At 47.0% G+C, this 71,155-nt stretch overlaps 1 protein-coding gene across 1 annotated transcript; it reads left to right on the top strand.

The window, feature by feature from the left end:
- Positions 1-14,160: 14,160 nt before the first annotated feature.
- Positions 14,161-68,776, top strand: MMP17 (matrix metallopeptidase 17). The gene is made up of 10 exons (XM_062504558.1): positions 14,161-14,289; positions 48,818-48,950; positions 50,648-50,774; positions 56,789-57,072; positions 59,934-60,110; positions 60,237-60,336; positions 61,926-62,008; positions 64,605-64,757; positions 67,004-67,261; positions 68,451-68,776. The coding sequence occupies exons 1-10, from the start codon at positions 14,161-14,163 to the stop codon at positions 68,774-68,776; spliced, it is 1,770 nt and encodes a 589-aa protein (XP_062360542.1).
- Positions 68,777-71,155: the final 2,379 nt, after the last annotated feature.

The raw sequence follows: 71,155 nt of genomic DNA, 5'->3' as shown, positions 1-71,155 counted from the left end.
GCTGTAAAGAATAAACCAGGACCCTTTTCGTGTTGTTGAGTGATGAGAGTCTGTCTTGCCTCATTTCTGCCCTTAACAAGAGGTCTGCTGCAACGCTTCAGAGCAGGGGCTTCAGGTGAATTTGTCTCAAGCACCTTGGCATTAGTACCAGGCTGAGAACTTCTGCATGCAGGGCTGGTCCTCCCTTCATCTTCACTTGACACAGTCCTGCCATAGCCTGACCCTCAAATGCTGCTTATGCAAATCCTCCTTTGCGTAGCTAATGGCTGTTTATTGATACTAACCTGACCAAAATAAGTAATTTCTTATTAAAATTGCATTGCCTTCCCCTGGCCTTGAATTTATCATTGAAGTCTAATTGAAAAAGATGCTAAAAGTCCCTGAATGACTGTTGTTTTGTCTCATGGCTTTCAAACTGGCTACAAAGTGTTTTCCCAGTGACCTGACAGTACTGTGCAAGCTGGTTTTGCTGGGGTTTTTTTTGTTTTGTTTTTGTTTTTTTTTTTTTTTTGTTTTTTTTTTTTTTTACACTGACCCTCCCAGTTTTACCTGTGTTAACATGTCACCATGTTTCTCAGGCTGCTGTTAACTCTACCAGACCAGTGGCTGTCTGCATGCTCAGTCTAGAGTCTTTGTGCTGCAGTTGTATTCTGGGAGATGGAGGTAGGTGCTGCAGTTGTATTCTGGGAGATGGAGGTAGGTACTACATATCTAAGACAGATACTCGCTTCACTTCCATTTTAAGCATCTAATTCTACCTTCAGCAAGGCTGGGCTTCACCCCTTCCCCTCTTCTCCCATCAGGTTAGTGTTAAATACCTTCCACATCTTGTCTCTTTTGGTTTTAACATGCCCAGATTAACAATGACCATGTTCAGCGGGTAGGAAAAAATATCTATATATATATTCCACTTGACTTTGCTAGTGCTGTTTAGGTCAATAGGAAGAAACTTTTCTGGTGATAAGGGAAAGCCCATTTAAAAATAAAGCTGTGACAACCTGCGCTGCTAGCACATGAACTGAAAGGATGAGTTCATTTTGGGAATGTTACCTCTCCTCCTAAAATACTTCACTATCTGTTTCTAGTCACAGCAGGTACACTTGGCTCTAACAAGCCTCAGAGAGCAGGGTGAGGTTGATAAGCAAGATGAAGAACAATGCAGAGGCTCTAAAGTTCAGCAGAACTCAGTTTCCAGCTCTGCCACAAAACCCTGGGCTGATAACTCAGTTTAGAGGAGTCTTGTGCTCTGCAGGCAATGGCCCCAGGCAGGGAACATCTGGCTCAGGGGAACACAGAGACTCCCAGAGCTGATCCTGTTGTGTGGGCAGCCAAGATAAGTCTGGGGCTGCAAAGGCTACAGGACACCTGTGGGGGGCAAAGAGCTGAACTGCTTTACCTTGGTCAAGATGTAGCTTGTTCTTCTACTGCCATAAAGACAAGTGACAGATGATCTCCTCAGAGAGTTTGGGATCCCTTCCTTGTTGCTCCTTGTAGACAATTCTCTTTCCTCTTCCCCTCCCCACACTTACATTTTTCTGGAGTAGGATGCTAAATTGTGGAGAAGAAAATCTATGTGGCAGGATGCTGCAATCTGCTGTCATGCTGGGATAGGGACTTATTCCACATCCTACTGCACTAGAGAGTTGAGTTGTTGGCTTAGGCTCTGCAAGGGAGTGATTGCTGGAGCTCTGGGATATTGGTGTAGCTTGTTAAGGTTAAGATGAAATCTCTCAGCCCTGTGTTTGGTTTGCTTGTCACTACCTGGGCTGTCAGGGCTGCCCTGCAGCAGGGGGCCTCTCTGTAACTCCCAGGGTGACATCCTGGCTGTGGCTGTGCATTGCTGTTTGATGAGGCTTTTTTTTTTTTTTTTTTTTTTGGGGGGGGGGGGGGGGGGGTGTGCAAAACCCAGCTCTTAATACCTCACCCAGTTGCCCCAAATCCCTACTAAGCCCACAAAGAAACACTAGAAGAACTCTCAACTCAACTGACCCTATACAGTTAAGCTCCACTTTGGCCTCACTGCCAGTGCTCAAGTTTAGCACAGTGGTTTCCCACAGCTCCACACCTGTTGCTCACATTGGGAGCAGAGATGTTGCAGTACCTGGAGGATGCTCAGGATAACTGAAGAGAGAACATACTTCAGTATGGGGGCAGCTGAGAGTCCTGGAGTCATCACACAATTAAATGAGACTTTTACCTTAAGCACCTGAAAGTCTCATCAAACACAAAGGAGTTGCAAGTTATGTTGAAGTCTCTGAATGTAGCCCTTAAACTTTTGGGGATCAGCCTGATGTGCCCACTCTAAGGGTGTCTCAAAGACATGTCACATATCAGCTTTACTCACTGCATTACAATAGCATTCAACAGGATTTAAATTAGCTTCAGCAGTCTAATCGTGTTGCTTCTATAACAGCAGCAAGATAAATCCCAGGCGTTGGTTATGTAGCCTCTGAGGGAAAGAGATTTCAGATGTGTTCAGCAGAAATGCACTGTGTGAGCCATGGTTATAATTTCATTAACGGGATGCTACTTGCCTTCTACTGGGAGTTGGAGGAGATTAGCATTATAATGGGGATCAGGTGCTTTTCATTGTACTCACGCTGCTCTCCAGCCTGCAGAAGGATGAGCTATTGGAACCCACCATCCTCAGACCTCCAGCCCGGTATTTGACACAAACTTGAGGCTTCTTAGAACACAGAACATGCTGAGCTCTGCACAGCCACTGATTGGGAATAAAGTGCTGCCATCGGCTGGGGGTTGGGACATTCGCTATGATACTCTCCAGGCTTTGGCATCCCGTGCTCCATGAAGGGTTGTTCCCATCCTGGTGAACCTCCAGCAGCGAGGCCAGACTTACAGTGATGGTCAGGGCAGCTGGGGACTGCTTGCAGTGGGACATAGTGGGATGCCGTGTGGGAGGGAGGTGAGGAGCCAAATATCAGTGTAATGTGCCTGCTATCCCTCGCTTCCTTGGAGCTGCCTGTCCCATGGCAGGAGTTTGCTCCTCAAAGCACATCTCTTGCAGGACAAACCTGTACTAAACACTTGGGCAAATCCAGATAGATTTGAGCTGCTGACAGAGCTAAGAAGCCTAGAGTGACTGTCCAGGTATCTCCAGCATCCTGGAAACCTTCAAGTCGCCTCCTTCTTCCTAAGCATGGGGGCTGCAGTATCCAGATTTGGGGAAGAACAGGTGGGTATCCATGCACAGAAAGTTCTGGATGCTTGCTAGAGGAGACTTACAAGTACTGACATTTAACTCCCTACCTGCTCTGCAGACAGGAAACTGCAGCCCCAGCATGCCTGAGCTGTACAAGGCTGACATTTCCAAGAGCCCTGAATATCTCTTGCTCAGATTATTGTGCCATCCCTGCCTGTGAACACCAGTACTCAGTGTGAATCCTGTGGGAAACCCAAAGAGCAGCTGGGTGCATTGGCATCACTGACTGTGCACATGGGAAAGACATGCATAGCCCATGCTCAGCAGGCAGGAGAAGTGGGCCAGCCCAGTCAGAGGCTGGCCCACTGGTGGCCCCTTCCCACAGCCACCAGACTGGCAGCTTCCTACAGCCCAGGTCCCAGCCTTGCCACCAGCCTGGGGATACTGCAGACAGCAGTGGGAAGCACAGGCCTAGATGTCTCCTCTAACAGAACTGCACCGAAGCTGGCACACAGCTGGCATGGGTTTCCACAGGTGCATTTAAGCTTTGTAACACAGTAGTGACAGGCACCCACCACACAAGGCAGGCAGAAAGGCAGCTTTCAAGCAGTTCCTGAGCATTTTTAGAGCACACAGCAGCTCAGTCCTAGCACAGGCCACGCGCATGTTTGCATACACACAACTCCCAGGGGAGCAGCAGGAATCTGGGAGGGGATAGGGACATGCAAGAATGGCAGCAGGCCCAGGGCACAAAGGTCTCTGCATCACTTTTCCTATTGCTCTTATAAGTAGTCCAAGTTTAAACAAGGTTTCTCTGGGATTTCTCCTGGAACTCCACTGTTTCTCCATCGCTATGGCACTGTCTCAAGTCCTTTCATATGCAGGAGGCCCTGAGGCAGTTGGTTTTGCTGAGCAGATTTCTTGCCTTATCACTTACTCCCATGGTTCATTTTCCTCACCTTTTATGCATGCCGGCTCGAAACACAAGATTTAATTCAACCTGTCATTGTCGGCTCCGACCCAGCAGGTTCACCCTGGCTTGGGACTCTCACTGGGAGCCATTATGCTAGGAAAGAGCTGGCACAGCCCTGCATCAGCTGGAACACCAGGGCTGAGATGCCCTCGGAAACATTTCCAATCTTTCAGCAGCGCCAGGAGTGATGTGCTTCTTGAATTAGTCTTTGCGTTTGAGATCTAGAACTTTTTTTCCAGCTGCCTCTGCTGCTGGCTGCTCTTCAGCTGATGGATGGGATCCCACCACAGCTGATGCCCTGGGTGTTGATCTCTCCAGCCCCCCCCTGCTTGGGAGGTGCTTCTTTCCTCTCCCAAATGAAGTCATTTAGAAAGCCAAACTTCAAAAGGAAAGGGATAAAGCTCGATTCTGCTCTCTTATTTCTTTAGGAAAAAAAATTGAAATATAAATGTGCCCAGCATCTCAGTTTTTGTGCTCTTGCACTACCTGTGCACCTAGGGCTGGAAGTTCAAGGATCATAATGGAGCTCAGCTGCTCTGGGGCAGAGGAAAAACACCCTGAGAATTCCCAGTAAACTGCTGAGAGCACATTATGTGCCTGATGCTCTCTCCCTTCTCTACTTTGACTGTTTGGCCTCTGCACAACAGGAGAGGGGAGGCATGAAGCAGGTGTGAAAATGTGGGAGAGTGTGTCTCAGGGAAATGGTATAGGTAAGACTGAACATGTGTGTTGTGTAATTTCTGCAGGTGTGAGGGTCAGGGTGAAAGTGAGATGGGTAAGAGGAAAGTGATCTTGAAGTGCAGTTAGGAAGGACCAAAAAATGAAGTAGCCCTAAATAACTCTGTTTTTTCAGGGTGGAATATTCTTTTTCTAGATGTATGGAGCTGTCCTTTAAAGAAATCTTTTAAGAAAATAACTATAGATTTTAATTTTTTATTGTTTTTTTCTTCCCCAAAGGAGGTTTTCTCAAACATCTAACACTCTCAGATAAAAGAAAACCTTTAAAGTAGGGTTTTTAGCATGTCAGGTACCTTTTTTCTTTCCTGTAAACTCTGTACAGGGTTTCACTATTGTGTTTCCTGTTGTTTTGTCACTTGGTTCTTTCTGGAGCTGGCCACAAGGTAATGACACACCTGGCAGCTCCTTCCCTGGAGCACTCCAGAGCAGTAGAGACTCTTCCCTCTCCTGGGGATTTGTGGTGCTTGAAGCAAGATGTATCTTGTTTGGGAACTGGGCAGAACTGTGTCTGGGCTGGAGTGACAGGGCCACAGCTCTGCCCAAGCAAAGGGACACCTGGCTGCTGAGGAGTTGCAGAAACTTCATTATTTCACCACCGCCTTCTCATTCAGTTCTGGTAAATTAGAAAAATCCTGTGAGGGCAGATTTTCCCATGCCATCAGGTGCTGTGGGGTGTTCCTCTGTGTGTGACACAGGGTGTCCCTGAGTGTGTAAGATGTTGCCTCCCTGACAACCACTCTGGAGCAGCCAGTGCTGCGCCCCATTACCAGTCTGGGTAATTGCAATTTCTTTGACTTCCTTATGATGTCAGATCTCTTGCAGACTGTTGGGAGATGCTGAGAGGGAAAGCCTGGTGCTGGCTGCATGCTGAGGGCTCCAGGAAAGTGCTGCTGGGAGATATAGAACAGCAGGAAGGATCTCCAGGCTATTCCCTGTGCAGAGCTGAACAAGGGCTGCGTGAGAGTTCTGCTGTGTTTCTGTGCAATTTATGTACATAAATGTTCTCTAAAACAGTGGGACTGTTTCCCTTCTTTTGGTTACTGGTGCCAATAAAAGGATAGCTCTCTCTGCTACGTTTGAAAGAATTCACAGCTCTTATACAATGACAACATTTTTCTGTCCCCTTGATTGTGGTTGTAGAGGTCCTGAGGGCTGTGAGGAAAAGGAGAAATCTTATGGTGGGGTGGAGAGAAAAAAGGGAAAACACCCAATGAGAGCAGCAATGAAGCAGCACTTTGGTTATGGGTGCAAAGCAGGATCTTGGCAGGGCCAAGCTGCCCTAGGATGAAAGATGTTCCTGTGCCACTATCTGGGTGGCTCTGGACATGGAGATGTGGAGGTTGGTGGGGTACAGTGGCCTGACACATTCTGAAGTGGCTTTCTGGGTGAGTCATGGGAGGTGCTGTAAATCCGTGGTGTTGCTAATCTGCAAGCAAGGAGCTGTTGTTTGGTTCCTGACCTTCATGCAGCTGCCTTGGGACCCCATTTGTGCAGTTTAATCACAACAGGCACTGCAATGAGCTAGTTCAGAAAGTCTATCCTCTTTAGGGAGGGACTCTTCCACAAATGTTGGAGCTGCGTTTCCTTCTCCATCTGGTCACTGCCTGGGGAAAGGCTCTGGTCTTCCTCTGGCTCCATCTGCCCACCACGAACAGCCCCCACCTTGGGCACGTCTGCAGCTATGAGCCAAAGATTTTGTGTGCTCAACCTCCCTGCTGCTCCCCCTGCTTCTCTGACAGCAACTGACCCTGCTGCCACTTGCTCCTCTGGGACGCTGCCACCTCCAAATCCTGCCTCCATCCTTTCATCCCACCCACACCGGATTTCTTAGAGTTCAAGTATGGTAATAACCTGGATTTGAGAGAGTTCTGGAGGCAGACTTGAGCATCCAGCACAGACTGGCACAACCAAAATGTACTTTTCACCTGGGCTAATCTTGAGGAGAATGGATGCAATAACTATGTCAAATGTGGGGTCACCTGCCTGACTCCAAAATGTTTTATTAATGCTGCAAATGTGTTTGGCTTGTCTTCCTGTAGAGATTTGCTCCTTGGGGCAGAAATCTGTTACCTGAAGCCGCAGAGCTGCTCTCACTACCTTGTGCTTGGGGCCAACACGTGTCTTTCTACCTGGCACTGAGTGAGAAGAGCAACAGCCCCTTTCCAGCAGGGTGGGGGGCACCCATGGGGCCGTGTTTTTTGGCTTGTGCTGCCTAAGGACCCCCTCAGTGTCTGTTGTGTGCACCTGTCTTCCCTTGGTGCAGTGTTTGAGAACATAAAATTTCCTGTGCTCAGTGAGGGTTTAGCACCAAATAACCACACTGCCCCTGAGTAGACAGGAAATGCCCCCATCCCCAAGCCACAGGAGCTCTGGGGTGGTTTTGGGGACATCACCTGCTAAATGCCAGCCCTGTGGCATTTGGGAAGGTACAAAACTTCTGCCTAAAATGCCTGACTGCAACCCAGCCCCACTCCCATTGCTGGGACATGCTGTCCCTTGTCTTTCCTCAGTGGCACTGTTCATCCTGTCTTCTGGTCCTGTGCTGGCTAAGGCCACAATATTGATGTTTTGGGGTTTGATAATGCCTCTGCTCCTAGTTGGTTAGTCGAAGTTTTTCCAAGTGTTTCACTTGCTGTCCAGCTGGAACAGGCTGATGAAACTCAGCCAGGCCCCTGGGAGCTCCTGGGCTCAGGTGGGCAAAAAAAAAAAAAAAAACAACCCCTGCAAATCAGGTGGTCTGGTGTGTCCAGATACTGCATGATTGTTAGGAGTGATTTAAGATGTAGGAGGAGAAAATTACCATCAAAGGCTAATATTTGGAAAAACTGTGGATTTTGGTGCTGGAGATCTAAATTTACCCACCCAGCACTGCGTAAGGAGGCCAAAGCTTGTGCTGGTCAGCTTCCAGTATGGGGCTAATCAGTGTGACTGTGGTGTGTGGCAACTGTGCTGCTTCTCTATAAAACAGCACTGCAGGCTATCTGTTCCTCTGAAGCATCTTTAAGGCTCCAGCGAGCCTCCTGCTTCTTATTTTGCTACACAAGGGAAATATTCTTGCTTTTTAGTTGGCTGCAGTCAGCCACTTCAGTTTATGGCCCATTTGGGAAGGTGAATGCTTCCTTCTAGCTCTCCCCTTTAACCTCTCCTCAGTCTCTCAGCTGATGGCACATTCAGCAGCTCTTCCCACTGCCCACACTGATGAAATTACAGATATAACAATATAACAACAATATAGGTTATTACTACCACCTTTCTAAAGAAATTGATCTATTGTAACAGTTAAATCTTCATGGCTGTCCTTTAAGGATCAGAATGAAAGAAGTGTTTTGTTTTGGTAAGATAAATGAAGAGAAAATATAATTTATTTTTTTAATTTCTCTAATTATTGTAGATGGTGAGTTGTTTGTGCTTATTTTTGCTAGTTTCTATAAATAAAACACTGTCTTATTCTCTGTAGCTGCTGTGCCTTTCTCCCTTCAAGGGACCACTTGCATCTAGGCACCAAAGGGATCTTTTTTACCTTTAATGTCTCTGTAGATTCCCCTGTGATCCTTTGCTCTTGAAGCAAATATCAGAGTAAAACAGGCAGGACATTACTAAGTTTGAGAATATTTTATATGTTCTGAATTATCTGTCTTTAGGCATGTCTCTGGATCAGGAGGTGTGATGGTGTGTTGAATTTAAAATCAGCCCTCCACAGGTCTCCTGTTTTGCAAATAGTTTGGGGTGTGTTTTTTTGAAGCCTATGGAAATAGTGTAATTTTTTTCCATATGAAAAGCTTGTGAGAGTGATATAATAGTGTCTTTGTGCAGAACAAAGGAAGTGAAAGATAGATGTCAGGAGATCTTATTTAGTCAAGAACTGGTACCTAAGATGTTCCTCATCCCACAAGACATATAAAGAGTCTTGTGGGCCAGCAATCTTCCTGGGAAGGGACCCATGGGCTGGTTGTCGTGGTGTTGTCCATGTAAGGCTTCCTTTGGCAACTTTTCCTGGTTTTTTATATTCCTTTGACTTTTCTCCAGTCTCTCTTGCCATCCATCTCTACCTGGCCCTTACCTCTGCCCTTGATGCAAGAGCAACCAGAGAGCTCCTGGCTGTGACCTCTGACTCCATGCAGGGTCATGGCAGAGCTGGCTTATCCCAAATATCCTGCCTTGCTCCAATATCCTGAGCAGATCATCCCCAAGGAGAGGGCAGGGCATGTCCAAGTTCCTGGTGCCCTTGGAGCATTGTTGCAGTAGGGATGAGACAGAGCCCTGTCACTACCATCATCTGAGTGACTAAAAAGTGCCACTCATGGAAGGAGCCACAAATGCAAGTGAATTCCTGTGCTGAGCCAGCATTCCCACCTAAATTGCATTACAAGTAGGAATAAGCCTAATCGTACCAGACAATTAGTATGGCTTACTGTCAGGAGACAGTCTGTTTGTCCTGGGCAAGGAAAGTTGCTCCTGTCCCCTGGGTGAGCACTTGTGTTCACTGAGAGCTCCTGATGCATGGCTCCGGCAGGATGAGGGGTTGATATTTGGGACAGTGTGCATGCGATGGGGCAGAGGGTGAGTATTGAGGTGCTGGGAAACAGCACAACCCTCACTGAACCCAGCACCCCATCAATGTACGCTCTGGCTGCTCTCACACTCAGGCCAGCTGAGCAGAGCATGATCATCCACTGGGGTGGTCAGTTCTAGGGTGTTTCCTGAAAGAAAAGACAGTGGATCTGGGACCCCAGACCTTTCACGTAGATGCCTCCTTCCTTCCCACAGCCACAGGACCATGTTAACCAAACATCTTGAGCTCTGTCCTGTATCTTCCTCAGGGAGCCCCTTAGAGACACTGTGCTGCTGTCAGACTGGGTGACTGGGCACTGCTGCTTGTGCTCGATCTCAGGCTGACATCTCCAGGCTAAAGTGACTCCTGCTCACCCACCTTCTCCATGCTGCTCCCAAATCATGTAGCTGTTCATTCCCAGAACAAAATAAGGCAAATAATGAGCTGAGCAGGGCAGATTTGAGCCTCCTGCCCACTGGCAGATCTCTTCTTACTCTTCAGATGCGATGAGTCCAGGTCTGGATCACTCAGCACTGAGGCTTTAAAAACTCAAAACTCAATTGACTGAGGATTTGCAGGAGCTAGACCCTAGTCACCTTGTTCAAGTTTTAATAATACAGGGAATTAGTGGTCAAGTATTGCATTACTTAAAAATAATAAAACATTTCTCTAGTTTTAATTTTAAAAAAGGCATTTGATTGTGCTTTAAGAGATTGTATATAAATCATCCCTTTGGACACCTCGTGTCCACCACCATAATAAAAGTTTGGTTTTTGTAACAGCTTTTAATGTATATGATGCACTTTAGTCTGTGGTGTAGACACAGACCTGAGCTGTGCTGTTAGTGACAGGAGCTGTGGTGATCTGTTACTCCTAAGACACAAGGGGCAAATAAGAGCTTTTCCAAAAAAACAGGGCAACTTTTCAGAAAGACCTTTAATAGAGCAGTGAGATTTTGTGCTGTATATAACTGGCTGTCATTGAAACAGGAATATTTACTGGTAGCTTCAAGACAGAAGGTTCATGAGCAATTTACTTCCAAAGCACTGTGCTACTGCATGTTTGTTCTTGGGAAAACTATTCAAAGGTTTATTTTTTTCTCTTGTCGTGCTGCCATTCTTCCTCCTGCAACTTCAGCTTCTAATGCAACAGGACACCAGTAGCTGCTTAAGATCCATGAGTAGAGAGGACTCATTAAAGTTGTATCCTGAGAAATAACTGAGTTCCCATGGTTGCTTCACAAATTATGCTGTTTATTTCACATGACTATGATGTACAGAAGCATAATCCTTCCAGTCCAAATGGAGCTTTTGTTCCTTCCATTCATTAGTGCAGGGAAGAGGAAAGTAAGAGAATGATGTTCCTCCCAGTACTCGGTCTCGAATTTCCAGTAGTGAATCCTTCCTCTTCCCAGAGAATCCACTTAACTTTCAGGCTTAGTGGAAACTGTCATGGGTGAGAATAGATGCAAAGGCAAAATGAGTTTTCCCACCAAGAACAGTTTTCATAGTAAGGATTTGCATTATTTAACTGATGTTGTTCCTTCAGGCTTCAAGCAGGGAGGACTGACCAAGGGTGTCAAACTTTCCTTTGGTTGTATCTTTGCTGAGAAGTTCTAGAAAAAATTGTGGAGCAAGAAGCTTTGCAGGTAATGATTTGTCTGGATGTGATGCATTGAAATATCTTTGCTTGAGAAATGCAGGTTTTTCCCTTTAGGGCATTAGCAGGGAAGCTGAGCAGCACTGGCAGCTGTCCTTAGGCTGTGCTTAGCTCTGCTAAGGGCCACATTAACTTTGTGGGCACTGTATTTCCGATACATGAATTGTTTATAGCAAGAAAAAGCCCTGAATTTGCAACACTAGCTCTGGGTTTTGCTGATGCTTCAAAACAGGTTCCATAGTTGCCAACTGGGCTTTGTAAGTAACTGGTCTGGGAAAAACACCTGGATATGTAATTTTGACCTGTGGCTCAAACATATCTTAAAAGTTGTTTGCTTACTGAAGAAAAAGTTGAATTTGTAAACTCAGACTCCAAAACCCTATTATATGGGAGAAACAGCTTGGACATATGAGTGCAGCAATGGATTTAGGCTAATTGCTGGTTTTCCTTATATTTTGAACTTCTTCATGAATTCTGACACACTGCTGTGCACTCCTCCCAGCCCTGCCCTGCTATGCTCCCTCTGCCATCCTCCCGAGGATGGCTCTGATCTGGACACAGTGATGTCAACTGTTGAAATAAATGATTCCTGATAAGAAGAGATTCCAGAGCTGCTTAGCAGGAAATTACTACATGTGATGTTGCTAGGCAATCTCAGACTGGCTTGACTGCCTGGAAAACCACTTTTCCTTTGGGAAACCCGGAAAGAGTTCAGGGGTGGTCGAGGGTGCTACTTTCTGCTCAGAGCAGAAGAGTCGGGAATAGAGCAAATAACAGTCCTTGTCCTGTCGGGGCTAGTGTGACGATTATTGAAAGTGAAAAAGAGTTCTCCCTCGAGAGCAGCGGCAGCTGCGGGATGAGGGGAGGAAGCAGCAAATGATGCACAGGTTGTCCTACAGACTGGAGAGGGATGTACAGAAACAGAGAACCACTCCCCAGAGACACGGGCTTTGTGGCAAAGTGGCCATGAACATCCTCCCACGGCGAATTTAAATGGATGTTGGAAATGATACCGAGTTTAACATTTTTTACATAACTTTAGTCAGTAGTGCTGTTCTCCTTTGCCCAGGGGGAAAGGAAATGAAGCTTCTTTTCAAAGGACTGAGGATCTTAACATTAACATCTCAACAAGACTGGGAGTAACACAAAAGATAACGACCATTAACGAACCCCAACTCCAAACATCACCCCTGGCGTGGAGACACCGGCTCTGGGAAAAGAGAGGTAAGAGAAGGAAGAAGGACAACCTAATTAACGTCGAAGGTAAAGTGATCAATAGTCAGTAGGAAACCAAATACTAAGAACTGTGTAACTTGGTACCAATGAACATAGAACCAATTAATTTCTCTGGGTTTTGACTGTATAAGTATGTGAAAAAACTAGTAAAGATCACGTGTGATGGAATGGGTTTCTCTTCACAACCCGGGCAATGTATGAATGAAATTATTTCTGCTGCACGTCCCGGCCAGACTAAAGTAACACCTTAATTTTCTAACACTAAAAAAAAATGTTGTTGGAGAGTTTTTGTTCTGCCCGGAGTTTTGGTGACATGGTGAGTGGGAGCCGTCAGTCCTGCCATTTGGAAACCCTCTCTCTGCACTTGTGGAACCAGAGACTGGGCTTTGTTTAAGAAGCTGTACTTTGTTTTACTGTGGAGCAAAGCTCTCGAGATAACGGCTCTTGGTTACAACGGCTACAACAGGCAGCTCTCGGTGAGGCTCTGAGCCCTGTAATTCAGGTGTTTCCCCTCTGATTTCTCTGGTGCTGGAGTGGTAACTTCAGTCCAACTCACAGGGACACAGGGTAGTGCAAACTCACCCACAGGAAGGGAGACTTCCCTGCAAATTCTCTTTAACCAATTTCTTTCGGACAAAGATTTCTTCTTCCCTTATCCACTGTTTTTCTCCAGTCCTGATATAAGCTATCTTCAGGAGCAGCTACAGCTCATTGGTGTTTTAATTTATTTGTGCAGAAGATGTCATATAAGTGACCACTACAATTTTGCCTGAGCATCACCTAGAAGCAATTTTTCATCTCTGTCCATTCTTCATTATCTCCACTTATTATTTAAAATAGAAACTCCAATTTTATTTTCAAAAATTAAAAATAATTTGCAAAACGGTTGAGTGTATTAACACGCCAGTAGGAACTGGGGAAGGCAGATGCTGAGTAGGAAGTACATATGCATCCTGAACTAGCAGGAGCTAGAGCTGTCGGGGTGTCCCCTGCCATCTGGCCTGTCGGAGCATGTGGCAGATTCACAGCTCTCGAGGGAGGACACGCCGTAGAGGCCATAGGATCCCATTATGCTGTTTATGGGGACAAGCCAGATATTTGCCTCGCTGAGACGGGGTGTCACTCGAGGATGGTACAACCACGCGGTCTTTTCCATAGCCCCTTAAAATCTCGGAGATGAAGCTGGTACTTACACAAATGTTGATGCTTAGGAAGAAAATCGTGTCGGAACTCTGAGGGATTTCAGCCAGACACAGATACCAAAACGGGAGGGGACCGAGCCTGCTCCTGCCCGCGCGGCGCAGGGGGAGCTGGCCGGGATCGCTATCGGCGCAGCGCCGTGGCCAGACCGCGCTTGCGGGGCCCCCACGCCAGCGGAGCCCTGGCACCTCCTCCCTCATTAGCATCCCTTCCTCCTCCTCCGCCTCCTCCGCCGGCCGGCCGCAGCAGGGTGCGCGGCAGCGGTGCCGGTGCCGCGGTGGCTCCCGGCAGCAGCTGCCGCTGCCGAGCCGCGCTCTGCTCCGTGCCAGCGCCCACAGCAGCTCTGCCGCTCCGCAGGCTGCGGAAGCGGGGCGATGTGACGGCGCACCCGCGGCGGAGCCTCGCCGGCAGCGCGGAGTCCCACCCCCCCTCCCTCCCTGGTGGGGCGGAGCGGAGCCCCCCTCTCCTACATCCTCGGCGTAGCAGCGCGGAACGGAGTGGAAACCCCCGCCTCTCTTTCTCCTTCCCTGCCTCCGTCCGTCCCCGGTGGCGGCCGCAGCCCGGGGCGGGAGCGCGGATGCGGCGCGGAGCCCGGCGGAGCCCACCGCGGGGTCGGGGCCGGGCGCCGCGAAGAGCGGGGGGATGCTGAGCCCCGCCGCCCGGCACCGCGCCCGGCACCGGGAGATGCTCCTCGTGCTCGCTCTGTGGCTGGCGTGGCGAGAAGCACCTGCGGCGCCTACCCCCGCGGCGGAGGACATCACCCGGGGAGTTGTGAGTTACCCGCGGTCGGTCCCCCGCACCTCTCCGCTCCTCCCTCCCCAGCCACCCCTCTCGCCGGGTACTCCCCCACCTTCGGGCATCGCCGGCCCAGGTGGCGCTGAGCGAGCTTCGGCGGCTGGAAACGCTCCCTGGCGCGCCCCGCTGCCCGCTACCCCCTTATCCACCAGTGCCCTCCATCCTGCTCCCGCTGACCGGGCCCTTTTACACCCGGTGTCCCCTCCAGCATTATCTACGTGGTGCTGCTCGTTCCAACTGATGTTCCCCCTCGCAGACGGAAGGGTCTGTTTATCCCCCCCCGTACCCAATGTTCCCCAACCCATACCCACCGCACCGAGCCCTTTGGAAGGCAGAGTCCTCTTCCCTAGCACCCAGTGCTTCCCACCGCACCTAGTGCATGGTGCCTCTCCTGCTCCCGAGCCTGGTGACCCAACCTCTCCCCCCAGCCCAGCATCGTGGGGCGATGGAAGCTCACTAGCTTTCACACATGGATGGTTATTTCTCTGGCGCGGGGAAAGGGCTGGCCTGTCTCGAGGGCTCTCTGCCTGTGGTGGGGGCACACAGACTCCAGCAGCGAGCAGGGTAAAACGGCACGTTTGGAGTCAGAGCGATCCCCTAGGACTGAGACATGCCTCGGGGATGTGTTAAGGGCTGCTCTGTGCCGGCAGCAGGTGGAGGGGCTGGCTTCATTGCGTGGGTCTGCAGAGCGCAGGGATCCTTGTGATCCTGCTTCTCCCCTCACAGGTACCTGCTTAGTCTGCAGGGATATAACATGTTTTAGCAGGCATGGAGAGCTTAGGTCACGTCTCTGCTAGGTTACAGTGCCAGCACGTCTATACAGCTTCACTCCTCTGAGAGGGAAGAAATTAAGGGTTTTCTCCCGGAGGAAGAAAAGTTTCTTGTAGCTTAATACCAGTTGTAGCTCAGAGATGCCCCGCGACTGTATCAAACCTGGGTGTCAGAAAATCAAGTTCGGCTGGGTGTGGGCGGGCAGTCCTGGGGCTGGACCCGCCAGTTTGGAGAAATTCTCTGAGATTCAGTGAATTTCAAAATGCTACCAGTGCCCTGCTTTGAAGGCGGGAGGAAGGGTTTGCAGCACGGCAGGGTTATCTAATGAGCAGGGCTCGTTCAGAGCAGTGCGCCAGGACGCTGCCTCTGCCGCCCAGGCTCCGGCTTCAGGCGTGTGCTTCGGCTCACAGGCTCCGGCTCAGACACCTGCCAGGGAGGACAAAGCCTATCGTTCCCCATCTGTTCCTAGGAGAATAGAAAATGTCTTGAATATAAAGTATACCTGCATCATTATGGTGCATTCACTTTCCTCTGTAACCAGATGTTAAAGCTGGAATTAATATTTCATGCAAACAGTACATGAATTGATGTATTCTGCCCCAACCAATTTAACTCAAACTTTGTCTTTGACCTGCTTTTACCCTTGCTACCGAATATGGTGCACTCAGCTTTTACAGGGTAAATGTTAATATTTGAGGGGCTTATTAGTTACTGATGACAACTTTCAGGCATTAAGGTACCTTTTTTTGTCCTGGAGTAGATTTGAGCACTGTCTCCAAACCCTGCTGAAGAGCTGGGGCTGTCTGGCAAAGCAGAAAGTGCTGGGGATGATGGTAATAGAGCAGAAGTGAACTGCAGGAGAAGGGGCTTACATTAAACCAAGACTTATTTAGTCTGGGAATCCAACATTTAGGATGTATGATTGGTGTCAGGGTGTTGTCTCCCTCCTGTGGATGTGCTTGCTGGGGCAAAGAATCCAGTTTGAGACAGCACTGGCGTGTTTCCAAAGAGGTTGAATGTAAATCAGGTTCATGCTTATGCCCCCTACTGAGCAGCAGGGGGTGCAGAAGCCAGATATTTTCAGAGGTTTTGTTAGAAAGCTATCACTCTCTGGGAAGTGAGAGCCTCAAGAATTATTTGACACCCACTTTACAAAGCAACTATGAAATTAACGATCTGTGAGGCTTTTCAATCAAATATTTGAAATCTAGGAAGCATGACACCATGGCAATAGAAAGCTCTGATTACCTTGGAAAATTATACCCAGCAATTCTCTGCAGTAAACAGAGCACAGAGCTTTATATCCCAAATGCTCACCCCTTTCAACCTGGAGGTTTTCATTCCTGAGCTGGACTGTGCCTCTGAGCTCTGTCCTCTGTTCCACTCCTGCTTAAAGTTTATTTTAAATGAAACAGCAGTGCTGGGCCAAATTAAAATTCAGCAAAATGAAAGAGGGCTATAATTCAAAAGCAGTTCTTGTTAGCATGCTGCCCAAAGCAATATAACATGGAATGATTGTTCATATTTTTCATTACTAGTGGAATACCCTGCCCAGTTTATAAATCTAACTTGATTATTAATGTTTTTATTGTTCTCCATTAGCTGCCCTGACAAAGAGAACATATAGAGAATAACAGGTGAAACAGAGCTTGAGTGATTCAATTGAATTTTAGTATGCCACTTTTGAGATTTATGACTTTGCATTTTGCCCTGCTGCCTTTACAGTAAACCCCCAACTCCTCCTCACCACAGGATTCACAAACTGCATCTTTTTATGCCTGTTGAGCTCAGACATCTCAGGGGTGCAGGCAGCAAAAACTTCCTATATGCTAGTAGTAACTTGGTAAAGAGAGCTCTCGCTTCACTGGGCTTTGTACCAGGTCTGAGGGGAGGTCTACCTTCAAGCTGTGCTTTTCAGAATAGCTGGTCTGTTGAGTCTGAACACCAAAGGTGTTGACCTGGAGACTGGCTGGTTTGTAAGGGAGCCAGCTGTTCCTGCAGGCAGCTCCTGCCCACTGGGCTATATTGCTGTTGTTGTGGGAACATGGCTAGGCAGGGCAAAATCTGTGGTTTGGGAATGGACTGATGTGGGACGATAGTTTGTAAGGATAGTGCTGAGGGCAATCTCCCCCAGTGTACAGCTATACAAAGAGTGGAAATAGCCTGGCTGTGCTGTGAGGAGGAAGGGTCGTACAAGGGACAGACAAGGTAAGACATTGTGTGAGGGACCACAGGGTTAGGCAGTTGTGTGAGGGACAGAATGGAGTTAGCTGGTCTTGCAGAAGGAAGAATTAGACAGGAGGTGGAGAGAAAGAGTCAATGCTGTGTGGAGCTGCCCGTGGGAAGGGTACAGAGAAAAAGTATGAGAGTGATAAGACAATGGACTGCTAAGCCTACCATTATTAGGGGAGCTTTTATAGAGAGTCTCTGAAATGGTGAGCGACTGAGGAAGGGGCTGCTTCAGCCAAGCTGCCATCGTTGAATGATACCCTGTGTGGGCACCCAAACAGTTCCCCATAGACTGATGCCTGAGGCTGGGCAAACTCGGCCCAAAGGGAGATGCTTTGCCTTAGGGAGTTGCTTTGCCTGGCACAGAGGTTGCCAGACAGGAGTTGACAGTGGGGTGGTGGTGGCGGCATCACTGAGATCATGCTGTGTGGACATGGGCTCTGGCATCAGCAGCTGAGGGATGTAGGAGTGCCAGAAAAGTTTTAGTTTGGTTACAAGAGTGTGGGTGAAAAAAAGACTGGGAGTGGCTTTTTTTTTTTTTTTTTTGACTTTATGGCTGGGGCTGAGAGGGAAGGTCTATGTATGCCCCCAAGGCATTTCTCCAGATGGGGATTGCTGGGCATTCCTGGGGGCTTGCGTATGCACAGCCTCCTGCTTACAAAGCCCTGTCTGTGTTCCTCCCAGAGAAGTTACTCTCAAGGGTTGGAGGCATTGGCATTCATCGGAGGAGACTAGGGACCCTTATCCCAAGTAGCTCTTTGTTTAGGGCAGGGTCCTCGCCTTTGTGGCCACTTCTCATTTGAATGACAAGGATGCATTTGTGGGCAGAGCGAGGTGACAGAGAGCTGTGCCCCCCTCCCCACCCCCCCTCCCTTCCTCCCATCTGGCTGTGGTGGGCCAGGGAAGAGACAGAGGGTTCCTCTGTGCCCCCATATCAGGGAGCAGAGGGACAGGAGGAACAGCAGTTTCCTATGAGTGTGTGCCCTGCATCTCCCAGGTGCTAAATTTCATAGCAGAAGCCAGCCCAAGACTAATCATTTCTGCCTCTGGGGTGCTTTCCCAGCCCTGAGTAGGGCAGGACCATCCTGCTGGCATTGCTGCTGGCTGCCCATGTGCCATATCCTGGTCCAGCTGGTCTCCTGCTCTCACGTGCCCAGAGTCAGCCAAGAACTCCCCTAAACTTCTGCTTTTAAGTACCTAGTGGAGTATGTCCCTGAGACATGTCTTAGCTCCTGGTTCAAGGCTTGGGGTAATCAGCCGCTTAAAGTAAAATCCTTGTGTGAATGTAGGCTGTTCCCTGTACCAGGAGAAAAGTATTATACTTCTGTTTCTGCTAATGGGGAAATTAAAAATTGATAATTCCAGGTAGAGCTTCATTCAGCCTTCTAAAATGGCGAGTCTTTAAGGACAGAATGCATAATGGATTCCCTAAACAGCCTTTGAGAGAGGAGATTTGCTTGGCCCCTCTGCCACTAAAGCACTTCATGCCTTCCCATATGGAGCAGTGCATGAATCCCGGGTGCATGAATTCCCTCCAAGAAAGCAAAGCTACCATATTTAAAATAAAATAAAGCTGGTTACATTTTAAAGTACCTCTTAAAGCCAAACTACAATGCAAACTAAATTGACAAAAGGCTGTCAGGAAGCTTTCAAGCAGCCGGGCTGCTGTGAAAGCACTTAATCTGGTATTAAAGCCTGGTTGGTGTGAATCACTCCTTCCTTTTCAGATTTGAGACCTCCATGTACAGTAATGCAATTCCTCCTGGGCTTGGCTGCTATTGTGGTCCCAGCCGTGGGAACTAGCCAGGGTAGTCAAACCAAATTACCCGCTTTAGTGTAATTCTGTCTTTGGGAAGTGTTCAGAGCCAGTGGGTGAAACCCTGCTGTCACCTGGGACTTCCCCACAGTTGGTGCTGGGGATGGAGCAGTGAGCTCCTGCACTGGCCTCACTCTTCATCCTTGGTGCTGTGTTGGGAGTAGAAGTTCTTGGCTAGCCGGCCCCCGTTCCCTGGGGGCAGCATGTAGTGGGACACTACCTCCATCCTCTCCTTTTGCCTCTAAAATCTCCTGGAGTGAAGGCAGATTGCTGCCTTCGTGACTCAACCTGGATATTTTGTTATTCTTCCTCATTAAATTAAAAGTGCAAAGAGGTAACATTAAATGCAATGTGTTCCCATCCCTGTCTGGCATCAGCCGGGTGCTCCTGGTTTGGTGTTGGGTGTGTGGGACCGTGTGTGCCGACTCTGCAGAGGACAAGGGCTGACATGGGTGATGTTGTTGTGAGACTGGAGGAATTGGCTATCTGTGACACCCCGTTTGTCCTGACAGGCTCATAACTGCCAGCGGCTGCTCACTGTGACTCATCATCTGGGCCATGCACTAATTTCTTATTATTTACTCATTGGCAAAACTGCTGCAGGGACAGGGCTCTGTGAAAGGTCATGCTGTAGTTGAGAGAACCTTTATTTCTGGATGCTGTGGGAGCAGATGTGTACCCTGTGTGGATCTTGCATCCTGGCTGGCCCTGTGGAGAAGACAACATGAAAGGGAAAAGCCAGCCGTCACATTTCAGCCGATGATAAACGCCAGCCACCACTTGGTCACTTTTACAAGGGTCTTGCTCCTACTAGAGCACCACTTAAAAGCTTATGATTTGCTCTCAAAATAACCTGAGGCCTGACAGCAACAGTTCTCAAATTTCTTTCTTTAATCAAAATCACTTTAAATGGGTAGATTTGGGAGTTCTGGAATCTCTTGCTGCTGCACACATGCGAGCTGCATCTTCTTTGTCCCAGATTTTTATGAGGATTGTCTCTGTTTTCTGGGTCAGAGAATTAAGAGATTTGATGTTATATTAAAAAACCCACACCAAACCACATATGCAAAGTTAAATCCAGTGCAAAACAAAGCAGACATGCAGGGGCGAGGGAAGGAGCTGCTGAAGGACCAGAGTGTTTTAGATGAGAATAAGAAACTGCTTTTCACAATGGGTTTGCTCTGAGGGAAGGTCTGACATGGAGTACATGCCAACATTCACTGAGGAGTGGGGTCTTCAGACAGGATTCTGGCTTTTTAATTAGCCATGATGATTTAAGGGAAAATAACCCAATTAAATCTGAGGAACCTCCTGCATCAGAATACGCTATGCATGCAGAAAATTGTTCTTCTAGAAATCTGGATATTACCTACAACTCCTGGTGACAACAGTCCAAATACAGTGACTTGGGAAGTGGCAGTAGATTCAGGATTTTTTTTTCATATTGTTTTTACAAGAGAGAGTTTCTGCCTGTTTCTGATGGTCAGTGGTCAAGCAGAGTTCTTCACACCGGTTCACATAATTGTTTCATCCTGACAATATTGTTCTTTCAAGTGAGCAAAAGCAATTTTACCTGTGTCACAGGGTCCTTGCTTGAAGGTGATGTACATGTTTCGTTTATATGATCTTGTCATTTAACAAACCCCAACTGGCATATCTGGTTCAACTCCCAGCTGCCGAAGGTCATCCACCAGCACCGGTGCTGCTGTTGCACCTTGAGTTTGCTCTGAAATCCAAGCATGTTCTACATAGCCTAATACACACATCCTTCTTTAAGGATACAGGACAAAAGTCTTCCTCATCCAAAACAGAAGTGGAAGATAAGTGGACTGCTTTACCCACAGGTTTGTCTTTGTTTGTGGAGGCTACCTGTCATGCACCAGGTGGGGGCATTTAACCCCCACACAGCTTCCCTAGGGTTCACATCGAAAACCACCTGGCTCTGGATTTTCTTTACTTTCCACCAAATACTCTTGGCTGGAGATGGTAGACTACCAAGAGATCAAAATGAAACTTCAGGAGCTGTTTGCAGACCTGGGGGATTTCACTATCCAAGGGCTGAGGAAGCAGATCTGAGGATGGTGTTGGGACCAAGGGAGCTGCTGAACCCTGGAGGGGACCTAAATGGGATAAGAAGATGAAAAAGACCAACGTGTGAAGAAAGGCTTCCCATGGGATCTCTTTTGAGAGGAAAACCTGGAAACACTCTTCTGAGGAAACATCCACTTCATCGGCAGCCTGCAGCCTTTCCAAAATACTGCAAGTTCTAGGCTACGGTGCTTGCTTGCTCTTGACTGTCTATGTATCAGTCAACCCTTCATGAAGATTTGCTGTTCTCTGGTAGTGAGATGCTGTCATGCAGAAGTGCTACTCCTGACAGTGTGGTTGAAGTACATATCAGGAGACAGAGTCTCCTGTTTTTCTCAAAATGGAAGTAATGAGTTTGCTGAGCTGCTGGGTGACTCTGCTGGGCTCCTCCACAGCTGTAATTACCAAAAACATGGATGACTGCTGGGATTAAAAGTGTAACACAAGAAAATGCTCCTTCAGTCTTTCTGTAGCCACTGGGAAGTTTAGTTACAGGATCCCAGTGAAAGCACAAGGAGCGAAATGATGACTGCTAGAGACAATCCCACCATGACTCCAGATCTAATTACCTGCAGCACTGGAGTTGATGTATTTGGTCTTTGGGAAAGGGTGTCAGGTCTCATTTATCACCAAGCAAGAGAAAAACAGCAGTCTCTCATGTTTTTCCTGAGTCCACCACATGCTATCTCCTCTGGAGATACTACATCTAATCCACATTAGTCATGTCCTGGCTGGTGCCTGGTCAAGGCTGTGTCTCTGACAAGGCTTGTGATGGGGAGCATGGGAGCTCCCACCAGCCCTTAGGCTTGTTCCCATCCCATTACTTGTGTTTTACTTCTTCATTTCTGTCCCTCTGTCATGCTCACAGAGTCCCTCTGGCACATCTGTCACAGCAGGACAATCTGTGATGATGCTCAGTAAGCATTTTTCTCCTTTGATAAACAGTGCATTAAGCTGGCCTTTGTTTTTTTCGTTTGTTCTCCATTTCAACACTGCTTGGCAAATTCCCCATTGCTCATTGCATTGAGCCATGCTGTCTCTACCTTTGCATCTTTCACGTCAGAGATGCATTTTTGTTCAAAAGTGAGAGGAAATTGGATTCACAGAAGGGAAATTCCTCACAGACATACCTGTGAAATGGCAACATGTTTCATATAAAGGCACAGTTAAAGAGAGGTAAGTGGTTTGGGACTTCTGCCATGTTTTTTTATGCTGCAGCAATGTGTCCTCCAGGTTGGATCAATGAGACTCCGAAATGAGGAACCTTGCCCAGCCTCAGCTGGCACTGAAGTGTACAGCAATTCAGTCCTTCCTCCCAGGTGGGGTACATGTTACATTTCATGACAGAATGACAGACAAACAATCTGCTGCTCTTTTGGCATTTCTGATACACCTCATGCTTTGGTGCACACACAGCGTCCAGAAAGATCAAGATAATCTAGAGGAAATCTGTTGTGCTCCAGGGTCCTGGTATGGGCAGTGAAGAGGCCAACACTCATTTGAGCAGTCTTCTACATGCTCACCTGGGTTAAAAACTCACCCATGAAGATACTGAAATTTTCTTGCTCTGCCTAAAAAGCACAGCATCAAGAGCCTGATCTGCCAGGTTCTGTGGCATGAGGTGCAGTTCCTGACCAAGCAGCTTCATTACTCCCTGAAAGGTGACCTGAGTTCTGACTTCCAGGTCTCAGAGTCAGAAGCTTCCTTTGTGAAGGATATCCAATCCAGACTGGGGTTGGGTGGCTTTTGTGTGTTTCTCATTCACATTTTCGTTATGGGGGGAGGGAACAGGGGGTTACTTTCACTGATTTATCTCTTCCCAGCAAAATCTTTCCATGCATCAGGGTTTGCCAGGAGCCCAGCACACCCTTCAGACAAAGCTCTTTCCCCAGAGGAACAGCTCCCCGAGGGTTCATGCTCCCTGCCTGCTCTGTGCCCGGGGATATGGAGGCTGGAGAAAACAGGCGCCAGTGGGAGCTCCTCCGCAATCCCCGAGGAATGCCTCTCTGCAGCTCCTTGCTATTGGCAGAGCTATTCCAGAAAATCGCGGGTTTTGAGCAAAAGGAGTTTATTTCTGCAATAGCAAACGTCGGGGTGAGTCACGGCTCCAGAGTCCAGATCGCCTGGGAGTTGTGCATCAACTTTCTTTCTGCAGACAAAACCCTGGGAGTGACCCCGGCCCCGGCGCCGGCTCCGGGCGCTCCTGCCGCCGCGGGGACTGGAGCGCCTCGACCGTGTCGTGCCGGTGCCCTCTTGTGGAAACTGGGGAAATGTCCGAGAAAATAACGCTAGTGCTCTTACCCGTGGGAGCGGGGAGAAGTGCTGGGTGCTCCCCTGGGGCTGCGCTGTGCCCCCTCCATCTGCAGCCCGAGAGCCTTTGTCATTGCTGTCAATGGTATTGACATTGTGGGAGATGCTATTAACAGCCTGGGGGCGGGGGCTCACAGGTCTCAAATCCTGAACCTTGTGCACACCTTTGTGCCTCTGCGCTTCCTTGCTGTTTTTCTGCAGTAATTCCCATTTTCCCCATAGCAAAGACCTTTATCAACAGCAGTATGAACTTTCTTCTTGAACAAGCATGAGCCTGCCAGGTGTTCCCTGTAGCTGCAAAACAGGCACAGACCCACTCTTAGCCAGTTCCAGCCGCTCTGCTGCTTTTCTTGAGAAGACATCACACTGCTTTGGTCATGTTCCAAAAATGTCAGTGGGTGAATGTACCCAGGAGACCGCAGGGCCAATGCGCTTGCTCTTGCCTTCACAGACCCCAATCCTGAGTCATTTGCAGCAGCTCTGGCTACAAAGGGTGGTGACTAATACCGGCTCTGGAACAAACCTGCTGGTGTCAAGTGGCTTCTGACTCTGCCACTCACCTCTCACCCAAGCTTCTTTGTAAGAGCTGGCAGAAATGGTGCTGTGCTGCATAGGAAAGGCCAGACCAGCACTGTCCATTTTCCATTCTCTGTTCTGGTTTCCCAGCCCTGTGGGGCACCGGTGAGCCACGTGCCAGTCTCCCATCGCTGCTGAAGAACAGCCCTGACAGTAGATCTGGCTCTGCTGCCCAGGAGCCCCATTCCATGCACAGCTTCCCTGAGTTCAAGTTCTCCTTATCTTCTCCATGTTTCTCTTATGTTTAATTTATTAATATATTTTAAAAGCTGCCTCTTTTAAATGTCTGAAAAATTTTAACTTTTAAAACCAACTTGTCTCCTCCATTTTCCAGACTTGGCAGCTCCTCTCCCTTCCACGGTTTCCTGGAAAGCAGTGTCTATAAAAGTCCATCTGTGTAGGGTAGGTCACCAGTGCCAGCCCAGGAAGGGGCTGTACATCATCAGAGCTGAAAGGGAGACAGAGTTCTGGGAATTTGGGTGAAATTCATCCAGAGTACCTGCAGTGACTTGCTGTCCCTCCCGCATCATGCCTGTCTGTGTGATCACAGACACTAGTTTTTGCTTGTGTGTTTAGAGGAATCAGTTCTTTGGGCAAAGATACCTGCTTTTTCTTTTGTAGCTTTGTGATCATCTTTCAGCCTATAGGTTATCTAGACTAATACTGTGTCTGAACCCTGACAGTCCTGAATTAATTTCCTTTTGTGGAGGTACAATAATATATTTCTGATGTTGTATTGAGGGGAATTCAATGTTGGAAGCCAGACTTACTCAGAGCCAGGCTTGAACAGGGACAAGGAGCTGAGCTCACATGCTCAGAGAGGCAGGGATGTAATTCAGAGCCAAGAGATACAACTGCAGAAATTTAATTAACATTGCAAACCCCTTCAAAGCAGAGTTTCTGACAAAATTGCCAGCTCTGCTGTGCAGCAGGTAGGATGCTTGAAGGGCCTCCACAGGGATCTGTTACAAAATAACAAATGTTTACCTGGATGGTTGCAAGAACAGCAACCCAATAAAATCGATATGGCATGCTCCTCTTCCCCAGGATAGCCTTGAGCCCTAAAGAGCAAACTAATTGGCAGCCAGATCCCCAGCACATTACATTGGGATGCTCCAAAAAAGTGGAAGTTGCTGGGTAGCAGCTGAGAGTGTTGTGTTGGCTTGGACAACCTGGAGAAGGACGCAGGGCCTCACTGCCATCTGTGGGTGACAAAACTGGGCTGGTGGGGAGCCCTGAGTACGGGCTGGTGCAGAGGAGGACATCTCAGTTTGCAAATTTGCCACAGATTGTTTATAGCAAAGACAAACAAACAAAGTGACTGTTGCAGCCATGACTGAGCCTGGAGAAATCGTAGTAATAAAGGCAGTGTGGCAGCTGGAGTAAAATATGGCCCAGCTGGTTCCCCTATGAGCATGAGGGCAGGGAATGGAATTGCTCTGCTGAGAAAATCGAACTACTTCCATTTTTCAAGGGCTTCAGGTCTCCATCCACATTCTTCTGGAGAGGGAACTCATTCCTGGGGCACTCCATTATGGGAGCAACAGCACTTTCTGCTGTCATTGTATTATCACAGTCCAGACAGGATATGCCCAAACCATCCTAAAAGGAGGTGACCAGACATGGCACATCTTTGGTGACTGTGGAGAAACAGAGCTGCTCAGCTGAAGAACCACTGCTGGTTCTCAGCTTACCTTATTTTCATGGGGCATAATGGCCTATTGGCCAGTGAAAAGGGTGATTCTGCTCCTAATTAAGAAGCATAAGGGAAATTAGTTGTTTCCATAACATCAAAGAAACAGAGGGAAGCTGGTGGACTCCAGTTCCCCCAAGCCTGACTTGCTGGCAATGCAGTAGGGCAGAGAGTAACCTTAGCATGAGCAGCAACTGAGGCAACTGGGAAAAAAAATCCTTTAAGGACTCTCCTGACATAAACAAGCATGGAAAATAAATTATGTCCCTGGCACTCTGCCCTCAACTGATGGGAAACAAGCTGCATTAACAAAGTAGCTCAAAAACCTGGAAGAGCTTCAGGAGAAGGGGGAGTGCTGCCTGCAAGCATGCAAAGGAGGTTATGAAATGTGGTAGAGCATATGAAACCATACAGTGTGAAAGTACAAAAATTCACAATTCACAAATTGAATGAGTGGTGATGGTTTTCCTGTGAGAAGGAGCAGAAAGGAGAGGTGGTGTCTGTTGCTGATGGTGGATGTGAAAGGGTAAGGGCAAGGGTGCCAGGTTTGCATCCTGAACTTGGGCTGTGACCTGGGGAAGTCACCTGTGCTTTCATTTTGTCATATGACCATTGAACATTTTGTGCTGGGGGATATGCTGTGAATTAAGACATAAAGTCTCCTGGGAGGCTTGGTGATGTAAATGCCATCCCCAGAGGTGCAGAAGTAGGCTTCTGGGCAGAGAGGCTGCAAGTGGGCTGCTCCTGCCATCATGGGCAGCTGTCCTGGCTCTCTGTGGCACAGAAAAACTTGAACTTCAGCCCCAGCCCACCCTGCTCCTTCCTGCTTCCCACTGCTCCAGCTACCTCCAGCTTCATCTCTTAATTAGACAGGACTGGGCATTACCCAGTATTCAGAGCTCCCTGAAAGCTTCTTTCTTACAGCAACCTCTGGACTCATCGGAGCAGTTACTATTTCTTTTATTCACTGTTGCATTTCTCTGGCTTCTATTTCTTTTATTCACTGTTGCATTTCTCTGGCTTCTCTAGAAAATTCCTTCTGGTCTTTAAATGACTTGGTTGGTAGGGCTTCCCCAGCACAGTCCATGTCTGCAGGGACAGCTCTGAGCAGATGGAAGGACCAAACACTGCCACAGTTTGTGATGTGATGGCTGGAGGACACTTCCCACTCACACAGGGTCTTCCGGTGATCCTACTGAAGGAGGAGGTTCAGCAGTGGCCTGATGCTGCTGCACATCTCTAGTTCACCTTCACCATGGCTGTCCTTCCTGGAGGTACCATCTCCTCTTCATGATTAAGAAATAATGCCGAAAATTTTCTTATCTTGAACACATCTTGATTCAGTCATGCTAAATTTAAGGCTCACTTTGGTGGGGTGGCCCAATGCATGAGTTCATTTGTTAATTTTTTGGCTCAGCATCCCTTGGTGGCACCCAGGTTTGGATTAGCATCCTTTATTTCTCACTCCACCCTTTTTGACTGATTCAGATATCTGTGCCATTTTTCCTAAGAGAGGAGAGGAAGTCTGACTGACTGCCCCAAAAAGACCCTTGATGGTAACATTTCATTGCCAGGTGATGAGTGCACTTATTTCAATTCCTTTCCTCTTATGCTAAGGCAATTGCAAGGCAAAAGCCTCTCATTAGAACACTTGGCCACAGTATGAGTGGGCTCTAACACCCTGCTGGGCCATGCCCCCTATGCTGGAGCTGCTAATTCAGGACTTTGGGGAGCTGCTGGCAGCACTGGAAAATATTTGATGTCCTGGTTGAGATGTGGTGGAATGTATTAAATTGGATTGAGTGAATGTATATTTAAGTATTTGTGTAAACCCATGCATTCACTATTCATGTAGTTTAAAAAAGTCGTTTACCTGCTCAGGTCTTTGGCTTCCCACCCATTGCAACAGGCTTGCAGTAGCCTTCCGCCTTTAGTAAAATCTTATAATTTTATAGAGGAATGAGCACTGGGGGTTACTTCAGGAGCCAGGTGTTTTTTCCTGGCATGGCTTGATTTGCTGTGCCTATCAGCAAGGCAGGGGCAGACTCAGGCATGCCTGGATGAGTGGCTAAGCCTGAGTCAGGAAAAAGTGGCTGTTGCCACCCAGAGCAGGGAGCTGACCTCAACCTCAGTAGAAGCAGCCCTGCAAGGTCTGCATGAAGCAGCTGTCACCAGGCAGGTGATGTTCCCAACAGGTGAATGGAGAAACAGCTAATGACTTTTTCCATTTAAGAAATGTTTCCTGACACTGCTGGGGAGGTCACTGTACTTCCCCAAGAACCATTTGTCTTCTTATCCCCAGCCTATTTGCATTCCTGCCACATCCACCCTTCCTTGGATTTGCATAGCCACTGGCACCTGGCAGATGCTGCCTGTCCCAGAAGCAAGGAAATGCTCAATCCAGCTTCGTGTGTGCAGTATTTGTCACTGTTGAAAATTCCCTCTGAGTGCAGACACCTGAGAGGAGGTGTCCATAGGAGAGAGGTTTCTGTCTGCACCCTCAAAAACAATGCATCCAGATGAAGCGAGCAGCTCCCTCAATAACAGCAGCACAACATGGCCTTGCTCTGCTGATGTCCCTGACCCAACCCAGTGATCTACACTGGAAGGTGAGTTCAGTGTGTGATGCTCTATCTTTAGCAAAAGGTGGAAGCCACAGCCAGCTCCAGGCAGTTTTGCCTAGGAATTAATATTTTTTTCCCCTCATTGTTTGTTAGAACAGATTTCAGCCATTTAAAAGAAAAGGAAAAATGAGGCAATAAACAGGCTTCAAATGACCGAATAGCAAGCCCTCACAAACAAGATCAAATAAGTCAGAGGTATCTGCGATCTTGGTGTTGAAGGAAATGCCTTTTCCTGGATTTATTTCTCCTGTAAAGGGTGAAGTTGTTTCCAAACAGCACAGGGCCTGCTTTCCTGGAGAGTGGAACCTGTGATTCCAGTACCTGTGCAGAAGGCAGAAGGCATCAGGGAAAGGCAGAATGTAGCCAAAGCATCTGGGAAGAAACGGTTGGATACAGCCCCACTTCCAAAGAGGCAGAAGTGAGTCCAGAGCCCGAAGACATCACTCTCAATTCCCTTGGGCTTTGTTACTGGAAGAGCAGAGCGTGGCGATGACAGAAAGCCAGGCTGAGGTGGAACTCACAAGACAGAGAAGGTCTGATAGGGACCATCACTGTTTGGGAAACCCTTGTGCATTAGAAACTATTTGCTGTATTATTTTCTCTTCTCTCTGCTCCTTGATTTAGTTGGGCATTTTCCAAATCATTCCCGGGTGGAGAGAGTGGGGGAGTCTGTATTTCACATTTCATAATCTGTGTGACTTGATTAATTCGGCCGTATGTTCAAACCTCATTAAATTGGCTGATTTTGCTGAGGTTTAAACTAGATTATATCCATCTCCTACTATCAGTTTTGCGAATAACCACCTGTTGGCTTCTTGAAGTGTTACAGACAGAGAACAGGCTGTGCACTGCCAAGGAGAAGTCATATTTAAAAGAGATAATATTTCTTCTGTGTGAGCTTAAATGAGGAAATGGATGCTTGTGAAGCTCTTAAAAGCATGGTTATGCCAAGAGCAAGAATATCACTTTTGTTTCTCGTTTTTATGCAAGGTGAAGAAAGGACAATATTTTTTTTTCTCCTCCTCTGAACTCTTGCAACCTTCCACCATAGAAATTGGTGGTAATAGCTGCAAAATGACCCAACTGGGTCAAAGTGTAATTTTGAATCTTGAGTATCTTTCACTATGTGAGCAATTTGAATGATTTGACTTTAACACTGTGGTGACCCATCACTGGAACAAATAGAACTTTGGTGAGCAGATGCCAGTGCAGAGTAGCATTGATCTAGGCTGAAGGAAAGCTGCTCCTTTTCTTCTCCCACTTCTTTCTGGGAGATTTTCTTAGTTTTGAAGAAAGAAAAATTGAATTTTGAGTTGCAGGCTAAAGATGAACTATGAACAGCAAGGTGAGAGTCCTCAGACTGCACTGGTATGTGGGAGTAGGACAGGGCTCAGCAGCTTGTGACCCTGCTCTTGGCACCAGCCACAGCCCTGGGGCTGGGATGGTGTGCTGTAGAGTAGGATGAGATTTCCTGTTGTATGTGTGCAGTCCCTAGTGTCCCTGCTCATAACTCCTGCTCTGCCAACCATCTCCCTGGGACAGAAGAAATGCCTGTTTAATTACTGCAGCTTTGATTTTGACAGCATGAATTTCCCTTGCTGCCTTCTAACCTTCACGGTTTTGTGCCAGCAAAGATAAAGCCCCTTTGCAGAGGTTGTTTGCTCCCACACCAGATAAAAGCAGGGAGAGGAGCAGAGAGTGATGCCTGCCACAGCCATGAGACCTTTGCCTGAAAGTCCTGATGATTCCAAAACCAGGAGTTAACCCAGTCTGCAGCAGCACCTCCTAGTTGACTATAAATGGGGCTGGAAAGATGGGGGCTATGATTTGGGATTTCCTTGGCAAAACTAGCCAGCCGTTTGTTTTTTGGGGTGGAGAAGTATTCAGCAGGTAGGTGCAGAGCCTGCCCACAGCACCTAGAGCAGAATCCTGCCTGCAGGATGCAGAATTGGGCCACCATGGACCAGGCTGGCAGAGGCAGTGCCAGGGTGATCCCAGAGCATTCCCCCTTACCCACATTAGCAAATGCTCTGGGTTTGTCTGTGGGAGGGATTTGGGAGAAACTCATCATTCAGGTCACCATTCAGATGAAGTTTTGCCTGCAGTTCATTTGACACTACTAGCTGCAAATGTTTTGTTACCATGTTGCAGTACCAGTTTAGACTGTTTTCTGCACTCTCTTTAATGCCAGCTGTGGTTTCATTTGCATTACTGGCAAAACCTGATGGCACTTTGGAATATATCCTAATTTCCCATTTTACTGTAGAGCAGAAGGCTTGCCCATGCTCCTTGCACCACACACACGGAAAAGCAACAGATCCAGAATGATCCCACAGCAGGTGGATGCACTCGCCTCCCCTTTGAACTGCTACAGAGATGTCTCAACAGCTCCTTTTACATTTGCCCTTTCCCTGAGTCTGAGACAGAGCACAGGAGGTTAGAGGAAGGGCTGGTGGAAGCAGGGGCTCAGAGGAGCTGTCCACATCTCTTCCCTTCCACTGAGTAATGCAAAATTTTCAGTTTAAGGAGGTCTTGCCTCAGTGATAGAGAAGCTAAAAGGTTCTCTGTGACAGCAATTGGGCTGATCCAATTTGGCAGCTTGAAAAGCACTGATTCAGCAATCAGTAAAATATGCACTCTCTTTGATAACAGCTAATTTATTCACATGCATATAACTAAAGCACCTGCTTATTCCCATTGACCTCACTGGGCTTTAGACACAAATGCTCACTGTATCAGGACCAAGAGAGAGAAAAATAACCCAACAAAACACAGCACAGACTTCCATCTCCAGGTATCTGTTGTTTTAACCGATACATTTTTAATACAACTTCACTGGGGGAATTTTCATCATTTTAATGAAAATTAAAACATAAAAGCCCAGCTGCGTGGTGATACCTGTGGAGAAAGTTTGACTTCCACTGGGGTAGGGGCTGTGTGGATGAATTTTTTTCAAATTTCATTCTATTGGAATGGAAAAAAAGGGGGCAGATACATGAAAAATTAAGGTGTTGTGCTTCATATCTCATGTAATTAGCAAAGCTGACAAACATAATTAGACAAATTCGTCTTTAAGCAAACACTGATTGTGAGTGAGGATAACTAGCAGTGTTTCCTCCAGGAACAGCTGGGAGGTGAGGGTCTCACTTCATCTCTCCTGGGTTTATTTTGCAGGGATGCTGGTACTCAGCAGCTGCTCTCAGTGCTCAAGAACTTCTTTGGTTGGTGTGGTTTGATGTGCTGTAACAACTTCTCCATCCTAAATATGGTGTTGTGGTGCCAAAGGGGTTTGATAGGGGAATGTTCCTGCCCTGCCCAATCTGTGTAGCTGGTTATGGGTCTCCAGGGCAGAGAGGACTCTGCAGCTGGATGTTTCTTTCCTTTCTCTCTGTGCATCTCACAAGCTGGTGTTAGCAACTCAGTGTTAGGCTTTCCTTGCCATGGTGCATGCCAAAGACTTCTCTTGTATTTTGTTGATCACCAAGAGATGTTTTTCTTGCACAAGTTCCTCAGCTGCAGCTTCTAAATGAGCCTGCACAGCTTGGAGGAACTGTGTATTGCTACCCTCTAGGTGCAATACTGGTGGCATGACATTAAAGTGTCAGATGCTAAGAGAGTTCTCAGTGGCCTCATTCCAGAACTGCTGCTTTTACAAGAATTGGTGCCTTGTTGTGCATTAAATTATTTATGAATTGTTCTGTTGGTGACTGGGTTTGAGAATTAGAATGTATATGTAAGAAAAGGTTTACAATAATGAAATAGGGTAACAAAAAGATAAAGCCATTATATGCATAATTAAAATTATACATAACTGTATCTTCTTTATGTAGCCGCTTCCGCAATCTCAACTAACTTATTAAGCTGAGTAATCAGCCCCTGAATCCTCCCCCTGTCTGAGTTTGACTCTTGCTTTTGCTAAATACGTTGCAGAGTTGCCCTGAGTAGGGCCTTGGCTGGTCCCTTGGCGACAGTGGTCCCATATTCCCCCTTTTCCCCAATTTCTGGACTTGGAGAGTGGGACATCATATGACAAGGCAAAAAGACAAAGTCTTCAGTTTGCTCAATAAGCTTTTTTTATCATATCCCTTCGTTAGTGTGTTCCTGCTTCAGGTGTCAAGATGCTCAGAGCCTTCTGAGGGTGCTCTAAGAGGTTCAGACATGCCCTTATAAGAAGCAGTAAATCTTTTCTCCTTGTCTCTTTCTTGGCACAATGTAGAGCTCAGACACTGAACTGCAGGAGGCTAGACTGGGAGTAATTTTCTTAGGATAGGCAACTCTCCCTGCAGGCATGTAGTTGATGGTCAGTGGCTGTTGAAAGAAGCTGGACCAAAAACCTCCTTAATACTCTGGAGCATCCTGTACCTGTAAAGGAAAATGCAATGTCCTGCTCCTGTGGGGCAGGTTTGCTGCAAGCGGTGAGGGAGGGATCATGGCCCCGCAGGTGTCTTCCTTGGGCACAGAGCCCTAGGGAGTGTCTTGCCATACTGCCAGTGGGACCTGCTTAGTCCCTCCTAACAAACCAAGGGGACATGGAAGGACAGTGCCTGAGAATGCTGTTTTGATTTGTCCTGGGGTGCCTTGGAGGCTCATGGCCAGAAAAGCCACAAAATAAACTTGAATAACAGCGTAGTCAGCCAGTTCTTTAATTAAAAAGATGTGGTTTCACCACTTCTCTAGCTGGTCCCAGCTGGAGCCGGCACTGTGGTAAGTGTGCAAATACAAAGAAGTATAATTTCCTGCAAACTTTCTATTTTCCCTCAAAAGCTCAGAGTCCAGTCAGTGCCAGACCCCATGCAGGGCTGCACTTCCAGCTTCCAGTACTTCAAGCTACATAAAAGAGTTGAGAACCTCCTCGTTCACAGAGAATAATTTAAGCTTTATCTTTTCCTTACAACATGTGTGTCCAAGGGAGCCTTGCTGTAAAGTCCACCCTTATGTAACATTAAAACGCCCTTACTCACTATGGCTCTGGGGGGTTGGCTCCTGTCCCCGGATGCCCCCCATTTACCCATCATCTCATTCCCCATGGCTTCACCTTCCCAAGTATTGGAATTTTGGCTTTACCTTTCCTGTCCTCAAGTCCCTGGTGTTGTGATGACTGACACATGCCCTGATCCTGCCTGCATTGGCCAGAAGGGTGCTCAGTCCTGTTCAGGCTGTGTTCAAGGAGTAAGTGGAGCCTCCAGCAGCAAAAGGAGGCTGAAGCCACACACTTAAATGATTTTTCTTGCTGTTCAGATCAAATACTTCTTGAATTTACGCTGCCTAAAGTTGTGAGAATTTTTCTTGTCCAAAGACCTTGCTTGCTTTCCCCTAATAATTTCAGTTTGCTATAGTGGCAGATTTATTGTTGGAAATGCTTTGCTCAGGCTGCTTAAATTGACAGGGATTATCTCTAATGTTCTGGGCACAGGCAAGAGGATGGGTATGGTGGGTTCAAAGGCAAGAGAGCAAGGAGCCATATGCCTGTGTGACAATATCTGATCCCCATGGGGAACCGTTTTGGCTTTGTGCAAAGCGTCACCTGGGAGCGCTTGGCAAGCCAAGTGGGATGCTGATGCTGCACATGGGCTGTTGGTGGGGGAATAACTGCACCAGTGATGATCCTCGCTGGCACAACACACCATGGGAAGACCACATGGTCTCCTGCAATGTGCCTGCCCCTGCCTGCTGAAGGCCTGGGGTGTTGGAGGACAGCAGGAGGTGATGGGTTTACACAGCCTTGGCAGCATCCATGGGGATGAGGCTTATCCCAGCACCAGTTCCTTCTTGGACCTTCCTTGGCTTTAGTAAGCCCTGGAATGCAGGTCACTGCTGCCGTTTTCTATTCAGCCAGATCTTCATTGGTGTCTATTTGTTTTTGACTGACTCTTGCCTTCTCTTACCAAGCAGTCTGTGATGTCTTTATGAGAGTGAGCCACGCTTTCTTCGTGCCTTCTCCTTGCAGTTCCTAACCCACCTTGCAGACTGCTTTTCCACATGCCAGGCTCTGGGAGTGACCTGGTGGTGCCTGCCCACCACAGCACCCCACTGCATGGCCTCCCAAGCTGTCATATGTGTTGTTCATGCCCTGAGAGGTGGGAAGCTTCTTTAATGCTCATTGTGGTATAAGATGATGACATACGATGCACTTGCTTAGACACAGAGCAAACAAAAAGTTCATTAAAACGGGTCCTGCTGGGGCTACCATGGGCATCTGCCTGCTGTTGCCTTTGTGGTTGTGGTTTTTAGTCAGATTAAATTGTGTCAGAGCCCTTTTGTTCCTCCCTCTTCATCCAGCAGTCCATCAAAGGATGCCTTTTGCCAATGTGTTTGCACTCCTACATGGTGCAGGCTGTGGCCATGGTTGAAGCTGGGGTTGACTGGGATAATGGAGAAGGAAAGTGACTCCTTAGACCTGGGTGGTCACGTGTAGGGGAGAAATCCTGACTACTTTTGAGCTGTGGGAGTTTTGCACTGGTCTCAGAGGAGCTGAGATTTCACCCTTTCTTTGCCGGCCCTGTTCCTCCCAAAACCTCCCAGCCCATGGAGTGAAGATTTTGGCAGTGGAAGTGCTGGACTGTGCTCAGTGCTGGCCTTCCAGAGAAAGACACTGTGTCATTAAGCTATAGAAGTAAAAATATATGGTCCCTCAGTGTGACTGCAGCCTGTCCCTTCTCCTTCCTGTTTCCTTTTTGTCATTTCTTGCGACGTCAGTTGGTGCTGGATTTGAGACAGAGGCACAGCATTCGTGGTTCTTGTAACAAGACTAAGCACCTTATTCTTTGTGAGCAAGCCTTAAACAGGGAGATTGAGTTTCCCAGGCACACACATGTGATAGGCTACAATCTCAGTCACTCATTTCCTTGGCCAACGATACATCTGCGCTTAGGGTCCAGTAGATGGGCTGGGATTCTCACCCAGGTACTTGCCTGCTTACAGGTTGGCTGGGTTTCAGATTGCAGCTTTAAACCTAGCTGCAGTATGCAATGCTATAATTTCTGTTCCTGACATGGTGAGATCCTGGAGGAAGGATAGGATCTGTGTACCCTGTGGGGCAGCAATCTTAGAGCCAGTGATACTATTGCCCATCAAGGCATATTATTTATCCCGTTGCCAGAAGAATGTTCATTTTGGTGCTGCTAGATTAGCAATGACAAATATGGGAGCACACAATCAGTGCAAAAGCCTAAATTTGCATTAACTTAGAGGTGTATGTTTTGATTTTATTGGTTATTTTACCAAGAAAAAAAGTTAACTTGGTTTAATGGCTTGATCACTGAACTTATCCTAATTAAGCTTTGTAAGTTGTATCCCTTTGAGGAAGGGGTAGCATCCTACCTTGGTGGCTGCTGTTACGGCCCTGCCTGGGGACAGCTGTCTGCCAAAGTGTATTAATTGTACCACAGCATCAGCAGAACTGCTCACACCAAGGTGCCTGTGCCCTTGCTATGGAAGAAAATAAAGGATAATGTCTACACCAGTGGCTGTGGCATGTAGGAAAAAAACCTCCAAAATAACAAACACTGAACAATACAAAGCTAATTGACTGTCACTACTAGACAGGTGTCATTATCTAACCTGCTTAACACTGTTTGAAAGCTCTCTGCAGTGCCCTTACTGGATGTACCCCAAAACATCTTCTAAAAGGCAGGGCTGGAGCTGTAGAAGTGGCAGGTGCCTGGAAATATCAAATTGTCTCATTCCTGTGGTGAAGAGGGGAATAACACGTACTGATATTTTTATGGCTCTCCTGTGCCAGCTGCCATTTGAGCACAGCAGCAGCCTTCCTTTTTCAAGCAAAAGGATTCAACCTGCTCTATAGGGGGAATAAACTAATTACCTGCAATTCTGAACAAGGTCATTGGTGGTCAAGGCAAAACCCTATGCCATGCAGTCAGCAGAACCTGGTGCTTTGCCTTGGTGCCTCCAAGAACATGCACATTCTGTGGTCCTCAACTTCTCTGGCAGATTTTGCTGGTCTTTCTGTTGTATCACCATTCCAAGTCCTTGAGCCTCAGGGTGCTGCAGCCATGGCCACACATGGGTCCTCACCCATGTTTTTCCCAGTTTTGGAAATAGGTATATCAGCAAATTGTGCGCAGTTTGTGTACTCCAAGTGGAAGTACCTATAGACTCTGCAGTGGCAGGGTAAGGCTGACTGCATTTCTGAATAAGATTTAGTAGGAGATGGGAATGTTCTTGTGGTATTTAGGGCAGGAGACAGCCAGTCTGGATGGTTGGTTTCCATATAGTTAGCAAGTGGTACTTTATAGATACAGCTGAAGAGAGCAGTAGCCCACTCAGATGCCAGGGCATGTCTCTGCTCCTGGTGAAGAGCTGTCCTGGTTTCACAAGGAGAAGGAGTCTGCTTGTGACATGATACAGATGGCCACTTTGACATTTGCAATTAAATGTGTTGACAGACCTTGTGTCATGAAGCTACAGAAGTAAAAATATATGGTCCTTTAAAAAAAATAAAAAATTAAAAGGGCAAAGCAAACCTGACGTGATTAAGGTATCCAAATTACCAGATGGATTTCTGCTCTGCTGTACAGGATGCTCTCTTCCAGGAGTTTCTCTGCATTTCATATTCTTGCTTATGTAGGAATGTAAGTTCTCTCCATTTAATGAGTTTGATTGGTGTAAAAAATAGTCTAGAATTGCTCCTGCTGGAATGGACCTTGGGAAGGGACCAGGGGTTGAAGATTTACATAAGTCTTGAAAGCACAGAGTAGTGGCTGGCCATAGTACAGCTATCTTCTTTGTCCTGCCATCACCACCAACATACACAGCCCTTGCAGAGTGGAAATGTACTTTTAGCAAAGATTTGGCAAGATAAAAACATTTCTCTTCCTTTGCTGTTTATGTTGTAGGGGTTATGATGCAAAAGTCAAGCCAAGCTCGGAAGGGGTTTGGGAGACCAGCAGCTCTGGGGCAGTCAGCCTTTTACCTGGTTGCCAAAGCAGGGACTTACATGACTGGAGGGATTTCCAGGTCCTTGGTGAAGAGAGGGGCTGGGACCTGTGTCCTTGGTTCTAACTCTTGTGCAGGAGTGGCTGTTGCTGTTTGCCCAGCTATGGTGGTCTGGTACATACATGACTGGTGCTGCATAGTTCAGCATGACTTGTAATACCTAATGAGATAACAGTGTTTAGAGATGGGCAGATTTATTATTCCTTAAATTAGCATTTGGGGTGAGGGAAGTTCCAGTAAAAGCAAGTTCTGTATTGAATGTTTCAACCCATTTGCCAAAGTCAGGCACCATATAGTTTGAATCCCTCTGGGGATGAGTGTGATCTGACAATTTGTTTGGTCTCTGCTCTGTTCTGGTTGTTTTCTACATAGCTGCTTTGGCCCCAGGTTGTGATCAACACCGGTTCTCACTGAAAGCAGAATCATTTGGTAGCCACAGGAAAATGCTCTGGACTGGTTATAACGGGTTAAATTATTAATTTTAGTTAGTTTTAATAATTAAAGATTCTTTTTTTTTCTGTCACATTTTGAAAATGTCCAACACTATGGTGATGCAGGGCTCTTTTTTCTATCTGTGGGTAATTTCTTCCAGCTCACACAGCCTGTGGGGTGCTCCTGAAGTACTTCTGCAGAGTTCCTTGTACTTTCACCTTAGGGCTGGTCACATGAGAATTGTGATATTATTGCTTGCTCTGGTTTAATAGCCTTGCTTGTGAAGCCAGAAGGCTCTTTTTTGTTCTGTTCACCAGTTGCCCACAGCATCAATAATTGTTCGAGACACTTGTGCAGCTAACAAAAAGAACCTGTAGATGAGAAAAGCTCATTGTAATACCACTGCTTTAAAGAGACTGGGAAAGCAACAAAGCCAACCTGAAAGTAAATTGTTGTTCCTGTAGTCACGTAGATCTGGGGACAGGAGATATAAAGTAGAGTTTAATTATCTCCCAAATGGATGTCCCGTTTTGCACCCCAGCACACCTTCTGATTTATGGATTTCTTAACATCAGAATATTTTCACTACTAAAAACTAAATGGGAAGATGCAGCTCAGTCCTGATCTAAAAGCCAGAGGTAAATACAGGGACAGTAGCTGCTGTAACCGGTCCTTGGACCAATTCTAGCACCAAGTGTGGTGAAAACAGCATATGAATTCGCCGTTTGCAGAGGACTGGAGAATTTCTGCAATCTCATGAAAGGGATATTGAGCCATGCTGCAAACAAATTTAAACAGGCAGCCTGTGTCCTGATGTTATCTTGGGCTAGGCTACCAAGCCTAGCTGGCTGAAGAGAAGTGTGATGTTATGAGGGAAAGAAAGGAAGGCACTGATCTGCGAACTAATAAGGGGAAGACAGATGCGCAGGTGAGCTGATTCCTCGAGGTAAAATGTTGTTGGCTGCTGTAAATGGAGAATCAGTTAAGCCATGCTGGACGTTCAACTCTAAAGTCTGAGATGGAGACTGAGAGCTCTGAACAAGGACGTGAACAGGCTGAGGCAAACTGGTGTTTGTGGTCATGCTGCAGGGAGACAGGTGTGGAGTCTGTCCTGGAAAAGGCAATGTCCTAAAAAAGGATCTGGTAAATAGTGTTAGCAAGGATTTGTTTTGATGTATAGCAGCCTGTTCAGTCTGCTGCCAGATGTGTTTTGTTTAATGACTGAAACTGAAGGAGTCGGAGCTCGTCTCTGTGAGACTGTGAGAGAATATAGATTTAACTGCATTGTGGTCTCTGTGTGACACTCACTTTCCCTGCATACCATGACCCATGTGCTGTTCAGGTCTGGTGAGATGGGCAGGCTCATTAAACTCATTAGGCAAAATCAGAACCTCTCCTGTCACCACTTAAAAAAACCTCCGTGTGTATTCTCATTTTGGTAAAGCGCAATTTATACTTCTTTTAGAAGAATTCATAATTCTCTTGCTCATCTTGGTCTCAATCCAGCAGGAAGATAGGAGTGTTTGGAAGTTCTCTGCACAGTCTTTTTGGGTGATGTCAATAGCTCTGTGTCAGATACTCGGAAGGCTTGGACATTTTAAGTAAAAGTCAAAACATCTGTGTGCTGACAGAGCATCTCCACTGCGTGCAGGGCAAGTGTCCTCACTCCAGTGATTGAGAGGGCTCAGGGAGCCTCCTGAGTCTGGAATTCCCTTGGACATGGGCCACAGCAGCTGCCCCCCCTGCTGTATGGGTGGGTGGAGGAGCATGGGGAGAGGTCAAGGCACATTCTGTTCCTTCAGTCCATCTCCAGCAGATGTTTCCTGAGGAGTACTGTCCAGCTGGCTCTGCTCACAGCATCCCTCAGGCAGCTTTGGACTCTGATGACCCTTGTACAAAATGTTCCAGGAAACCACGGGTAGTCCTGTCCTGTGCCCAGAAAACCCCCAGTTTACAAAGTCTTGGCTTTCATTTTTTGTCATACAGAGAGGATTCCCTCATGGATGAAGTGGTCACTCACTGTGATTTATTGTGCTGTGTCAGGCAGGGATATCTCTTCCCTGGATGCATGTGAATTGCTGGGCACATGGGGAGAGGAGTTCTGGACTTACAAATGCTGTCAGAGCTGGATCTGGTAACATTTAATTCAGCCCTGTCACAGCAGATCTGAGCTTAGATTTGATCCTGTCATACCTGCTCAGAGCACAACAGTGGATGATGCTGGTAGAGAAGGGGAGATGCCAGGGGAAAGGATTTCCCAGGTCTGGGCACATGGCTGGCTGCTGGTCTCCAGCACAGAAGGAGCCAGCATCCAGAACTGTCTGTTCTGGGGTTTTGTGTGAGCTGTGAACATCACGGATCATCATCTGTGGCCATTTCAAGAGTGGTGACTAACAGGTCTTGTGCATTCCTGTTGTTCCATCTTGTAACACTGGAGTTGAGTTTTCCTCTATTCTGTTTAGCCATTGTCCATCCTACCTGGATTTGTCAATCAAGACCATACTATTTGTTCATTCTGTGTAGATGGAGCTGGAGCAAGCCTGTGAATTAATCCAACAGCTAGCACACTGAAGGATGCAAAGCCAGGCACAGCTTGGGTTACCCGCACCACACATGCTCTAAAGCAGGTTTGAAAGCACATCCAAACTGATGTCAGTATTTATGAGCTTTATGTTGCAATGGTAGTTACATATTGCGCCTCTCAATGGGACTAGAGGACAGTGGTTGTTTAGCTCCCCTCCAGGGATGTTACTGGCCTGTATGCCCACCAGAGGACTAGAACTCATTGTGGTTTCATTTTGCATGCAAGTTCTGGCATTTTCCTTTGCAGTGGGTGGTGCTGAGGGTACCTGGGAAGAGCCTAGGTCCCAAGGTTGCTGTTCAGCACAGGATCTGACTGCAGGCACCCATCACTGAGACATGGCACTGCCGGGTGAGAGCCTCCTGTGCACACAAGCAGCCTCCAACTGCACCTGCAGTGTAGCAGGGCTATTTTCATAAACTCAGCCATGAGTTACGTGGTTTAGAGCTATTTCTGTAGTAAGATAAAAGGATGCTTATTAGATCATTTACCTAACTTCCTATCACAGTCCAAGGGACCACTGTACACTAGGCATTTTTTCTCTTCCTTCCTAGATAACTCAGTGTTGACAAAGGATGCTTCACCATGACAGGCAGCATAGTGTAAAACTAGGACTGATGTAGAAACAGAAAACTGTTACTGTTGAAACCGCTTTTTGGTGTTTATGCAGAATTTCAGTTACACACCTTTTTGTGTGTGTGTGGTTTGTTTTTGTTTCGTTTTTGGATTGTTCACTGACTTCAAGTGGAAATTTTTAGGATGTGCTGGAAAACATCCAGTGATTGAAGGACTCCCTAAAGCCTGTGTGTATTAAATCTCCACCAAGAAAAATACACATCTATGTTGAAAATGCAGCATAAACTGTATCTTATTGATATGTTTTATCACTCTTTGGTACTCTGAAAAGAAATCTAAGCCATCTGTAGTAAACACTGTGCTGTGCTGCACTGCTCTGCCACCTTCTATGGGTGGGAATTGGTTCTTTGATCTTCAGTTCAAAGGGGTTGATAAGGCTGTTTCTGTGGTCTGCAGAGGCTTTTTTTCTGCTTCTAAAACATCTCTTGATTAAGTTTGTGTTTCTGGGAAGGCTCTGGGTAGCCATCCAACCAAAGAGATGCTTACACCTTGTGTAACACCTCTTGCATGGTGGATGAAGCTTGTCTCCAAATGACCAGAGGTGTCTTTTGTGCCCGCCTTGCCAGGCGAAGGATATCCTCCCCCCAACACACAGGACAGTTAACATGAGCAGAGCTGTTCAAATGAGCATTAAGTTACATTCTAGACCTGACCACATCTGACAAGACCCACAGGCAGCCAAGTTAGCATCCAGTTGCTGGCTGTTGCACTAATGGAACATTTAAATCAAGGTTTAGGGAGCAGAAGTCATTAGCAGCTGCATTAGCTTCCACCCTGGATTCTGTGCACAATGTTTACTCAAATTGAAGAGCTGTTTGAATTCCAGCAACTCCTCTGATGGCAGCTAATGAAACTGGTCCCGCAGTTCAGTAGTGCCATCTGACAAAATTCTGGTTGTAATCCAAACTTCATTTTTTTTCTCCGAATGAATTAATCAGTTGATTGCGTGCATGCGATAGCTCATTAGAGAGGTGTATGGCAACCTCTGGAAGGGAAGTGCTAGCTCTGTGGGGCCTGGAGGCCATTCCATTGCAGGAACATGGTCTTCTGAGTATTGCAGCACCATATGTATTGCTCTAATTAACGGGTGTTTTTCCTGGGGTCTTTTGATCTCAGGAAAATAACTGTAAAAATTGTAATACTGTAAACCTTCAATAACTTGGAATAAAACCTCAAACAGCTCAAAGCAATTTCCTTTAATCTGGCTTGTGGTGTTGGGGATTTTTAAAAATTATTATTATTTTAAAAGCTTCCACCCTATTTAATGTTAGCTACAGAGAGAAAGCAGAGTGTAATTTGGAAATTAGTTCCAGATGTTTGAGTTGCAGCTTTATTTTACTAATCTAGGTCATTAATTTTGTTGAATAGTATGTTTGGATTTTCTTCCCTTGCGTGTGTGAAGCATGGCTGCAGGGTATGATGGGACTTCCAGCAGGAAAGGGAGCTTTCAAAATCCTCTCACCCCTGGGCGACCCCACTGAAACAAAGCCTGCTTCACTGTGGTTATCCAGCATAGAAGGCAGGAGATGAGCCATGGAAGAAGAGTGGTGGTGCTCCTGCTGCAGCCTGGGGCAGGGGGCACGGTGGGTAGGGACCGGGGTGCCCCTGCCAGAAAGCCAAGGGCCAGGTTCAGGTCAGAGTAAAGGTTTAACCTCCCAGCCATGACAGCACCCTTTTTAAATTAATAAAACCAACTTGTCACTTGATTAGTGAGGAAAAGGTGCAGTTTGGTAAAGCTTTTCAAAGACTATTAATAAAAGGGATCTTTTAAATGGAAAACAATTTGCTTCTGCTCAAGCCTTGGACTACCCCAAAGATTTGGAAATTGGGGCATACTAGGATCCTCTCAGTGCATGTTGCACATCCAGACTATCTCTGGAGGTGTGTTAATCACTGTCTTCAAAGAGGCACCTGGAGAAATGTTGGTGTCCATGACATGGACCAGAGAGAAGAGCCCATAGGTATTGCCAGCAACACCCTCAGGCAGAGCACTGAGGGCATTGCTTGTACCCCTGCCAGCAGTGTCCTCAATTTAACCCCAGTTTCTTCATTCAGCTTTGATGGGATGGGTACAGACACAGTCTGGGATAGCAGTGCAAAGCTCAGGGTCTGGTCCACCAATCTGCCAAGGAGCCAGGGACTGTGGTAAAGCTCTGCTCTTCTCTCAGTTTGGCAACAGGCTGGGTACATTGAGGATAACAATCTCCATCCCTGAGCAAAGGGAATGTTACAACCTCTACAGTATTAAGGCTGTTTTTCTCCAAGAGAAAAAAACATCCTGATTGTTTGGGCTTAAGCTTTAGATAGATGGCCATTTTAATAACACAAGAGAAGGCAGAAATGTGGAACTGGCTTGAGTATAATTTTCCTGCTTATCCTGATTTCTGTTTTGCTGTTTATCCTGTTTATCCTCTCCTTGTTATCCTGAATTAGTTTGTCTTATTTTAAACACCAACCTACCACTCTTAAAAAGAAGGCATCAGGAAGAAAACTTGCTGAGTCTTTTCCTTTGCCTGTGGCAGTTGAATAAGCCCATCATTTTATATAATATTAATATTTGTAAAAGCAGACCTACAGAGTTCATAAATCTTCCATAAAAGAGGGGCTATATCTACATCTATTTTAAAACGAAGCAGGTAAGTAGGTTCTAGAACAAAAGGATATTGTTACAAAGGAAGTAGAGAGATGAAAGAAATGAAATTGCCATTTTAATCTGAAAATTGTCTCTGCATAAGTAATACCAGAAGCTTCACTAATGTGGGAGCCAACACTTTGCTCTGGGTGATCACTTGACCCTGGAAAGCTCCAGTCCCTGACTGTATCCTGTTATCCCATTCAAGTGGCTTTAGAAGAAAAAAATAGGGTCCAAAATTAAAGCAGAGCTTGTTTGAAGAGGGGAGGACTGCATTACCATTTTTCTTAACTTTGTGCTTCCCCAAATGGAAGAAATAGAAGTGGAAAAAAAAAAAAATCTGTCATTTTGGATTCCGTTAAACATGTTTTTTTTTAAGGCAAGAAGCAGGCTTTTCCCCATTATGGATGGGAACCTAGATGAGAAAAATAAATACAGTTTATTTCTAGCCAGTCAAGTGAGTAATCTGTCTCCAACACATGAGTGGACCTGCTCCTTGAAAGAATGACACTGTGGCATTGCCCCACTCCTGGCCACGTGACTGCGCTGACAGTCTCTTTGCAAAGGCAAACTCTGCTTTGGAGCAGTTGGTTTAAGACTTTGTAGATCTTTTATTGGGTAAATGCTACGCCCATGGTAGGATGGTAAAATGAAACCATTAGAAGACTGTAGACGCAGGAAGAAATGAAAAAAAAAATTTAGAATATTTTTCACTTTTCCTAATACCACTGTCCTAAGATAGTGACCAGTTACAATGGCATTTTCCCACTGCTGAGGACATGGTGCAAGTTCCACCATCTGGAATGGGGCAAGGGGGCCCTCTGGCCCCTGGAAGGGACACTGTTTTGTCCATCAGCATCCCAGCTGTGGTTTGTAGGCAATGTGTGTGCGGCTGCTCTGCACTGAGCAGCATCAGGGCTCTTGCTGGCAGCTGTGCTTAACTGGTGCAGAGGAGGGGAGGATGGGTGGGTGGTTTTGGACCTTTCTGCCAGGCATGCAGTTCTTCTTCTTTGATTTTTTGTTTATTTTTTTTTGTCCTGGAGCCAGTACAAAACCTTTCATTCTGCATTGCTCAGTGGTGGAGTTGGATCAGGAGATTCCTTCTGGACTTGGCTCCCAGACCTATCTTTGCTGGTGGTGTTTCCAAAAAATTGAGCCAGGTCATAGAAGCCCCAGACCAAGGCACCTACCCTGGGGCATGGAATGAGTCATTGTCCTGGTTTTACCTTGTAGGCACCTGTAGGAAGGGCATACCAGGAAGTTTTTCTCCATGAGAACTTCTGTGAATTGATGGGACCAATTGGAGGCTGGTTTAGTTGTTGACAGCCTAAGAAACCAATTGGAAAAGTCGGTTCGCTCCGTGAATCACATTTGAAGCAAGTAAAGGCGAGGGAAAGCTCTCTTGTATTTCCGACCTTTCACAAGGTAACACCGACCTGGCCTGAGCACCTTTCATGCGGCCCGGGCAGGGCTTGGCTCACGACACTGCTGGGCCCCGTGTCCAACCAGGGGCCCCGATAATCAAAAAGAAGCAAAGCCCATTGCTAAGATCCTCGCTGTCCCCGCGGCTCGGGGGGCCCTGCCCTGCCCCGGCTCGGAGCAGCCCTGGGGTGGCCGAGCCCGCCCGGCCGCCCTCACGGCCTGGGGGGAGGCAGCCGGGCCCGGTTTGGGGAGCCCCCCACGGCTTTGTGTGCTGGGCAGGGCACAGGGAGAACCCCCGGCCTGCGGCTGGAGCTGGGGGCGGGCAGAGGCGGAGGAAAGCCATGGAGCCAGAGCCTTGTGGCCGATTTCTCCTCTGGCTGGACTTTGCAGTTTTCGTCCTGCGCCCCTGGGCAGCCTGGGATCCTGACACAGCTCCAGCATGGCCTGGCCCAACCCCTGCAACTTCTGTGTGAGATTTTAACTTTTTTACCAATGCTGAAATAAGACTTACAGACTTTCCATCCTTCCTTGGGTGAAAGGAAGAGCAGAAAGGACCAAAGTCAATGAAGCAAAAGCTAAGCTTCTAGATGAAAGGAGGAGGAGGAGATGCCATGAAGGTTGACTGAAAAATCTTTTTGTAAGTTATAGGGGTGGACTGTACTACACTAAAAAATTCCTTTAAACCATGGAAAAAGACATGGAGGGTTGGGGTGTGGTGTGATGTGTTTGGAAGATCCTTTGCCCCGAGGGAAAAAAGGGGATCTCTGTTCCTGGGAATGAAGTATGAACAGAGAGAAGTGAGCTGAAGAGAACTTTTGCCTTTGAGCAGCTCATCCTTAAAAGTATGATTTTAACATGGCCCACAAGCACAGCTCTAAGAAGGTTGTGAAGGTGGGAGGAGTTTCATAATGGCAGATCTTGGGCAGCTGTTATTCATGAAAAAAGTGAAGTCAGGAGAGAACTGGTTATTTCCTCTCTTAAAAAGGATTCCTATAGCTGAACAAAAAGAAACTCTTCTCCCTAAAGTAAACTAAAAAAATTATTTAAGTAAAGAATTGACTGAAATGTCTCTGTATGTTGTTAAAGTGTGAAAAGAGGAAAGAGAAGGTAGTCTGAAGATCTATTCTGAATTTATTATTATTTTTCTTTGTGTTGTTAATAACGTTTTTCTTTATCCCCTGTTAAGTTTTGGGCCTGCTTTGCTTTTACTCCTATTTTTTTTGTCACAGCAAAAGGTAAATATATTAAAGTTGGCAAACCCAAACTACAGCAGTCATGTAGTGGAGTCCCACTTGTTCCCAGCTCCTCTCTGAGCCAGAAGATAGTTAGACATTGGCTTAATCTGATTTTTTTTTTTATTAGACAATTTTTTAAACTTTTGAAATTGTTGTTGAAGCTGAATATTCTCTTGGGATTAGGTTAATTCATTTAGCACAGTACACTTTTAAGGAAAATTTTTTTATCATGCCAACTCAGTCGAGCAATATGTTCATAGAATTTTAGCATTCAGCTGGAATCTCCATTTAAACATTTAAAGCTAATGAGAGTTGGCAAAAAAGCTTTTTTACTAAGGTGGAAATAAGAAGGGGAAGCATTGAAGTTACCTCAATGAAAAATGTTTTCATATTCTTATTTACGGAAGTATGTAAGTTTAGCCTTTGTTCATTATTAAGGGCAAGAAAATGTCTGAGAGGCTTTCATGGGGCACACAGCTAATTAGCCAGACAATTTCTGCTGTCCTTTCTCTTCAAGCCAGCTTCAGTCTCATGAAATTTTCTGCCACAGCAAAAGTGGAATGTTAAAGTTTAATGTTATGAGTCAGCTTTGCTTACAAGGAGAGGGGAAACCAGCCAGAACCCCTACATGGAAAAGAACTGAATGAGAGCAATATCACAGACGTCTATAAAACTAAGGAGGATCTGAGTAAAGCAAGATAATCTTGATGGTCTAGATGAAAAAATCACATGAAGGGTTATCAGTGCTTGCAAGGTAGATTAAGTGAAGGATTTGTGATCTCTGACCACTTATTCCAGCTTTTATGTAGAGAGCCCCTGATTTGCTTTGGGGTGTCTGTTTGTGTTTGTGCTTTCTCTGTCCCTTGGGGTTAGGAAGGAAGGAAGACCTGTACAACTTTTAGATATCACTCTGCTGTTGCTTTCCCCAGCCTTTTGCTGCTGCCTCCATCCCCAGGAGCCCCCAAGAACAGACAAGCTCTGTCTGTCTCCGGTGATGCAGTGTCTTCACTGTCATTAGAGGATAAATGACACTGTCTCCATAGCCAGGGACGAAACCAGATTAAACTCCACCATCCTCAGCAACTGATGGGCCAGCTGCTGACCTCCATATCACAGCCAATTTCTCATGAAAAATCAAAGATGAATTGTATCTCTAATTTCTGTCACAAATGGCTTGGCTGAGCAAATGGACAACTGGTAGCAGGGGAGAAGAGGGGATGGCACTGGGCTTGGCCATCTGCCCAATGGCAAAGAAGGGCTGTGATGATGCTCACACATTCCCAGCAAGGTGGTGGCTAATGGAGTTGCATTAAGCAACAAGAAATGGCCAGATAAGCTGTTTCCTGAGCACACCATCCAGTGAAATAAGGCAGCTGTGAAGAAGGGTGGGGAGGGAAGTGAATTGCTGGTGAGAAACCCAGCACAGCAGGCCTTGCTCCCCAATGGAGAATCACACCAAGCCTGAGGAGATGTCATAAAGATCTGTAAGTGTGAATCTGTTTAACTGGACTTTGCAGAGAGGGGCTGGGGGTTCTGTGGCATTCAGGGTGGCAGGTACAGGTGACACCAAACTATGAGGCATTCAGAATGTAGTGATAAGCAGCTACTGGCTTCTGGCACTAATCTGACCACCATAAATTTGTGCTGTATTGACTGCAGTGGAAGTCTGGATCAATATCAGTATTCAAGAAGCTCAACAGATCAATGTTTGACACAGATTAAGAAAATAGAGGGCAGGTGTTATGGCATCCCCTGCATGCGGTATTATTATTATTATTCCTTGCTCATCCTTCTGCCAAGGGAAGGGAGGGGGAGAGAAGGAAGGTGAGAAAGGATTTAGAAAAGTATTTCATGAGACATTTAAAAAGCAGTTGTAAGAAGGAGATTTATAGCATTTTTTCCCCATCAATTTTAGCCTGAAGAGAGAAAGAGAAAAATCTTCATAAAGATATATTGTCCTTTGAGAGACAAATTCCGATTTAACAGCGGGTTTGGGTTTAATGAGATGCCTGTGGCAAGGGGATCACTGGCATGTGGCTATGCTTGCCTAAGCTTTGGGAAGGAAGGACGTCCAGGGGTTCCACAGGTCCCTGCTGCTTTCTGGTGGTGGAGAGACCCACATCCAGCTATAAATACTTTCAGGCAACTGGCAGGAAGATGATTAAACCAGGGAGTGTGGAAATGCTGGAGAGGAGGGCTCATTTTTATGTCAATGCTGAGGTCATCTGCCTCAAGTCTTGGATGACTATGTGGCACTAAGTGGGCTCATAGACTTCATGGCTGAGTTTATTTCCAAACAAAATCCTGGTGTAGTGAAGGTCAAGGTAAAACAAGCCACCTCCACAAAATCATTTAAGTTAGAAAAGACCCTTGAGATCAAGTACAACCATTAGGCTAATGCACTCAAGCCATCAGGATGCATTGAAGGGAGAAGACCTTCAGAGCATCTTTCCCTGTGTCTGTATTTCCTTCCCTTCTCATTTCCCTTTCACCTTGTTTCACAGGACTGGCTGACAAAATTTGGGTATCTGCCTCCTCCAGACCCTGTCACGGGGCAGCTGCAGACGCAGGAGGAGCTCACCAAAGCCATCACTGCCATGCAGAGGTTCGGGGGGCTTGAGGCCACAGGAGTCCTAGGTCAGTGCCTCATGACCCCTCCTCAGTGCAGAGCAAGACAGGGATGGTTTCTTGCAGGTCCATGGGGGAGAAGGGACTTGGTAGGTACTATGTCCTGGAGCAGCATCAGGAAAAGCTGCACGGAAAGTTCAGGTGGGTGGAGCATATGGCCCAATTTGCAGCTGTAAGAGTAATTACATGGCTCAGGTGCTCTGTTGTCTTGTGTTTTCAAGAACCTGAGGCAAGCAATTCAACAGACCCACAGACCCTTGGGGTTCTCAGTGTGCTTAAAATAGCTCTTAGTGTGTTCCAAAAAACAGTAAACCAGCAAAAAGAATTTAAAAAGACAAGGGGGAAAAAAGGGAGAAAGTTGTTCTGTTCAAAGCCCTACTTGCAGCATCAAATTGTATTGAACAAAAATTCTGATTAAGCCTCCCAGTTTTTATACATAGATATTTTGAGTTCTTTGCTGCTAGAGCACAGGCAGGGAAGGGAGAAGGATGGTGTTGCATCACTACAGCTCTGTTTTGCTCCTGCCCACTGTGCATAGGGCCAGGAGGCTCTTTGGGGTTTTCCTGGGATCTCACTGAGCCACAGCAGCTCCAGGTACTCCCCAGTCATGCCCAGCCATCTGGGAGTCCGTTATCTGCTCCAGCAGCTCCACTGGCCAGCAGGGGCAGGCAGTGGCATCTGTGTGGCAGGCACATCTGCCTGGGAGGAAGCAGTCCAAGGGCAGGCTGAAGCAGTATGAGTTCACCAGTGTGGCCGGGTCATTCCTCTGAATGCTTCCATTGAGGGAAGGATAAAGCCAGCATTATCCCTGGCTGCAGAAGGATGCCCTTCTGCTCTCCTCCTGTCCATGGCCCTCCCCTCATGGGGCCAGTGTGCTTCCACTGCTTGGGACACAATTAAGGAGAAGCAACTAATTAGCAGGTGAGTCTCTATCCCTCTCAACACCCCAGCATCCCTCTGCTGGTCCCCTGGAGCTGCGGCTGCATTCCAACACTGGGACTTAATTTCTCTGGTCTTGACTGAGCATATGCAATAATTTCTCTTCCAATGCATCACGAGCTGCAGTAGACCCCAGAACAGGAGTGGCCATTCAAAATACATTTTTGGAGGGATATTCAAAACAGGCTGGGGTGAAAGGGATGGCTGTCCTGGGCAGGTCATAGTTGTGGGTTTGCTCATAAAAACATAGTTTAAGAGGTAAAGTCAGCAGGGAAATGAGTGAATGAAACAAGTTTTCTGCATTTCAGCTGGTGAGAATAGACACTTCAAGCTTTCATTCATTAAAAAAAAATAAGAAAGAGGATTATGGTCATTCTTCAAATGAGCTCCTAGCTGAACAGAGATGGAGTTTATTTACATGTGAATGTTTCTCCTTGACAGAAGAATACTGGGAAATGCATCAAGGGAGAACAAAACAGAATATTTTAAAAAATACATTTTAAAACATAATCAAAGTTGGCCCACAGGTGGGCTTCCAGTAGGAATTGCTGGAATACTGGTGGGAGCAGCAGTAGGATGTGGGGGGGCTCAGTGTTCTGTGGGAGTCACCATGACATGTTGGGGCTGGTGCTATGCCCCAGTGGGCTCCTGAGTATCATTTTTTGCTGTTCTGATTGATTCTTAGCACTTAATTTCCCATCTCTTTGTCCCCTTGGGATTTCTTAACCCACCATTTCCACGATTTCTTATTTTTTGTTTAACCCTAGATGAAGCCACCCTGGAGCTGATGAAGACCCCTCGCTGCTCTCTGCCTGACCTCACCATTGAAGAGTCCAGGAGGAAGCGATTTGACCAGGCTGTCACCAAGTGGAGCAAAAGGAACTTGTCCTGGAGGTAGGAATTCATCTATCCCTGCTGAAATCTTGCAGCACAAGACCAATTCCACAGTCACCTTTGTTAAATATGGCTTTGAGATGAGTTTTAGGGTGATGATTAAAATATGTCCCTCTGGGCTCCCAGGACCCCATATAGTATTTATTCTCCTGACAGTCTCAACAGTGATTTCTTGGATCCACTTGGCAGTGCCTGGGAATGGTGCAGATTGGGCTGGTGAATTAGCTGGGAGCTTTTTGCTAGGTTGTAATGGTTGTTAGAGCATCTTCTTTCTTGAAGTCATTAGTACTCTGTGATTTTTCAGGCAGCTGCCAAGCCTGGAGCTTCTTCTCTTGCCCAACCCAAGTCCAAGCATTTTCTGGGTAATAAAATTACTTTTTTTTTCTTCTAATCCTTGCTACAGGTGAGTATTTTCTCCTCAGTGTCAGGGAGTGACATGTGTAAGTCCCTCTGCATCTGTGAGACACAGAAACTCAGGTCCAGCTTTCAGAAATATGCTGCAGGTCAGGGTAGGCAAGAAAACTGATCTCTGTCCCACCAAGATTTGTGCTTTTTGGGACTCATTTTTCCCCCCTCAATTACAATGTACTGCAGTGATTTTTCCTCTAAGAATAGTGTGCAGCATGAGGTGCTAGTACTGCCCTGATAACACATGTGTATCCTATGGAAAATTCTCCTTACTAATAATAAGTTTCTCTTTGATCCTGACCATAGTCCCTAGAGAGAGTTTCTCTTCCCACTGCACTGGCAAATCTCAGCTTGGCTGTTGCTGTTGACACGTGTTGAAACTATGGCCATAGCAGAGATTTGGTCCATGTTCCAGCAGATTCCTTTGAGACTTTATTTTGAGAAAAAATAAACATAATTCAGCTTCAGGAAGAAACAATTTTGATTCATAGATGCCTTTATGTTGTGAAGTGACCCGTGTTATATAAACTCAGCCTGCCTCCCTGTTGCCCAGCCCTGACTTGACGGGGAAAGAGGAATAAACTTCACATTTCAGAAAGGAGAAAATCCTTTGGGGGTAAAAAGAAAATCTGCCCTGGTGTTCTGGGACCTGCCAGTGCAGGGGCATGGCTTATGCACAGCCTGACCCCAGAAGCTCCCAACAAATTGGAGTGACATCCCATGGCAGGGTAGGTGTAATGGCTGGGCAGCATGTGTGAGGGACTGGCATTGCAGGTGCCATCAAGACTTCGGATGTGCTGACACAGTATCCTCAAGTCCAGGCTGGAGCCTGGATATCAGCAGCCCTGGGATATCCCCCACTTCCCACCCCCTTGGGAACTGTGATGCTGCAGCAAGGATTGCCATAAAAAAGAGGTTTAAGTCTGAGACAATATTATATGTAAGGCATAAAAAAAAAAGCCCAACAAACCATCTCCTGACAAAGTAATTTCTGCTTTCTGTTCTTTGATCCTTTACAAAATTTTGGCTTTTGTCCAAGTAAGGGCTGTAATTTACAACTGCAGGTTGTAGCCAGCAGAACATTGTAGCATTGCAGAAACTCACATGTAGTATTTACATCCAGCTCTTGAGATTAAGCTGGCTTTTTGGAAACTGCCATGAAAATTGGCCAATAAAGACATGAAAGTTTTACTTGCTTACCTTTTACACATTGCTTGAAGATTTTAAAAAATAAAAACAAAACTAAATGCTACTCTTACATGGATTTAAAAGTTGAAGAAAAACCTGAACAATTGCAAGGCTGAATAAACAGGTAAGCAGAGCTGTAGGAAAGGAGGGCCTTGAAATAGGCAGATGCACTGATTGAGAAGGCAGTTTTGGGCAAACAAAATTTTAATGGGTATACAGGTCATTCAGGTTTCTTCTTTTTACCTTTGAGTACAACCAACCTGTTGGACTGGAGAGCTCAGGGAGAAAAACAATACAGACTGCATCCTCCACAGTTCATAGTAGAGCCTTGTAGCATCCTGGTACTGCCTTGTAGCATCCCATTACAGCATCAGAAATAGATGGTTTTCTGTGCTTCATCCCTATGTAGAGTTTTCAGGATATTACAGCATATGAATTTTCTTTTCACAGGATTGTTTTTGTTGTTATTTTATTTTCCCTGTGCTCTCCCCAGGTGCCAAGGCAGCTGCCGAGAGATTGGCATGTTGTGGATGCCCTCTGCCGGCGTCAGTGCCGCAGCTGCCCACAGCCACTTCTCCCTCATGTTTGCAGCCTTATTTTTCACTTGCTGATTTTGCTTTATTGTTTCCAGTAATGTCCCACAGAAGGGTAGTTCATAGCTGGCATCTCCATTTCTTCCCAGTGTTTGCTGTCTCCCTTCAGTCCTGGGAAGTGCAGCAGCAGGGCCAAGCCCCATCTTTGCACTCTTCAAGCTCCCTGGGGCAGGGGGAGCTGTGGAAGCTCAGCTCTTAAAATTTCCCTGTTTTTTTCTCTCAGTGCTGAACTGAACTGGCTTTCATCTGTCTGTAGTTAAGGACTACTCCCTTGTGCCAAGTCATCAGAGCTGCAGCCTTTGACACCGATGCTTAGGCCGTGGGGCTGCCAGAGTGGGAGTAGACCCCACTGGCAGAGGGACAGTAGCACCAGTCAGTCAGTGCCCACCATTGCTGTGGCACTGAGTGTCCTGAGCCATCCCCCGAGGGGAGGTGCCACTGCCTGAACCCTGGTGTGGATTTACTGAGACATGGAGGCATGGCAGTCAAGAAGAATGGTGTGCTACCCACAGTTCTGCGTTTGCATCCCCAGGATGGTCCTTTGCCCTCCTACTTTTCTCCTTTAATCAGTGGCATCTTGCCATGGGGACCTCCCATCCAAAGCCCAGGCTGCTTTGTCCCCCATTTCTGGCAGTCCCAGGTGCCCAAGGGGGCCAGACTGTTACCTGTCAGTGCCAGGTTGCCTTAGGTCATTATAATGCCCCTGTCACAGGCAACCAGGATCCTCACAGGAAAATCCCCAGCAGCTGAAGCAGAGAGCAGGCAGGTGTGTGGGGGCACAGTGGCTTGAGGTTTGAGGTTGACTGGTGTTCTGTGTGTGACAAAGCGCAGGAGAATGAAAAAACTAAAAATTTTTTGGTGATAGTCTAAGTGGAGAGGGGTGATGGAGGGTTCAAGCGCCCACTGCTTTCTTCCTGCAGACAATAGCAGTGTTGCAGCATTGGCAGGGTAGCACTGGGTCAGAGCTGCTGTGCCATGGATGACTCTGGACAGCTGGAAAAGCATTTTTGCCAAGACAGCAAGCGTCTACCCTTTCATCTATCCCCTCTTCCCTCCCCTTTGAAGAAAAGTCGGGGTGGGTTTATCAAGCAGTCCTTAGCCTGCTGTGTTTGCTAGTTCTCTGCATTTATTTTACTTGTCTGTGGTTTCGGGGCTGGGAAAGTGAAAGAGTGCTTTCATTAACAAGCTATTGATTTCTTATCCATCACTAATACTCTCCCGCATTTGTCTTTGGAAGGAGAAAAGCCAGTAAAGAACCCAGAAATCAAAATAGGTGTGGGTGCCCCTCAGTGGCAAACAGGCAGATCAATCCTCTCTAGCCTCTACTAATTAACCATCCTAAATACAAAGTCTGTTTAGGATGGGTCAAGCAAAAGAGGTGACTCAGGGGCCTCAAAAAAGGACTGGCAGAGCTGTGTGAGAATCAGCATTGATGTGTCCTAATGGCAATGCTGCTGCCTGGCTGAACTCTAAACACAGAGGGGAGATTTTCTCCTTGGCATCCAGTTGTGCCCATTAACACCATGTCTTGCTCAGCAGCTGCCAGTTCCAGTGCTGTGGCTGATGGTCTCTCCTGCAGCCTCATCTGCCACAAGGATGGACACTCCTCAGGATGTCCCAGAGTGTGATTTCCAGAGGGATGTGAGTGACCTGCAGGCTAGGACAGTGTTGGTGGTATGGCTGGAGGGACTGAGCAGCCCAGTCCTCATCACCCTCTCTCTGGCTATCAGAGGCTGTCTGGAGCAGAGAGCTTTCTCTCCAATTACTCACATCAGGCTTTTGCCCAAGATCCCAGTTCTGTAAGAGGAGTCTCAGAAGGGATTTGCATACAAGAAGAAGGAGTGCTTCTCTCCACTGAAACCTAAGCACCATTTACTACTACTACTACTACTACTACTAATTAATTAAGGTAGGAAGAAGCTTATTTATCTGCATGCTGTTAGAAATGTGCCTCCTTTTCAGTGGAATTGGTTGATGCAAGGCCAACAAACATCCTATCAGCATAACAGTCTTTTCCTAATCTCATGGAAAACAATTAGCAGAGCTCCAGCAACCAAATCATTCGCTGAATTGAAAAGTCCTGATGGGATTCTCTTGAAAAATGACAGTAATAATGAATAAAGAATAAGGGATTTTCACTTACACCTTCAGCATATTAATAAAATGTGGGTCAGCTTAGAGGTGTAGGACTTTTTTTAAGAAGTAAAAAATAGGTATTGATACTGTTTCTGCAATAATCTGATGTTTCTGGAGTCAGATCTGGGGATGAATATTAATAACATTTGTTTCTCTATACAGGGCTTTTTATCCACCATCCTTATACAAGGGAGATCTGATTTATTATACTCATTCTACAGCTGGAAGGAAAAGGAAAGCACAACAGCTCATGTGGCAAGCAGGGCTTGAGGAGGAAAGAGCAGATAGTGCCCCCAAATGTGACTCTGTGCCTTAGGCACCATGATCCTGGAGAAAGGTCATAATTCCTGGGCTAAACATGGTGTGTGCTACATGTATTATGACTTTTTCCGTAGAAATTAAAGCAGCAAAGGGTTTACCTAAGTCCTGATGCGAAGATGAAGACAGCTAATTAATGAATATCTGGAATCCAGGTGGCCTTTTTCTCTGTACTCTAGAGGATTACATCCAGACACAGTCTCTTCTGTAGATTAAAAATTGCCTGAAAATTGTCTTTTCTAATCCCATACTCATACTATTTGTACCTCTGTGCTGTTTCCTTTACAAATGTGTTTTCTTTGAAGTCCTACAATCATCTGGTGTTACATGCATGTAACTAATTTAGTTTAGTCAATAAGGTTTTTCTTTGCCCAAAGAGTCAAGGGATAACAAAGGCAAATATATGAATGATTTTTCCTCATTTGGCTGTGATGCATTTTGCCTGATTTCACCCACTCATTCCCACCATCTCTAGGATGAGCTTCCCAAGTGCTTCAAAGGAACTGTTAGTGAGATTTCTGCTTAATCTCATGAGTCCTTTTTTGCTCTGGGATTTAACCCTGACCAGATTTGCCCTGGCCCGAAGGTGGTGTCTACTTTAAGCTGCCTGTCTCTTGAGGGTGTGGGATGTGTTCCCAACCTCAGCAAGCAAGTTGTTCCTACTCCCGTTTTTACACCCATGGTGTCTCCCAGCACTCCAACAGCTACTTGGAAAGATCTTGAGTGGTGTGACAACCCTTCTGACACCTGTAATTACCTCTTGAAGTTTAGTCAGGTGGTCACTGCCTAATGGTGATGGGAAGTGGCGATTGGTACCAAGTAATGCTGTCACATTACCTAGTGATGCTGGTACATATTAGGCAGGAGGGTAAGTGATGTGATCATAATTATTGCTTCAGCCTTTAAAAATCTGTCAAACCATGACAACACTTTGGCTGGTGTGCTGGTGCACAAAAAATAAGGTATCTGTTATTACTGTGGTAGAGCTGGCCAGAAATTATACATCAGAACAGGCTTTTGTCAATAATTACTCAACCAACAGTACATTTTCTTGGAAAGCATGTATATTTTTTGTCAAAAATGTCAACAAAATATTATCTAAATATACTCCTTTAGAAGCCAAGGTGCCTTGTTGCATCTTTGCCTTTTCATCTCCTCTATTAAATCAAAAAATTAGGAATTATTTTTCAAAGTTGGGTTATACAGGAAACATTGACTTTTCTTCTGTTCCAGCTCAGCCCCAAACCACGAAAAGCTGTGAAGGCCTCACTGTGGCTCTGATGCACCAGGCACCTGCAGAGCCAGTTCTGGTGGTTCTTGGAGATTTTTCATGCTACTGACCCATCCTCTTTTTTGCCCTCTTTATTTCAGAGTACGCACCTTCCCAAAAGAGTCCCATCTGGGCCACGACACTGTCCGAGCCCTGATGTACTATGCCCTGAAGGTCTGGAGTGACATCACCCCACTGAATTTCCATGAAGTGGCAGGAAACAATGCTGACATCCAGATAGACTTCTCCAAGGCAGATCACAATGATGGCTATCCCTTTGATGGGCCTGGTGGGACCGTGGCACATGCTTTCTTCCCTGGAGACCATCACACAGCAGGGGACACTCATTTTGATGATGATGAATATTGGACTTTCCGATCATCAGGTAGGTCAGGGTGGGAGAGCTGCAGCCAAGCACAAAGGCTCTCAATTTCTCTCTTCTGCTCTGGTGGCTGGAGTGGTTTAGCCTCTGTCACACCTTCACCCCAGGCTTCAGGATCCCTGAAGTCTTCTTCTTCAGATTCCTCAGTCAGCCTTGCTAGCAAAATCAACCCAGGAATTGTTGAGGACACTCTTAAGTTCCTGGAAGCCTCAATGGCAGCTCCATGTTTCTCTTTATCTTGCCAGCAACTGCTGAGTTCCCCATCACCCAACTGCAGACCCCATCTCTTCTGAAACCTGGAAGGTTGCAGGTTGGGTGTGCGGCTGCTGGAGCTCTTGGATGGGGGACTGCATTCTCTGACTTCAGCATCTTTTGGGTGCCTTCACTGCCACAAGACCCAGTTTCCTCTTTTTAAAGTATAATATTAGCTGACCTACCTGTAAAGGGCTCTGTTGTGCTTCAAAAAAGGCCTAGTTTTTTTCCTGCCATCTCCTCGTTATTACCAGACATCAGGATGGTTACAAGCTGCATTTCTGTTCTTTTTTGTCTTCTTCTCATCTGGCTAAAGCAGAGTTTTAATAAGAGAGGAAGTATCAGAAGCAAGTGTTCCTCAGCTGCAAAACCGTCTATGGGGATCAGGTTCCCAGCCTTCGTGTCAGGCGTGTTTTGAGAGAATGTCTTTGCAGCCACCAGCTGCTAACGTACTTGTCACGCCACCTCCTCCACTAGCCTCTTAGTGGGATCCTGCTGCCTCAGCTTAATGACTTTGTTTAAGCCTGTCTTCTCTGAAACAAGATAATGCCTTCTTCCTGCCTACCAGTTGACCTCCATCCATCCCTCTGAGTGTTTGTGGGCAGGACTGTTTGCCAGAGGTGCTGGAGGAGGTCTCGAGGTGAAGGTTAAAGGTCTGGACAGGCTGATCCTTGAGAATTACACCTTTTCGTCGTTTGATGCTGGTGTGCAGTCCCAACTGATGGCTCTTATCAGGAAGGAAAAAAAAAAAGCTGCAGTTTTGATCAGCAGACATACAGGGCAGAGGCAAGTGCTGTGGTCAGTAGCTTGCCACAGTGAATGTTTCAGCAATGGAGTCAGTTTTGCAGCTAGTGGTTGGGAGTGCTCCTTGTGAAACAAACTCCTGTTTGTTGAAGGAACGATCTTAGAGCCAGCATTCCTGTGGGGAGTGCCCCTCCAAGCACCACCGAGGGATGAGGGGATGAGCCTGCCAGCGAAAAGTTGCCCTCTATTTTGAAGATCTTGGAGCGATCCGAGCTTCATCTTTTATTTATTTTGTTCTCTCTACTGATTAAAAATCAACAGCTTGGTAGGCAATATAACAATATCCCCAAGGTTGTCAGTCTGGCATTAAAATGTCAGAGAGCATATGTCTTGTTCTCTCTTAGTGCCAGGGAACAGCAAAGGTTATAAAAATCTCGCCTGGTTACAGACACTGTAAATAATAATCGCGAAGGAAAAGGCAAAATTCATCAAAGGATATCTCCCTACTCCAGCACCCCAAGCCTGGTGAGGAGCACCAAGAACTAGGCAGGATCAACCATTGCTACTTTTGTGCAAAAAAGTAGCCATCTCAGATGGCAAAGAAGCCAACTCCTTTGTCTACGATCATTCTCAGGGAATGTGACACTCCCCTGGGCTCCACAGGGATCTTTCCAACCTGGCGGCTTCTTTATTACAATACTTGACAGCATGATCTTTGTAAGAACTGCACTTAAAATCATTGCTGGTACTGCTGCAGGACATTGCTATGCAGAGAGGGGCAGAAATTACACGGACATGTGGCCCAGCCTGTCTGGAGCTGGGTAGTGGGAATGCACCAAGCAGGCTAAGTCCCATGCAGCTCCTGGGAGCAGCTCCTCCTTTGCGTTGGTAGCAGTGGCTTATGTTTGTAAATGAACATTAATCCCTTACATGAGTGTCTAAGGCTCTGGAGAGGATAGGATTGGTCTGTATATGGGTGTGGTGTGAGGCACTGGGGGTTGGATTGCAAATAAGGAAATCTGGGGAAAGAGTGTATAGTAGAGATAGCCCAGACTGAAGGAAAAAAGTCACCAAAGGAGGTATTGATGTTCAACAATGTCTCTCTAATGCCCATTATGGTGTGTGAGGGTCAAAGTGCCTGCCAAAGGCAGCAGACACAAGAGCTGCAGCCCTGTCAGCACAAGGTGTGTAACAGAAGTCATGATAAATCCTCTAAAAGCAAGCTGGACATGGTCACCTACTTGTGTCAGGGCAGCAGTGAGATGAGCAGATGAATATTCATGCATTTGTGTGCATACAGGAAAGCTGAGGGATGGATTTGGCTGGGGCAGCAGCATGCGAGGCCAGGCAGGGAAAGCCCCACAGACCACCATGGGCAGGTGGGCACCTGGCTTGGCTCCTTGTCACAGGATGTGATGAGCTCCTGGCCGGTGGCTGCAGAAATCTGGTATTCTGGGCAATGCAAAGGCTGTGTCAGCAGCTGCAGCAGGCATGATGAGGTGCAGGGAATGACTGCTCTGGCTCAGCTTCTGCAGTGCCACTCAGCAGATGGTTGTGATGTGGTTGCTGTCTCAGCCCTTTGTCCAGCTTTTTCTTGGGTGCCAACAGTGATCTGGAAATAAGGGGATGGGGGGGTGATACCCAGGATGGTGTAGGCTAAAGTCTGGCTTACTTTCCATTTTCATATAATACACTCCCGTCTCCAACTGGAAAAAATTTTTTTTTTTCAAACTTTACCTATTCTAAAGCTCTTTCCAGTTTATCCTACATAAACCTACACTTTCTCTTACAGCCTTTGCAGCCCATCCAAAACCCCAGTTACTATCAGCACTTAGTGACTTTTATTTCAATTTTGTCCTTATCTCCAGACACTCATGGGATGGACCTATTTGCTGTAGCTGTCCATGAGTTTGGCCATGCCATTGGCTTGACCCACATCTCTGCCATAGAGTCTATCATGAGACCCTACTACCAAGGTCCAGTGGGAGATCCTCTGAAGTATGACCTGCCTTATGAGGACAAAGTCCGGATCTGGCAACTCTATGGTAAGTTTGTGTCCCTTATGTGGCTATGGCCTGTTCCTGCCATGGCAGGACACACTGGAATAGCTGTTTTCAGTGGTGAACAGTGGAGAGGATGGTGTTCCCCACTACTGCTTCTTTTCTACACAGGAGTCAGGGAATCTGTGTCACTCACAGCCAAGCCTGAAGTAAGTAAAACAGATGACCATCCAATCCTGCCAGAGCTACCAGAGAATCGCTCCACTGTGCAGTAAGTCAAATTTCTTCCCTTCCTGCAAAGGATGTGTAGTAGTGAATCTCTCCTTCATCAGTATCTTGCCTGCTTACTCTGGCTTAGTTATTTCTCTCTGGATATCTGGGTATTTTGCTAAAACTCAAATTTTTTACTCATATTAGTGGAAAGTTGTCACCATCATCCTTAGGTAAATTCATCCTTGCTGAAATTTTAATCAAACTCCCTCAGCAGTATCCTGAATTGCACAAGCATAACTTACCTAAATTATTCCACAGTGAACAACTGCCTCATATACCTGAGGGAGTGAATATTGGAACAAGTGGTCTGGTAGCCTGACTATTTACTAAAGGACTGCTTACACTGTGTCATCAAGCAACCGGCATGACCTCATTAAGAGAAGTGCAGGATATAGCTCATTAATAAGTGTTGACCAGGACAGCAGGACATTTAAGAGAAGAAGGGACACTGAACAAAAAGGCAAGAGGTGATGGCCACACACTTTTTTGCCAGACATCGAGAGTGCCCCACATGAGAGTGGCAGAGATGGAACAGGTCACCTTCACCTCACACTCCTTTTGTTTGAACATGCCGAATGCCATTAGTTACATTTCTCCATGCATAGCTTCTAAAGGCACTTGTCTACCAGGCTCCTTATGGCCATGTTTGCACCTAGAAATATGAGAGCCTTTCTCCCTGCTGTTGTGGGAGGCCACCATCTCACCCCAGCAGCAGGAGCAGCAGTAAATCTGCTTATGCCATCCCCTCGTTCCTACCTTGTATGTTGGGAGGGTGGATGGGTTTGCCTCCACATCTGTCATTTTGTGGCAAAAGAGGGCAGTGAAGCTGCTGCTGGCAGCCCAGCACAATTTTTCTATCAGCAGAATAGATTTATGCTTCCCTGTCACCCACAGCAGCTTTTCTGTGCAGGTTCCCAGCATCCTCTCCTTGTTCCTTCATCAGTCATTTCTTATGTGGGCTTTGTGGCTCTCTCAGTCCTTCTTACTCTGTGCCTTCCTCACCCACCTTGTTAAAGCAGCTCAGTATCTCAGCTGCCACTTGCCAGGTGGATTTCACCAGCTGTGTTTCACTGGATATCACCTAGCTCTTCCGAATCCCTCTGTTTAGGCTTAGCTGCTTTCTGCTGTGCAGCTGTGTCACCTCTCACTGCCACTTTGGAGCTCAGCTGTGGAGCAGCAGCATGCTGAGCTGCTGGAGCAAGAGGCTGCTTGGCTGTTTTCCATGTCCTGCTGCCCTGGGTAGCTGGCCAAGCCACACTGTGCCACTGGGAGTGGGAAGCCAGCTCAGCCCTCACCAGCCACACAAGCTGGTGGATGTGTAGACAGCGTCCTTTCTTGACTCCCAGCAATGGCATCTGGTGCCTCAGGGTTGTCAGCCCAACCTCTCTTGAGGCTGAGGTTTACCTGAGCTTGCCTTGGAAATCCCTGTGCACCTGGCTGGGCTCGAGCATGAGGAGTGACAGATGGGCACAGCCTGAAGTCTTCTCCAGGAGCAGGGGTGATTCAGTCCATGGGATAGGAGGCATCAGGGGGACACAACCCCTCGCTTCCTGCCTGGGTCCTGCTCACCTGGGCATCTCTCCACAGGCTCAGGCGGGATGTGTCCAACAGGTGTAACACGCACTTTGATGCAGTGGCCCAGATCCGGGGAGAGGCTTTCTTCTTCAAAGGTGAGTGCCAGGAGTCGTTGATGGCTTTGGTGTGGCAGCACCAGAGGCAGTTCAGGATGGGATGGGGTGGGGTGGGGTGGCTGGAGTTTGTGGGCTGCTCCCACAGACCCAGGGAGGCATCTCACATACCTGAGTGTGTGGCCAGACTGGTGACAATCCAGCACAGCAGCTTTTATCCTGATCCACTGCGGTGGACTGCCCAGGTGAAGAACTAAAATGTGATATTTGTGCTACCAAAGTCAAAACTGAGGTCAAACCAAGGATGAGCAGAGCAGCAACACTCCGGTGCTTTCTTCCTGGATACCTCCAGCCTTCCTTCCCTCCCACACTTCACCTTCCCTAATGCTGCTTGCTGTGCCTCTGTCAAAGACAGTGTGTACACACCATCTGTTTTTTTTGCCAGCAAACACTTGCTGGCAGTGTGTTACTGGGGTGCCCAGCTGTTGATGAGGATCCCATTGGTGCCTTCTCAGCTGAGCAAAGCCTGTGTAGGCTGGACTCTGTGGGTTTGCTTTCTCATCTTTCCAAGATGCAAAAATGCCCATGGGCATTTCTTTGCATCCCTGGCCACCATTTGGGCATCCCAAAGCTATCCTCCAGGGAAGCAGAAGTGTTTGCCCCAGGGATGAGCAGCAGTGTCCCAGTATCTGTGTATCACAGTGTGTGTGGGTAACAGGGAAGACGACCAAAAGGGCTCCAGAGAATATGGTGTTGCCTCTACCCTGAGGGAAGCACAATATGGAGACTGTTCAACAACATTGTTTGTTCAGATGCCAAATCCAAAAAGCCATGGTGAAGAAGGGAAACTCAGAGACTTGAACTGGTGTCAGGATAAATGACTGTCTGTCTCTCAGAGGGGAAAACTTAATGAAGTAAAGAGAAATCCATCTTGGTGTCTATTTTTGGATATAATTGTTGCAGGCCAGAAAGCAGATGTAAAGAGGACAGGGCCAGTGGATGCAAGCAGCATGTCTGCCTCCAGATCCCAGCACTTTCTGCGCAGCCCCCATTGTTGCCTCCCAAACCATCCTGTGCACTAAGGAGTGGGGATTGTCACCTCTGGGGCAAGATTTAAATGAGCTCTAGGGCTGAGCTTTGTCCCTCGATAGGCATTTTGTTATGAGCTGGTGGTGTTGGTTCCCTAGATGGAAAGAAGCCACTGCAAAGGCACTGGGACCAGAGCTCCCCAGACCTCACTGGCTTGTTGTTTTGAAGGCAACAGTGGGTTCTCTGCTTTTTGGAATCACCACTTGCTTTGATGTAGGTGCCTCGCTACAGACTCCTGAAGTTTTAAATGCCTTTGGCCTGTGTGTGCATGTCTGCGTGGTGTGTGCAGCAGTCTTGCCAAAGGCAGACTAAGCCTGGAAAGCACGGAATACGGCTGGGATTAAAATTACCTGGAGTTAAAATCCAATTTCCATAAAATTTTAAAAGCTGATGTCACAACCTGCCAGCTCTGGAGAAAGAGCTGAGTGTGTGTGGAATACAAATCAGAAGATGCATTTTTGGTTTCTATTGCTTATCTCTCCTCAGAAATTCATGCAAGACCAAATAACATGCAATAATTTCTGTCAGGCAATAACAAATACAAGACAAAGTTGAGAGCTGCCTCCTAAACATCTTGCTCCAGTTCATGTCACTCTGTAGAGCTCTCTGGAGAAAATACAGCATGAAATGTGCTGGAAAAAGGCTGAGAATCCCAGACCCAACAGTTATGTTTGGAGTTGCCTCTGAAAACCATTGACTCCTCAGGAATCCCGTATCAGTCTCTTTTAGCAGGAAAAAGTTTGTCATCCTTCCCACAAAGTACAAATGTGTTTCCTTTTACGTTATCCAGAATATTTCAGAAATCCCCAAAATACGTTTTCCTAGCTGGGCCAGTGCTGCTGCAGGTGTTTTAAGTGCATTTGCTGGCACCACCAGTTCAATCATCCTGGAAGTTCTGCAGGACTGCAGTCTCTGCTTAGTATCCTGCACCTCTAGATGGTACCAAAGTCCTTAACTGTGCTGTCTTCCCCACCTCAACCCTTCCAGATCTATTTAGATGGTTTCCTCCTCCTTTATTTTCTCACTCCATTTCTTCATTAGGAAACAATCCCTCTGGTATTTGTGTGTTTCACTGAAACATCCTAGACATTTCCAGACATGAAAGTGGCTGAACCTCCTGAGTGCAGGAAGTTGTGGCTGCTCCAGGAGAGCAGAAACAGTGATGTTTTTTTGGATGCTCTTGCTTAAGGCTGTTGGTGCCTGGTGCCACCAGCTCGGAGGAGGTCCTATGCAGAGAGGGAGGAAGGAGATGAAAGGGTCCTCTCTCCTGCCCCAGCTCAGCGGCACAGCCTCACACTGTGGCCAGGAATATAACAACTCCAGTGCAATGTCCAGAGGATTATTTTAATCCAAACAAAAAAAAAGGGATTTCTTCTAATGACTGCCAGAAATAGAAAGCAGTTGCAGCTGCTGCTGGAAAGCAGGATGGCTCTAAATCATGGCTCCCATCTCACATGCTTTGCTTCCTGCTGCCACCACCCACCCAGCACTCATGCCCCAGCAAAGGTGGGTTGAGTGTGGTTCAGTAACGTCCAGTCTGTCCTTCCAGGCAAGTACTTCTGGAGGCTGACTCGCAATAAGCACTTGGTCTCCCTCCAGCCGGCTCAGATTCACCGTTTCTGGCGGGGTTTGCCACTCAACCTGGACAGCCTGGACGCAGTCTACGAGAGAACCAGCGACCACAAGATTGTCTTCTTCAAAGGTGAGAGCAAACATAGTGCTGAGGTATAGAATGTGGTGGTAGGCAGGAGACACCAGTGCCACATGTTAAGCATCTCGAGGGCCAGTCTGAAACCTGTTGTCCGTGAGCAAGGCCAGGAGAAATGAGCTGGCAGGGAGGGCAAGCAAAATGTAATGGTCATGTTCCCCAGAAAATGAGGGAAATGTCGTTGAAGATAAAGTTCAGGCAAGTGTAACTATAATCTGAGCTTTTCAAGAATGAAACAGAAGCAGGAACCACCCCTAGATACACTCACAGGTGTTATGCTACTCCTTTGACCTTTTCTCTTTTTAGTATTTGTTATTGAGAAAAGAAGCCAGAGAGGAAATAAAAATGAAACTGAAGACCTTCACTTCTAATTATTATATTTGTTACCATGCTTTTTTCTTAAAATAAGTGGTATAATTCTCTACTTTTATTTAGAAAAACTTGCAAGCTTTTTTTTTTTTTCAAGAGAAAAAAGATAAGTTTAGCTCTTGGTTTCTATACAAATGCCTGGGTCCCCCACAGACCATTCACCCTGTGGTAGTTAGATGCCACTCATGCACTCAGTGTCACCCAAGATCCTGGCAGGCACTGACTCTTGTTTCACCAAGGTTGTGCACCTGAAGTGCTAAACACATCCCAGCCCTCCATTCGTCCTGACTGGAAATTGCTTTTTGTCTCCTCACTGTTCTGCTTGAAACATGGTGCAATTACTGGTTTCAGAAGTGCTGAGCCTAGCACCTCTGGAAACAATTATTTGGTTTCAGATCTCCCAGCCAGGCCACAGAGATGGCTCATGTCCCACACAAACCCTTACCCTTGCAGAAGGCCTTTCCACTTGCAGCCAAAGCCCCTCCGGACTGCCTGCACACTGAGCCCCTCAGAGCCACACCAAGCCCTGCATCTCCCCATGGAACAGCATATGGAAGGCTCTGCCATGTGTATCCAGCTGCCTCAGGCAGCCTGCCCTGCTCTGCTTTCCCAGAAGGAGTGGGGCTGGCTGGAGTGTGCCATCCCTTATGCCTGGCTCTAGACCCTCCCAGTCAGGTCTCCAGACCACAGCAGCCCTTATTCACTTCTTTTCTCATTCCTTTCTGTCCCTGATGGGGATGAACAGACAACCAACCATGAGCTCAGGTCAGGGGGCTCCTTCCAGCTGCTCAGGAGACTGGAATTCCTGATCTGCCACAGCTGGCATCTTGTTCCAAGACAGGCATTCTCTGTCTGTGTTCGTCCTGCCTATCTCCCTACATAAACTCAGAATTTTCTTTCCAGCTATAAAATACGACTCATTCTCTCCCTCCGGCACTGTTTCATTGATCCCTGGACAGAAACCAAAGAACACAAACTACTTTGGCTTTTAAGGTCCTGCTGCTGATATGTAGGCATGCATTCATGCGTCTTCAGATATTCTAGAACACCAAGGGAGGAAACAGTCTGATCCTTAAAATAGGCTATGCAGTACCTAAAAGGACACTGCAGGTTCCCAAATAGATGTTGTAAAAGAAGAAAGACTGTCCCAATGGTTAGAGAATTATGAAGAAATTGAGTTATCTGGGTTCATTTGCTTGTTCTCACACAGACCAGGGCCCAGTCCTGTCATGCTTAGTTTTTATTAGGGAAAAAAACCCATATTGATGGTTCTCTCCTGCCCAAGGTGAGGCTGAGGAGGTGGCTGTGTAAGACCCTTGAAGAGCAGTGAGCTGATTGTATGGGATTTATCTAGTCCCTGTGCATCTTCATAATTGACAGGTCTCTTGGCCCATCAGGCTCTAGGAAGCGGTGATTTCTCTTCCAAAGTGGACTACACTTGGCTTCTCAGAAGCCAAATGGCCCACAGAAAGTGCCCAGTTTGCCCACAGAATCTGCCAGTAACTTTTGTTTCTTTGGCTATCAGGCAGAAATCCAAGGGGCAGGAAACCAAACACCTCCATCAAATACAGAAAAGTGACAGCTGTACTGACAGTGTCAGTGTGTTCATGTTCTGGGACAGTCACACTTCCGGCAGCAAAGTGGGGCTATGTCCATGGACAGTCTGACACAAAAGAGCAGCTGTTCAAAGCTGGAGGTTCCCCCATGGGCTGACCCCTTCTTATTCCCACCCCTAAATGCCCAGAGCTCAGCCCTGAGGCTTTGTCAACACATTAGATAACAAAACATTAGCTCAGCTCATCTGTGGAAAAATATTGATTTAGGCTGTGAAAAAAATGTGATTTTATTCTGTGCTTGTTTTCTTTCCACAGGAGACAGATACTGGGTCTTCAAAGACAACAACGTGGAGGAAGGGTACCCACGGCCTATTTCAGACTTTGGCCTGCCCCTGGGAGGAATTGATGCTGCTTTCTCCTGGGCTCACAATGACAAGACTTATTTCTTTAAGGACAATCTCTACTGGCGCTATGATGACCATGAGCGGAGGATGGATCCTGGGTATCCTTCAGAGGCCATCCTGTGGAAGGGAATACCCAGGCCTTTAGACGATGCCATGAGGTGGTCAGATGGTGAGTCCGTATGGCAGTTTAAACAAGCACAGCAAAGAAAATCAGTGCTCTGTTGAGCTGTAGCTCCTTCTACCCTGCCTGCCAACACAAACACTGAGCCCCCGATGGGATGTTCCTGGTGACTGGAAGCTGCAGAGAGAGGTGTGATTCTAGCCAGAACTCCCCACACTGCTTGCTAGAAGACATTTTAATTTTAAACAGGCAACAAAAATATAGTGGGGGGATAAATATTGCACTTTTGTATAAGAACACAGATGATGTGGTTTTGCAGTGATTTTTATCCTGGTATGGGCTGATTTGCTCCTAGCTGGTTTTGTTGTCATTGGATTTTTAGCAGGATATATGAGGATGCTGACAGAAAATACTTTTAAAGATGTTTTCCCAGAGTTACTTATTTTCCGAGGATGAGATTTCTCAGTGGTTTCTTCACCCTGAAAAGACCACAAAAATTTGTCACAGGAGATATTTACAACCAGCTATTCACTCACAACAAAGTGGCACTTCCAGGGTTTATTTACTGGTGACCTAAGAGTATAATGGCAGTCATTATACCAGACAGAGGGGAAGGAAGCTTCCAGAGACTTTTCAAATTCCAAAGCTATTGAGAGTGACATTCCCATAGGTAGGAGTCCTCTTGAGTGTGGGGGCTGCTTAGACAATTTACAGCTTCCCCATTCAAAGTGGAAAACGTGCTTGAGAGCAGAAGGTTCCCAGGGCCCTGTCAGGCCCAGGCTATTTTTCTGAGCCCAGGGTCAGCAGCATGCACCCCAGGTCATTAATGGATAGCGGGGTCTCCATCTTTACCACACCCTATTACAAGAAGGAGAGTTATGTATGGCACGTCCAGCAGTGTGTTCACAGGCCCTTGACCCTACACACCCACAGTACCAGTAGGTACATCTGCTCTAGGACTCAGCACAGAAGAGGCAATGCCTCACCATCCACCTCCAGCTGCTGGTGGCTCCTGGCTGATGTGAGAGATCCTGGCCAGGTGCTTTACCCTCTGGAACATCCCTCCTGCAGCGAGAGGGGATATTGAAAACAAGCAGTGATATCTCATGTGCCTTCACTCTCCGGGGCTCAGCTGGGGTGGGAATGCTCCTCTGCTGCTCCAAGTGCTCCTTTGACCTTCCTCTGGGACAGCACCTGCCGCCACTCACCTTGTATTTGGGTTTTGGTCTCTTTGCAGGTGCAAGTTACTTCTTCAAGGGCAAGGAGTACTGGAAGGTGCTGGACAGTGAGCTGGAGGTGCAGCCCGGGTACCCGCAGTCCATCGCCAGGGACTGGCTGGTGTGCAGTGACATGCAGGCCGACGCCCCCGAGGCAGCTGGGAGCAGCAGGACTGGGGCACGTTCCAGGCCAGGGCAGCACGACGAGAGCCGCTCGAAGAACGGCTACGAGGTCTGCTCCTGCACCTCGGGCACCCCATCCCTGCACCCTCACCCCATACCCAGACTGACAGCCAGCCTCATGCTGGCTGTGTGGACAGCAGCACTGGTCTGTGCAGCCCTATGACAGCTCATCTCACTGGCAGGACAACACCATGGTGCTCCAGGATACAGGTCCATGATTGCTAACTGTTGCAAGCAGAACAAAAAAACATTCCTAGGAACATGCCAGTGAAGGGTTTGAATTCTCCATGAGAAATGAAGTGATTTTGTTTTGGGGTTTTCCTTCTTTTTAATTTTAGTTTAAAGGTCTAATAACTGAGTTGAGTTCTGCACCTTCTTATTCCCCCATCCAGTTAAAGATGAGAGTGGCCTCATGTTGAATTTAGAAACACTCCATAGGTATGTGTTGCTCTGGATGTTTAAACACGGCAAACAAGGGAGGGGACAGCTCCTGGGATGGAGAGGGGACAGAAGAGATGCTGTTGAGATAGACAATGACAGAAAGGCATCTGACAGAAGGTAGTAGTTATGCGCTGACACAATGTACACATCCCATTGGATGTATTAGGTAGAAGAAACTATGACTCCACTGAGATTAACTGCAAGGTGATTATTATTTTACTATCAAGCCTGCTGTAGTCACTGGTGTCTGGGTAACCTGTATCAGTTTCTATGGGTCAGAAACACCTTTGCCTTTGAGAAGGCACTGCAGCTTATCTTTGTATACAAGTCACTGTAATTTAATGATTTCTCTAATAAACCTTGGCCACATACACGGAGATCTCCCGGTCCTGTGCTAGTTCAAGCCTGACACCTGCAGCAAGTTTCTGGCTGCTGAGGTTCTTAGCAGCCTCTCCTCCACATGAGGAGCAGTGCAGTTGAATGAGATGCAGTTACAACCACCGCCTCACACTAATCTGTGCGCACACGAACTCCCAGTCTTAGAATTCCTGTGTCAGGTTGGCTTATATTTTTGGAGGAATCAAGATGTATTGCGTTTGTTTGTGACTCCGCCATACCTCGCTGTGCTGCAGAGGACGGGCTGGAGCAGGGAAGATGCTGCATGGTCAGCTCAAACTTTTTTTGATGCCTCTGACAGGAGCTTGAAGTGGCAGAGGCCAAGGTGAAGCGCTGCATTAGGATGTTCCTGTTTGGGTTTATTCCTCACTATCAATTTTCTGTGGTATGATTTGGCCATCTGAGAGTCCTTGAAAATGGTGAGTGAGAACTTGGATGAGATGTCAAAGAAGCCAGGGTCCTCGAGTCTGCTGTTGTCAAGGGGTTGTATATGGGCAGAGGCTGCTGGCACACACTCTTCTCTGCCCTGCTTCAGCAAAGCTCCTGCACAAGTGTCTTTTGCTGTCCTGCCAGGGCCAGCTTCTTGGGGAGACATGGCAGCTGACTGCTGCAGCAGTGTCAGCAGTGTCACTGCAGGACCGAAAGCTGCTCCAGTGGCCCTGTTGCCAGGTGGAACACAAAGCCCACTGTTGCACAGCAGGGAAGGCAGAAAAAGTGCACGGTTGCATCCTGACAGAAAAAGGGGGTCTCCTCAAGTTTCCCTCTGCTATTTGGTCTGGGCTTCAGGATTAGCCATAAGCAGCCCAGCCAAACCCCTTACTCCTCAAGGGATGTGACAAACACTTCAACAGAAACACAACACTGCTAATCACTTACAGTCTGGGGGGAATTTCCTTGGTAATTACAAACCTAGGACATAGAGAATTTCGGAGGCAGAATCCCAATTTTGGCCACAGGCACCCAGAAAAGAAGGATATTTCTCTTCCACAGAATGGAAAGCCTCGCACCCCAGTGTTTCAGGGGCAGATGAATGGCTGTGCAGGGGAGGGAAGGACAATCAGGACCTTTCTCCACCTCACCCCCCACTCCAAGGTGCAGCAGCTTCAGGTGTGACCAGCTCCCTCCAGAGCGTTACCTGGACACACCTGTGCAGGGAGCTGCTAGTCCAGAGGGGCCAAGAGGGGCATCCTGAGTGTCCCTCCAGGAAGGACAATTGGAGCATCCAACAGGGGCTGGCGAGCAGCCAGGTGCATCTGGGCACAGGAGCATCACTCCAAGACAATGCCAAGGGAAAAGCCCTGGTGCCAGCGGGCAGTACCTGAGCAGGCTGGGCAGCATGCGGGGTTCCAGAGGGGAGCTTTCAACTTTCCCCTTTTATCTTCTCAGTCCATCCCCAGTGCTCCCAGAAAGGAAAGGGGTTAATTAGGAGAAATTGATTTAAATTGAGGGGAAAAGCTTCCTTTTCCATAATTTTGTGTTCAAACTGTGGGGCAATCTGCTTCCCCAGTGACTTCAATGGTCTCAGTCGAAGGAAACCCTGCCTTTTCCATACTGTTAGAGGTATTAATTAACAGGGAACCCCCATTTTCCATTGTTTTCCAGGGAAGGGGAAGACCTTGATTATTTTTTTTATGGGTTTGAATTAAGGGTAACTCCCCCTTTCTCATCATTCTCATCTAAGGCTTAAATTGAGGGGAAAGGCCAG

Source organism: Cinclus cinclus, chromosome 17 (genome assembly GCF_963662255.1).
Source record: "Cinclus cinclus chromosome 17, bCinCin1.1, whole genome shotgun sequence".
Classification (NCBI taxonomy): domain Eukaryota; kingdom Metazoa; phylum Chordata; class Aves; order Passeriformes; family Cinclidae; genus Cinclus; species Cinclus cinclus.
Note: the sequence above shows the minus strand (reverse complement) of the source record. Positions and strands in the feature narration are given on the sequence as shown.

Coding starts and splice junctions, on each gene's coding strand:
- MMP17 (XM_062504558.1), top strand. CDS start 14,161: ATGCTGAGCCCCGCCGCCCGGCACCGCGCCCGGCACCGGGAGATGCTC. Junction 57,073..59,933: donor TTGGACTTTCCGATCATCAG/GTAGGTCAGGGT, acceptor CCTTATCTCCAG/ACACTCATGGGATGGACCTA. Junction 60,337..61,925: donor GAGAATCGCTCCACTGTGCA/GTAAGTCAAATT, acceptor ATCTCTCCACAG/GCTCAGGCGGGATGTGTCCA.